General features: G+C 37.6%; 6 protein-coding genes and 1 pseudogene across 12 annotated transcripts; 2 read left to right on the top strand and 5 right to left on the bottom strand.

Annotated features, from left to right (window-relative positions):
- Nucleotides 1–8,931: 8,931 nt before the first annotated feature.
- On the bottom strand, nucleotides 8,932–11,817 carry LOC126599872 (cytochrome P450 CYP736A12-like). The gene is made up of 2 exons (XM_050266332.1): nucleotides 11,089–11,817; nucleotides 8,932–10,037 (listed from the first exon to the last, which is right to left on the bottom strand). The coding sequence occupies exons 1-2, from the start codon at nucleotides 11,815–11,817 to the stop codon at nucleotides 9,195–9,197; spliced, it is 1,572 nt and encodes a 523-aa protein (XP_050122289.1). The 3' UTR covers nucleotides 8,932–9,194.
- A 10,063-nt stretch (nucleotides 11,818–21,880) lies between these two features.
- LOC126599877 (uncharacterized) lies at nucleotides 21,881–24,923 on the top strand. 4 transcript variants are annotated; one of them, XM_050266340.1, is made up of 5 exons: nucleotides 21,881–21,984; nucleotides 23,374–23,409; nucleotides 23,649–23,916; nucleotides 24,002–24,276; nucleotides 24,372–24,923. In XM_050266340.1, exons 4-5 carry the CDS (start codon nucleotides 24,223–24,225, stop codon nucleotides 24,816–24,818), a joined length of 501 nt encoding a protein of 166 aa, XP_050122297.1. In that variant the 5' UTR covers nucleotides 21,881–21,984; nucleotides 23,374–23,409; nucleotides 23,649–23,916; nucleotides 24,002–24,222; the 3' UTR covers nucleotides 24,819–24,923. The 4 variants fall into 4 exon arrangements, with proteins under 4 accessions (XP_050122297.1, XP_050122296.1, XP_050122298.1 ...); XM_050266339.1 differs by having other exon boundaries at nucleotides 21,887–22,045; XM_050266341.1 differs by lacking the exon at nucleotides 23,374–23,409 and having other exon boundaries at nucleotides 21,887–22,045.
- Nucleotides 24,924–28,241: 3,318 nt separating this feature from the next.
- LOC126599870 (cytochrome P450 CYP736A12-like) lies at nucleotides 28,242–51,915 on the bottom strand. 3 transcript variants are annotated; one of them, XM_050266329.1, is made up of 3 exons: nucleotides 51,186–51,915; nucleotides 49,158–49,735; nucleotides 28,242–28,517 (listed from the first exon to the last, which is right to left on the bottom strand). In XM_050266329.1, the coding sequence occupies exons 1-3, from the start codon at nucleotides 51,873–51,875 to the stop codon at nucleotides 28,265–28,267; spliced, it is 1,521 nt and encodes a 506-aa protein (XP_050122286.1). In that variant the 5' UTR covers nucleotides 51,876–51,915; the 3' UTR covers nucleotides 28,242–28,264. The 3 variants fall into 3 exon arrangements, with proteins under 3 accessions (XP_050122286.1, XP_050122285.1, XP_050122284.1); XM_050266328.1 differs by lacking the exon at nucleotides 28,242–28,517 and adding an exon at nucleotides 42,445–42,515 and having other exon boundaries at nucleotides 48,911–49,735; nucleotides 51,186–51,914; XM_050266327.1 differs by lacking the exon at nucleotides 28,242–28,517 and having other exon boundaries at nucleotides 48,849–49,735; nucleotides 51,186–51,896.
- On the bottom strand, nucleotides 42,510–46,198 carry LOC126599873 (cytochrome P450 CYP736A12-like; annotated as a pseudogene).
- A 1,738-nt stretch (nucleotides 51,916–53,653) lies between the features above and the next one.
- On the top strand, nucleotides 53,654–64,929 carry LOC126599792 (DENN domain and WD repeat-containing protein SCD1). Of its 2 annotated transcripts, XM_050266239.1 has the most exons (30): nucleotides 53,660–54,086; nucleotides 54,203–54,296; nucleotides 55,629–55,830; nucleotides 55,917–56,058; nucleotides 56,162–56,262; nucleotides 56,338–56,401; nucleotides 56,630–56,743; nucleotides 57,073–57,293; nucleotides 57,692–57,746; nucleotides 57,846–57,929; nucleotides 58,227–58,422; nucleotides 58,533–58,641; nucleotides 59,088–59,151; nucleotides 59,235–59,279; nucleotides 59,424–59,499; nucleotides 59,635–59,759; nucleotides 60,164–60,321; nucleotides 60,911–60,958; nucleotides 61,229–61,286; nucleotides 61,387–61,470; nucleotides 61,968–62,229; nucleotides 62,311–62,510; nucleotides 62,598–62,662; nucleotides 62,899–63,022; nucleotides 63,191–63,372; nucleotides 63,478–63,549; nucleotides 63,638–63,798; nucleotides 63,928–63,969; nucleotides 64,244–64,452; nucleotides 64,633–64,929. In XM_050266239.1, exons 1-30 carry the CDS (start codon nucleotides 53,913–53,915, stop codon nucleotides 64,726–64,728), a joined length of 3,627 nt encoding a protein of 1,208 aa, XP_050122196.1. In that variant the 5' UTR covers nucleotides 53,660–53,912; the 3' UTR covers nucleotides 64,729–64,929. The 2 variants fall into 2 exon arrangements, with proteins under 2 accessions (XP_050122197.1, XP_050122196.1); XM_050266240.1 differs by lacking the exons at nucleotides 63,191–63,372; nucleotides 63,478–63,549; nucleotides 63,638–63,798; ... (1 more) ...; nucleotides 64,244–64,452; nucleotides 64,633–64,929 and having other exon boundaries at nucleotides 53,654–54,086; nucleotides 62,587–62,662; nucleotides 62,899–62,984.
- Nucleotides 64,930–65,225: 296 nt separating this feature from the next.
- Nucleotides 65,226–67,283, bottom strand: LOC126599793 (protein PLANT CADMIUM RESISTANCE 7-like). Its single transcript, XM_050266241.1, has 4 exons — nucleotides 66,178–67,283; nucleotides 65,779–65,850; nucleotides 65,459–65,671; nucleotides 65,226–65,320 (listed from the first exon to the last, which is right to left on the bottom strand). Exons 1-4 carry the CDS (start codon nucleotides 66,281–66,283, stop codon nucleotides 65,226–65,228), a joined length of 486 nt encoding a protein of 161 aa, XP_050122198.1. The 5' UTR covers nucleotides 66,284–67,283.
- A 368-nt stretch (nucleotides 67,284–67,651) lies between these two features.
- LOC126600396 (protein PLANT CADMIUM RESISTANCE 6-like) lies at nucleotides 67,652–69,612 on the bottom strand. The gene is made up of 3 exons (XM_050266975.1): nucleotides 68,714–69,612; nucleotides 68,283–68,354; nucleotides 67,652–68,159 (listed from the first exon to the last, which is right to left on the bottom strand). The coding sequence occupies exons 1-3, from the start codon at nucleotides 69,540–69,542 to the stop codon at nucleotides 67,852–67,854; spliced, it is 1,209 nt and encodes a 402-aa protein (XP_050122932.1). The 5' UTR covers nucleotides 69,543–69,612; the 3' UTR covers nucleotides 67,652–67,851.
- Nucleotides 69,613–70,169: the final 557 nt, after the last annotated feature.

Genomic DNA, 70,169 nt, shown 5'->3' with positions numbered 1-70,169 from the left:
AGTAGTCGAAGGTTTGGATGAACCATATAAATTGAATTTTCTTTGAACAGTCTTGAATTTGCTTCGAAGGTTTAAGAAATGCAGTTGCCCTCCATTGATGAAGCTTTTATTGGCATCATAAATTGGTTTTACTTCACACTATCTTGATCAAGAGTGTGTGAAGCTTTTGAGAATTATGGTTGAACTCCTTTGATGAAGCTTTTGTTGGCACCATAAATTGGTTTTGCTTCACACTGTCTTGATCAAAAGTGTGTGAAGCTTTTGAGAATTGTGGTTGCCCTCCATTGATGAAGCTCTTATTGGCACCATAAATTGGTTTTGCTTCACACTGTCTTGATCAAGAATGTGTGAAGCTTTTGAGAATTGTGGTTGAACTCTTTTGATGAAGCTCTTGTTGGCACCATAAATTGGTTTTGCTTCACACTGTATTGATCAAGAGTGTGTGAAGCTTTTGAGAATTATGGTTGCCTTCCATTGATGAAGCTCTTGTTGGTACCATAAATTGGTTTTGCTTCACACTATCTTAATCAAGAGTGTGTGAAGCTTTTGAGAATTATGGTTGGAACTCCTTTGATGAAGCTCTTGTTGGCACCATAAATTGGTTTTGCTTCACACTGTCTTGATCAAGAGTATGTGAAGCTTTTGAGAATTATGGTTGCCCTCCATTGATGAAGCTCTTGTTGGCACAATAGATTGGTTTTGCTTCACACTGTCTTGATCAAGAGTGTGAAGCTTTCTATGAGTTGTATTGTTTGCATTGTTACAGAGAGGAAATGTTTGAAGCAGATGCAAGAGGGCTGAATAGTTTGATCTTCGTATGCCATGCACTGAAGTTGTTGGCTTACAATAAGACTTTGTTGGTGACTATAACTCTTGTTGGGCATAAGTGCTCCCCTAGTTGAGTTGTCAAGCTTGAGGGTTTTTGATTATTTGTGAATGCTAGGAGTTCACATGTACAAGTTGTACCACTCATCTTCTGGTAGGTGGAATGAATGGTGAGTTGCTTTCATCACTTGGTTGGTAGTACGAATGTGAGTTCTTTCATCACATTTCATCACCTGGTTGGTGGCATGAGGATGAGTTCCTTCTTCATCTGGTTGGTGGCATGAATGGCAAGTTGCCAAATGATATTAGAGTACGGGTTGTACATTTCATCATCTGGTTGGTGGCATGAAGGAAAGTACGGGTTGTACATTTCATCACCTGGTTGGTGGCATGAAGATGAGTTCCTTCTTCACCTGGTTGGTGGCATGAGTGGCAAGTTGTCAAATGATATTAGAGTATTGGTTGTACATTTCATCACCTGGTTGGTGGCATGAAGGAGAGTACGGGTTGTACATTTCATCACCTGGTTGGTGGCACGAAGATGAGTTCCTTCTTCACCTAGTTGGTGGCATGAATGGCAAGTTGCCAAATGATATTAAAGTACGGGTTGTACATTTCATCACCTGGTTGGTGGCATGAAAATGAGTTCTTTTTTCACCTGGTTGGTGGCATGAGTGGCAAGTTGCGAAATGATATTAGAGTACGAGTTGTACATTTCATCATCTGGTTGGTGGCATGAAGATGAGTTCCTTCTTCACATTTCATCACCTGGTTGGTGAGAATAAGGGCAAGGTGTCGAGGCACATTGTAGCAAGTGTCGAAGACATAAAGTATGTTAAACCCTTTCGAAGCACATTTGGCTTATGTATGGATGTGTTGAAATGTATGATGTTTATGTATGAATGTGTTGGAATGTATGATGTTTATGTATGAATGTGTTAGAATTTATGATGTTTATGTTAATTGATATGAGTGATGCTTATGAATTTTTGCTATGCAAAAGGGATCCATGTTTTTTATATGTGAACCATGTTGGTTGTAACACTTAGTATCACATACTTTGTGTCAAAGTACGCATGTTGAATCTCTGAGTTGGAGTATAAGGGTAGGTCAGCGTAGACTAAGTGTTCCAGTGCTAGGAACGCAAAAGACTCAGAAGAAGTTATCTGAATTCCCTCTTCTTTAAATATTTGCCGAATGGCTTGTGTGACAAAAGATCTCAAGCGGTTGAGAGTTAAAACATTTATAATGTGTATGCCTTCATATAATAGCATTTCCTTCAGTACCTAGTCCTCCATTTTGAAAGAATGAGGCTTGGCCCCATAGTCATAATAGTCGACGGTATGTTCACCCCTGATTGTCTTGATACGAACTTTTATCCCTCTTGTTGTAATGGGCTTGCTGAGAGTAAAAATAATTCCTCTTACCAAGAGACAGATACGTTTGGTGACTGAGCGAGTAGCTAAATAAGGCAGGAAATGATGCAATAGGTGTTTGAATTGCCAAGATCTCTTCACTTGGTAGAACTTGACTTCCACTTCCCACTTGTTGATTAGGGTTAACCATATGGAGGTTCCTTTGGTATGTCCTTGCTTCTGCGAATGCGTAGTTGTAAGCATGTGTCATCACCTCAGAGTAAGTCTACCAAGTGTTGGCATTGATCATGTACTTGAAGAAACAATCATGTAGGCCTGCCGTGAAGGCTTTGAGGGCAGTCTTGTCATCTGCCTCAGTGCAACGAGAATACTTATGGCTGAAGCGACCGGCATACTCTTGTAGTGACTCGTCCGACTTCTAGTGAATAATGTACAAGTCATCTGTAGAATGCAAGCGATCGGTCTGGAAGATATGTTGAGAGACAAACAGTTTTCTCAATTCCTCAAATGAGTTTACTGTCTCAGGTGGAAGACGGCAATACCAGTTTAGAACGACACCAGAGAGGGTGGAGGGGAAGAGAAGACATCGCTCTTTGTCGATATGCATCTGATATGCCATGGTGGACTCAAAGAGGTTAAGGTGTTCTATTGGGTCCTCCATTCCAGTATAGAGTTGTAAACTAAGCTTTTGTTTTGTCTTCGTTTGAAGGGGGTGTCGATAATCCTTCTTGTGAGAGGGCCAGGCCTAGGTTGGTTCCAGTCAGGTATCTTGGCCTGACGTTCGGCCTTTAACTTGTTTACTTGCTCAAGAAGCTGTAGGACAGGAGGGTTCTGAGTGGAGTCATGTACCACTGGAATTTTCTTTTGTAAGTCTCCATCGCCTCTTAGAAGTAGGAAAGTTTAAGCAAGGGCGTGTGGTTTTTTCTTGGACTCGCCGTACTGACTTCTAGGGCAATTCTGTCGGAATACCTCAGAGTCCCCCGTACCTTCATGTTCCTCTGGGACCTGTCGTTTCTTCCCTAGATTGGCAGTTGGCCTGGGTCGTGAGAGGGGACCGAGTTTTTCAGAAACCCTTGGGTCATTGATCTTCAAGCATATGTGGAGGGGATTCTCTGGACGTTGCTTTAGGAAGTCTCGGCAATCATGATAAATGGCTTTCGATCCTTCCAACCCTTCTGCAATGAGAGGTCTTCGTCCACTTCTTCTACTTCGGGTCGAAGTATCTTGGTTAAGAGAAGTCTCATATTGATCAATGTTTTGATGATTAGCTCATTCCTCATCAAGGATACCCATGTCGAATGGAGGTGACCCTCCGTGTTGGGGGCACCCAGATGATGGTTGATGTCCACAGGGGTAACGAGCTCGCGTGTTTGAGTATGCCTAGTTTCGTGGAGTGTCTCAAAGAGCTTCTCATACTGCTCTTAGATGACCTCATTCTTCATTGCTATCTTGTTTTTATGAGCTTTTAGCTCATCGACTTTAGCTTGAAGAGCAACCTTCTTTCCTTTCTTCTTTCGTTGCTTCGCACTAGGTACAAGATGGGTGTCATTCTGTGTGTTGTGGCTTACTTCGCTTCCCATGTTGGAAAGGGGTGCCTGGTCAAAAAAGAGTGTACAAATGGTGGAAACCAGCTTAGCAAAGCTGAAGAGATTGGGAATAAGTGTCGTTCCCACAGACGGCGCCAAATGTTGATGCACAAAATCAGCGAGGACTTTGGTACAACATAAATTGTTAAGTTTGTATCCTTCGCTAGATTGCTCCGGTCATTAGTGTGGATAAGTATGTAAATGGATAGAAACAGAGAAGCAAACACAAGATGTATGTGGTTCACCTAGATTGGCTACGTCCACGAAGTAGAGGAGTTCTCATTAATTGTGAGGGTTTACACAAGTACATAGGTTCAAGCACTTCTTTAGTGAGTACAAGTGAATGATTTAGTACAAATGACATTAGGAAATATTGTGAGAGAATGATCTCTATTTATAGAAGAGAGTTTCTAGTTTCATTCTAACATTGACACGTGTCGTGTTGTGATTGGCTTCTGATGTTGACATGTGTCGTGCTATGATTGGCTTCTGATATCGACACGTGTTGCGCTATGATTGGCCTCCTGGTTGGAGGGAAACTCTTCTGGGTATTTGACGGTATAACGTTGACTGGTGCTCAGTAGTTTCGGGATTGGTCAAGTATGGTACAAACAATGTTTATTTACTTCATAGCAAAGATGAGACATTGGATATGTTTAAGACATATAAGGTAGAAGTTGATAATCAACTTAACAAGAAAATTAAAGTATTAAGGTCCGATAGGGAAGGAGAATATGAGTCTCATGCCTTTGTTGAATTTTGTGCCACACATGGCATAATTCATAAAACAACAGCCCCTTATACACCACAACAAAACGGTGTTACCGAACGGAAAAATAGGACTTTTAAAGACATGATCAATTCCATGTTGAATAGCTCGGGCTTCCACACAATTTGTGGGGTGAAGCCTTGCTTACTGCAAACAAAATTTTGAAACGAATTCCACCTAAAATAAGAAATGAGTCACCATATGAATTATGGAAAGGAAGAACCCAAACGTTTAAATTGCTTAAAATGTGGGTTTGCCTGGTAAAAGTACAAGTCTCATTGCCAAAGAAAACTAAATTAGGGCCTAAAACTATAGATTATGTTTTTATTGGTTTTGCATCTAATAGTTCAGCTTATAGATTCTTAGTTTTTCATTCTGAAGTAAGCGATATACATGTCAATACTATTATAAAATATATAAATGCAATATTTTTTGAGGACATATTTCCATACAAAATGGGCGAGTCTAATCTCTTGAAAAAATAGATTACATGATGATGTATTTGAAGTTAATGACGAACCTAGAAAACATGATGATGGTTCATCCCCATCTAGAGTTCAAGAAGAAGAACTTGAACCTAGAAGGAGTAAAAGGACAAAAATTTGAACGGACTTTGGGCCTGATTTTGTGACCTTATTAACTAAGACAGAACCTCAATCATTCAAGGAGGCCATGTCCACTCCTGAAGCTCCATTTTGGAAGGATGCAATTAACAATGAAGTAGATTCCATTATGCAAAATCATAGTGGGAATTAGTCAATTTGCCCCCTGGCAATAAGCCAATTGGGTCCAAATGGATCTTTAAGAAGAAATTAAAACTGGATGGTACAATTGACAAATATAAGGCTCGCTTGGTAGCTAAAGGACCGTCAAAAACATGGTTTGGATTTCTTTGATACATACTTACATGTAACAAGAATTACTTCAATAAGACTATTGATTGCTATAGCTGCACTCTATAACATGGAAATACATCAAATGGATGTAAAGACGACATTCTTAAATGGAGACTTAGATGAGGAAATATATACGGAACAACCCTAGGGCTTTGTAGTTAAAGGTCAAGAAGACAAAGTTTGTAAACTTGTGAAATTGCTATATGGGCTTAAACAAGCTCCAAAGTAATGGCATGAGAAATTTGACCATATTATGATCACATATGGGTTTACGATAAATGAGTGTGATAAGTGTGTCTACACAAAAACTCAAAATAATGCTTATATTATGTTGTGTTTATATGTAAATGATATGCTTATAATGGGAACTAATAAAGAGATAATAAATTGTACCTATAAGATATTGAAATCATGTTTCGATATGATAACTGATGTGATTCTTGGTATAAAAATCAAAAGAAACCAAGAAGGTTATACTCTTACACAATCCCTTTATATAGAAGCTACACTTAGAAAGTATGGTCATTTGGAAAGTAAAGATGCAATTACTCTGTTTGATGCCAATAGCAAACTAAAGAAAAGTAATAGTGATGCTATATCTCAACGTGAATATTCACAAGTTATTGGAAGCCTTATGTACATTATGAACTGTACAAAGCCTAATATAGCATACTCAATGAGTAGACTTAGTAGATATACATGCAATCGTAGGCATGATCATTGGGAAACGTTAATTCGAGTATTGAGATACTTAAAGCATACACTAAATTATTGATTGCATTATACAAAGTATCTTCCTGTGCTTAAAGGATTTACTGATGCGAATTGGATATCCGATAATATTGATATGAAATCCATAAGTGATATGTATTTACTTTGGGAAGAGCAGCAATATCTTGAAAATCTTCCAAACAAATGTGCATAGCCCGATCAATGATGGAAACAAAATTTATAGCTCTCGATAAGGCTGGAGAAGAAGCTGAGTGACTAAGATATTTTTTGAAGATGTTCCCATATAGCCTAACCTGTAACGGCAATATGTATACACTATGATAGTTTAGCTGCACATATCGAGCTAAAAATACTGTATACAATGGGACGTCTAGACAAATTAGACGAAGGCATAAAACAATAAACCAATGGTTTTCTAGTGGTGTAATTTCTATTGACTATGTTAAGTCAAAAGATAATATTACGGATCCGCTTACTAAAGGTTTGTCTAGAGAGCAAGTTAAGCATACATCGAGGGGAATGTGTTTAAAACCAATAGAATAAAATGAAATTGCCAAACGGAAACCTAACCTAGTTTATTGGAGATCTCATGGTCTAGGTTCAATAGGCAAACTGGTTTGGCTAGATTTAAAGAAGAAACACTGTCACATCCCGGCCTGAGTCCACCACATCCAGGGCTCGTTCCACTACCGTAGCACGATATTGTCCGCTTTAGACCCCGACCACGCCCTCACGGTTTTGTTTATAGGAACTCACGAGAAACTTCCCAGTGGGTCACCCATCATGGAAGTGCTCTAGCCACCTTCTCGCTTAACTTTGGAGTTCCGACGGAACCTGAAGCCAATGAGCTCCCAAAAGGTCGCGTGCTAGTTAGAGATGGGAATATACATATAAGACTTATAGAATTCATTTCCCTGGACGATGTAGGATGTTACAATCCACCCCCCTTAAGGGCCCGACGTCTTCATCGGCACACTTCTGGCCAGGGGTTGGCTCTGATACCATTTGTCACATCCTGGCCCGGGTCCACCATATCCTGGGCCCGTTCCACCACCGTAGCACGATATTGTCCACTTTGGGCCCCAACCACGCCCTCACGGTTTTGTTTATGGGAACTCACGAGCAACTTCCTAATGGGTCACCCATCATGGAAATGCTTTGGCCACCTTCTCGCTTAACTTCGAAGTTTCGACGGAACCCGAAGCCAATGAGCTCCCAAAAGGCCTCGTGCTAGTTAGAGATGGGAATATACATATAAGGCTTATAGAATCCATTCCCCTGGACGATGTAGGATGTTACAAACAAACTTACATACCCATTCCTATGATGGAAGAAGTGTGGTGACTGCTAATAAGTGTAGGATACATTAGTTTAATGATATTGATACTTGTGAATCAAGTGGAATAGTAGCAGCCTATTCCTAATCAATATCACCTATATGAGAGTAAATGTGGGGTCACATTTATGAGAATTACATGGCTACATTCTCTAAAGCTCTCATGAATCCAGGATTTGTTCAAGACAAAAAAGAACACAAACGTATGAATTTGTGATGTGTTGGTGTGACATATGTTTTGCTTATTGTCTTGGTTTACTGTGGAGATGAACCATTCAAGATTTTATATTCACTGCGTCATCTAGTAAATCTGATAAGTATATACTAAGGTAGGTTCAAGTCCAAAGACACATCTCCTGATGTATGTCACATCTATTGTTTACTCTCGTATCTTAGTTTCTTTAGGACCACATAGTCATCTCAAAATGTGGGGTATTGTTGGAGTTTTGAGACTTTTAGTGTCCCACATCGGGGAACATTTAGTTCCCAATGCCTTTATATAGGTCTAGTCTTTTATTCTATTAATTAGGATTTGGACCATTTGGAAATGGATTGAAGGCTTGGACCTTATGATTGTGTGGATTAGGCTTGTATAATATAGCCTAATACAATTAATATTAATTAATCAATTGGGGCACTTGGGGCCTTGGAAGTTAAAATTAATCAAAGTTCATTAATTTTAATTTCAGATTAAGTTTTTAATTAACATATTAATTAAAAACTGTTTTGATTAAGAGACACAGCTCTTAGAAAGAGTTGTGCATTTTCAAATACGTTCAACAAGTATTTGAAAGAGTGTGAAACAACCTATATATTCACAGTCTTAGTTTCTAGTATTTCCATCTTTTCTCCCTCCTCTTCCGTACAAAATTTCTAGAGAGTAAACACACAAAACAATTCGCCAGAATTCTATAATCCAATGCATGTTGTAGAATTAGATAGTTGTATCATGATCGAGCAGACATCGTAGAACCACAAGCACAAGAGTGGGACATAAGACATAGCTTAAGCACTAGCCTCTATATGTGATTCAATCAAGTTAGTATCATTTAATTATTGTATTATTTATATTATTTTATTCTGTATAGCAAGTATTTTTCGTTAATAAAGAAATGGATACTTCATAGTTGGGGCAATGCCCCCACTTTAGCTAATAGTTGGGGTAAAAAATGGATACTTCATTTAATTAGTATATGCAGAGAATCAATTTTGAAGAGGATGCAGGTGAGTTGTAGCAGTGTACGCAATTATAATGTTGATATCTTAATTGGTTGGATTTGATGGTGCCAGTATAAAAACATCTTCAAATTACAATTCGTGGATACTACATTTTGATTCTGAACTGTCAGTAACATATATGTGTAACTAATCTAATTGTGAAAGTCTCTGATAATTGTTTAGTCGGATAATGTCGACGAATTTTCCCTCACTTTTCTTCGTGAATTCCTCATTTTTCTATTATAAATAAAAGCTTAAAGTTATTTAGAATGGAAATAAGTGTTTATATAGGGTTACAAATCTATAATAGAAAGCCGTTTTCTTAGCACACTAAGGTATAGTTACAATAGAAGTCTCACCATGCATGACATTTAAGACACGTACAAATATTCAAGCCACCCGACCTGATATAATTTCTTACGGCATTTAGTATATCGATAGAAAACGGATAAACGTCTATTTAGTCTCCAGGCGGTAGGTCGGCATGGCGAGCAAGTGTTGGGCTTTTGTCGGCACCGAGCCGAACGTCTCAGTCATGTCCAAGTCTTGAGGTAGGAGGCCACTTGGAAGGTCCCAGTTAAAGCAGTGGACAATGTTTGCCAGAGCCAGCCGAACTGTGGTTAACCCTAATTGCATACCAGGGCAACCTCTTCTGCCAGACCCAAATGGTAGAAGCTGGAAGTCATGCCCCCGAAGATCAACATTGCTATTTATAAACCTTTCAGGGTAAAATTTTCCCGCATTATCCGACCAAACGTTAGGATCTCTTCCAATAGCCCAAGTGTTTATTAGAATTTTCGATTTCTTAGGTATGTAATATCCATCGACCGTAACGTCCTGCATGGATTCCCGAGGAACTAAAAATGGTGCAATTGGGTGTAGTCTAAAGCTCTCCTTGATCACGGCATTCAAGTAACTTAACTTTCGCAGATCGCTCTCTTCCACCATTCGGTCAGTTCCAATCGCACGTTGGAGCTCTTCTTGGAGATTTTTCATCACCCTCGGGTGCCTCAACAGTTCGGCAAGGTTCCAAACAATTGCGGTAGCTGAAGTGTCAAAGGAACCCGTAATCATGTCGAGTAAGATGGCTTTCACATCTGTTCGTTCAATCTTGTAGCCTTGCTCATCGTTGGGATTTAGTGGCTGGTGTATTAATGAAAGCAGCACGTCAACAAAGTCCTTGTGATGATGATGGCCTTGTACTTGCTCACTCTTAGAAACTTGTTCATGTTCCCATATTATCTTTTCAAAAAGTTGGTCGACTATCTTGCTAATTCTCTTATTGCGTTTGGTCAATCCCTAAGAAGAAAAGGTTAATAAATGCATGATAAGTAATCTTAAGACCTATTTGATAATCATATAATTTTTGGGTTTTTTTAAGATAGAGAAGGGGAAAAAATAATGTGGGGAAAATCGTGGTGCGTGGGATTTATGGGAAGAGTATACATAAAATATAGGGACACTTTGGATGCGGTCCCTAGCTATCAATATTTTTTTATTGAAACCTTGTTAGTTTTTTGTTTTTGATTGAGGTCCCTAACATTAATGTAATAATGTAAGTTACTATGTTTTTTAAATTAAAAATTAAAATTGAAATTTGTAATTGTTTATATTAATGAGATTTTAAATAAAACCCATAATTTATGGGATTAAAAATAATAAAATATAAACTATACTCTCTATTATATTTTGTGTGTGTGTGTACATATATGTATGGGTACATTAACCAAAATTAACAAAAAAAGTTATTGTACCAAAACATGGATACATTCTCAAATCAACGAAAAAGAATGTACCCATATAAGTTTAAACATGGATTAAAAAATTTGAATGGATTTTATATTAAAAAAGGGTACATTTTACATATAACAAATTGATATATTTGAGAATGGGTACATTTAAGATTAAAAAAATTGAAAAATTATATGAATGGGTACATTTAAGATTAAAAATTAAGAATCTTTATATATATAAAAAAAAACTAATAGGTACAAACTTAATTTAATTTAATTTTTTATTATTTTGGAAATGTTTGAATTGAAAATTAATGAGAAGTTTAATAGAGGTGTGAGTATTAAACCCTAAATTAATTACTAATTTTTATATTAAAAAATTATATAATAAACACGTAAATTCATTATCACATTAATATTAAGGACTTGAATCAAAATTTGATAACTAATAAGGTCTTAGTTAATAAACACTAAGAACTAGGGACCGGATACTAATTTTTCCTAAAATATATCGAACAAAAAAGTGGAAAACTAAAAACACAAAATTAAATGATTATCAAATAGTGTAATACTGCATAAACTACGTCAGAGACGACTTTGCATAGCATGTTGCATACCTGAATATCCAGTGGCCTGAGGAAAGGCACATAATCACCAATATTGAATAAAGCTAGCACGGACATGACATCCCTAATAATTGTCTTGAGATCAAACATGTCATCACTTTTACTCCCCAATACCATCCTATATGTTATGTCCTCAACAAGCTCACCGACCTTCTCACTAAGATTCACCACCTCACCTGCCTCCGAGGCTTTCTTCAGCGACTGCACCAACAACCCCACCTCCTCCCTTCTTAACGGAGCAAAATCCTCAATTTTTGATGGACAAAGAAGCTGCATTGTGCAAAGCTTCCTAACATGGCGCCAGTATGGACCATATTCAGTAAAGGCAATACCCTTTGCACCATACGATATGTACTCAGAGGCCTGGAGTTTGGGGCGGCTAGAAAAGACGGTGTCATGGGTTTTAAGGAACAGCTCTGCAGCTTTAGGAGATGAGACCACTATGGTGGGTACCAAGCCGAGGCGCATGGTCATTATGGGGCCATATTGTTTGGCTAAGTGTTGGAGGGTGTGGTGTGGGTGGTTGCCTAGCATATGAAAGTTACCAATTATTGGTAGTGCCCAAGGCCCCGGCAGCTGCTTTCGGTGTTTTGGCCTCTGGAAGGCAGTGGTCAGGATGTGGATGAGATACCAAAGAAAGGTAAGGAAGAGTAGGAAGATGGATATTGCTAAAGGAAGCATTCTGGCTTTCTGTGTGAGAGAAATGGGACATTTGCTCATGAACTCAAAGGAGGTGTTTTTATAGTTGAAGTGTAAAGTGTAAAGTGTAAAGTGTGTATAGTGTAAAGTGTAAAGTGTGAAGTGTAAGGTGTAAAGTGTGTACCCGAACCTTTGTCCGGTTTCTCTTTTTCATCTACCAGCTATCTTCCCTTGACTTGGAGTTGACGTGATTAGGTGTACTAGGTGTAACTCCCTTGATTTAAGGTAGTTGATTAGGCCTAGTTGTTTGTCCGTTCTCTACTCTTCTCTCATATATACCTGGCCTCTTGGACATTGATCTACATGAAAATATATCATAATTTAAACAACAAAATCATCATTTAGATATGTATACAGCCGGCCGGACAACTACTCTTTGCTCAGAGAAATCGGGAATTTAGGGTTCGGTTCATAAATATTTTTGGATTGTTTGGTAATCATTTTGTTTTTACTTTTTTTGCTTGAGATATGTAGGAAGTATACCCCTGTGGAGAAAATGAGGGATGAAGGATGGTAGTGGAAAAAAGGGAATATATAAAGAAAAATGAATGAAAATAAAATCTTGAAAGTGAACACAACTTAAAATGATTTTTGGTTTTTAGGTTGGATAATGCTTGTGTTCCTCTCATGGGGAACTTATTTGCCCCTCACTTATGATGAACGTATCTTTAGCAACCAAATATCTTATAGGAACCGTTCATTTTTCTTATATTCATCTAAAGATCATATCTGTAAAGAAAATCATTCAGTTTGGGAGAACACAAGCATTATCTTTTTAGTTCTCATTTTGTGTACATTTCTTACATATATTTCCTTACATCTCCACCCATCATTTCTCCATATATTTTCCCCCTACAAAAATGAAAACTAAAAACTAAATCATCATCAAACATGTAATTCGTTTTATAGCTTTTTAATAAGCGATATTAGATCTTAAGCATATTAAATTGTGAGGAGTGTGATTCGAACTCAAGTTCGCAAGGGGAACACATCACTTGCCAATGTAGGTATGCTCACCTCAATTAATGTTTACGAAGTTGGGATAAAAGAATTTTTTTTCAAGTACAAGCAATATCTTACACAAATCTATCCTATTATTAAGAAAACTCTCCTTGTTTATATTAAAGAGAAGGGAGTAGTGAATTTTGAAGAAGCTTATTCAAGAAATGGTTATTGTAGCATTACGTAATGCTCATGAATGGATTCAATGAAGCTAAGCGTGAGGTAGCAAGTTTGCCACTCGTGTCGAATTGGACCATTACATTATGTTCTGCGTACTTCTTCGATGGGGTTCCCTTGAAAACCAATTTTCGGTTGCCTTATTACTACGGCAAGCAGATCGGTGGATTGTTAGATTGTGAGTATGAAATTATCCGGCTGATGTAATTGATATGGAAAAGTCTGATTAATAGGCTTTAAGTAATCCTAATTCTTGTAGGATTGAGAGTACTGATAATGGTTTAAGTTTTGTGGACTTGAACGTGGATTGGGATTGTGTTTATACGCATGTGGAATGGATAGTTGAGTCCTATACTGATTCTAATAGGAGACAGTGAGGATTATGGTGAGTATATAAACACTAGCCTCTGCTTTTGCAATACACGGCTCATATTGGAGAAGGTTAATTGTTTGACAGACTGACATGGCTTCATCAACTTCATCAGGTGCTGCAGGTATGATCCTTGTACTTTGTTCTTATAAACTCTAAGCGTTGTTCTTGTGTTCGTGGCTTAATGGCATATCTATGAATCTTTGGTTCATGGTGATTACATACTTCTAACATGTGGTATCAGAGCCATGGATGATTATAGCTATTAAGATCGAATGTTTTGATCAAGAACTTAAGTGATTGGGTGTTCACTGAGAACCATCGAAACCCAAACCCAGAAAACATCTCTTTTAACTTTGGTAAATCTAATTGGAAAAACGACATCACCTTTAATTTTAGTATAATAAATGACGTCGTTTTTTCGAGTTAGCCGTTAATCTCCATAATTTAAAAGTGAAATGTGACCGTTGGTCTCTTTGGATCTTCTCTTCCTCACACACTTTCGCGATCCTTGCGATTGAACACAACGATCAATCACGATCTGTTAACATCTCAAAACTCGTTGTTAATCTGCAGAGGTATGTATACTAATTTGAATTGATCTGTTTTTATCTGATGGGTTTTCTTTTACAGTTTAAAACAATCTTAGGGTTAGATAGTAAGATTAAAGGATTGTGAAATTTGGAAACACGATTATGAATTGTTGAATCTTGCTAATGTTGTTTCATTCTCAATGATTACTTCCGCAGCTATTGATAGATTGTACTAGGAAAATCCATATGGTTATGTAATCTAAGATGCTGCAGAGAGTCAGATACATGTGATGCAGAATACATTGGCATCCCTTTGAACATGGACTTATCTGTAGAAAGCATAATAAGTTGTTTATTTTATATATGTCTCTGTGTAAAGACTATATATATGATTGAATTGGTTTATTGTGTATGATTTGGAGTGAAGTTGATAGAAATCATGAATCTTTCGAGACTCAAAGTGCTGATTTCATTGTTGATGTTGCAGTTTCACTCAAATCAATCAATTTGGCTTCTGTGCCAATACTCACTGGTGGAAGCAACTACAAGATGCGGAGAAGAGAGATTGAGTTACTTTTGACACTCAATGATACGACATTGTGCTTGATACACCACAATTTACACCTCTTATTGATAAGAGCACTAAAGCAGAAAAGGTTGATTTTGAAAGGTGGACAAGGGCAAATAAGGTATGCACTTTCAATATTGGAAAGTGGAATGACAGAAACTGGCGATAAGGTATAAAGAAGTGCAACCTTGCATCTAATTATCTCAAGGCAATTGAAGGCAAGTTCAAGGTATCACAGAAGGTAGAGGTGGCTCAGTACATGATTCTTCTCACCACTTATAAATTTGAAGGGGGATGATCAATTAGAAACCACATCATGAAAATGACTGATGCAGCTGAGAAACTCAATTCACTGGACATGAAAATTTGTGAGAAGCAGCTTGTTTTTATGATCCTGTAAGCCTTACCCTTGAAGTTCAGCCAACTGAAGGTCTCTTACAACACACAAGACAAGACTTGGACAGTGGATGAACTTATAGCTCAATGTGTGTAAGAAGAAAATCGACAAAAGCAAGAGAAAAACAAAGAAGCTGAATCAATTAACTTTGTGCAAGCTACCAAATGGAAGAACTTCAATTTTGGTAAATTCTCCAAATTCAAGTCTGATGATAAATCTGTTGTACCTGCTAAAAGTTTCAATTCCCCTAAATCTAACAATTTTAAAGTGAAGACTAAAAACATAGAGAAAGTTAGATGTCATCACTGTAAAACTAAGGGTCACTATAGAAAGGATTGTGAAATTTTTAAGGAATGGTTCAGGGCTAAAGGGAAGGCTGATGTGTACGTCTGTGAAGAGTCTAATCTCATTGAAATCCCTATTAATTCATGGTGGTTAGACACAGGTTTATCAGTACACATTACAAATTCATTACATGGTTTTGAGAAATAGAAGGAAACTAATTATTTCAATGTCTATGTTGGAGAAGGAACAAGGGTAAATGTAGAAGTTGTTGGAATGGTTAGACTAAAACTAAACATAGGTTTCATAATGCAATTGGATAATGTCTTGTATGTCCCTACCATGAGAAGAAACCTAATATCTGCATCAAAATTGGTTATGCAAAAGCATGTGTTCATTGGTGATGATAAATGTATTAAGTTTTTCTTCAAAGGGTCTTTAATCGGTAAGCATTCATGTTTGATCACCTATGGAGATTACAATGCACATTAAAAGTGAATCACCTTCAAGTTTTACATGTCACAACCAAGAGGATGCACGGTTTTGATCACCTTTTCATGCTTTGGCATAAAAGATTGGGACACATTTCAAAAGATAGGATTTCTCAGTTGTCAAAATCGAATTTGATTCCCACCATTGATTTTAAGAATGCACCTGAGTGTATAGATTGCATAAAAGGAAAGATGACCAATGTTAGGAAATTGGATGCAAAGAAAAGTCAAAGTCTACTTGAAATTATACATACTAATATATGTGGCCCTTTTCCTATCAAAACCATATGTGGGAATTCATATTTTGTGAGTTTCATTGAAGATTTTTCCAGACATTGCCATATCTTTCTAATAAGTGAAAAGTCCTCAGCTCTTGACTACTTCAAAATCTTTAAGAATGAGGTTGAAAGACAGCTAAATATAGTAATTAAAATTGTTAGATCATATAGAGGAGGAGAATATTTTGGCAGGTACACAGAAGCACCTTTTGCTCACTTCCTTGAGCAACAAGGCATTGTGGCTCAATTTACTACCCCTGGAACACCTCAACATAATGGTGTAGCTAAAAGAATGAACAGAACCTTGGTAAGGATGGTAAGAAGCATGGTTTCCTGGTCCAAATTACCAGGTTTTCTCTGGGGTGAATCTTTGAAAACTGCCAACTACATTCTAAATTGAGTTCCTACAAAGGCAGTGCCTAAAACACCTTTTAAGATATGGACAGGAAGGAAACCAAGTTTTGATCACTTCCATGTTTGGGGCTGCAAAGTTGAAGCAAGGTTTTATAATTTGAATGAGAACAAGATTGACTCAAGGACCAATTCATGTTTCTTCATTGGCTATTCAGAGAAGTCAAAAGGTTTTAAGTTTTATTGTTCAGAAGCACATACCAGAGTGCAGGAAACTCATAATGCAATATTTCTTGAAGATGAAGATGTGTCAAACATAGTGTAAGACAATTTTTTTTTTTTTTTTTTGAGGAAATTGAGCAACAGATTGACAATTCATCACTGAGGGATTATGAGTCCATTCCAATATTGCCAAGGGTGCCAAGATCCGACAATGATTCAGATCATGGAATGGATGAGAATATGGTGACACAAGACACTGAAGAAATAGAAGATCAATCAAACACTAAAAACATTTAAGTTCAAGATCAGTGTCCAAATGAATCTAAACAATTATTGGTCCAATCCACATTGAGAAAATCTGAGAGAGTTTAAAAACCTGGCATTTCACAAGATTATGTTTATCTACAAGAAGCCGAGTTTGATTTGGGAGACATAGATGATCCAATGACCTAAAATCAAGCAGTGCAGTGTGCTCAAGTATACTTATGGAAGAAGGCAATGGTAGAAGAGTTGGATTCTATGAACAAAAATAATTTTTGGACATTGGTTAACGCTACATCATAAATCAAGCCTATAGTGTGCAAGTGGGTTTATAAAACCAAGGGAGATGCTGTTGGGAAAATTGAAAGATATAAAGCTAGACTAGTTGCAAAAGGCTTCACACAGAGAGAAGGAATAGATTACAATGATACTTTCTCACCTATCTCTTCCAAGGATTCTATGAGGGTAGTTATGGCTTTAACAGCTTACTTTGATCTGGAATTGCATCAAATGGATGTGAAGACTGCCTTCTTGAATGGAGACATATTTGAAGATATATACATGGTTCAACCTCCCGGATTTATTGAAAGGGGGAAGGAGAGTATGGTTTGTAAGCTTAATAAGTCCATATATGGACTCAAGCAAGCTTTAAGACAATGGTTTCTCAAATTTGATCATGTGATCACTGCACATGGTCAGAAAACAAGTTAAATGGTTGCATTTATCTCAAGTTCAAGGGCTCCAAGTTTATTTTTCTTATTCTGTATGTCGATGATATTTTCTTGGCTAGTTCTAATAAACAATTGTTACAAGAAACCAAGGTTGTTCTTAGTATAAATTTCGACATAAAGTGACCTAGGTGAGGCTCACTATGTTCTGGGAATCAAAATTGTGAGGGATAAGAACAGAAAGCTTCTTAGTTTATCTCAGAGTGGTCATATTGAAAGAGTTTTGAACAGATTTAACATGGAAAATTGTAATAAGGCAAATGTGCTTGTGAACAAGGGGGATAAATTCTGCAAAGACCAATGTCCCAAGAGTGAGCATGAGGCAAAGCTAATGAAGTCAAAACCTTATGCTTCATTACTTGGTAGTCTCATGTATGCTCATATTTGCACTAGACCAGATTTGGCATTTATTGTTGGCTTGTTAGGAAGGTTTCAATCAAATCCAAGTGAGGCTCATTAGGTTGCTGCAAAGAAGGTCCTGAGATATTTGCAGAGAACAAAAGGGTATATGCTAGTATATGACAGAGAAAATTCACTGGAGTTAGTAGGATTCACAGATTTGGACTTGCATGTGATAAAGATGAAAGAAAGTCCACCAGTGGTTATGTATTCATGATGAATAGAGCTGTTGTTTCATGGAAAAGTGCCAAGCAAACCATTGCATCAACTTCTACAATGGAAGCTGAGTTTGTTGCCTATTTTGAAAGAATGAAGCAAGTAGTTTGGCTCAGAAATTTTGTCACTGAGATGAGGATTGTAGATTCTGTTAAAGGACCTGTGATAGTGCTGCAGTGTTCATCTCTAAAAATAACAAAAAGACCTCAGCCTCAAGATTGATGGATGTTAAACTCCTTAAGGTTAGAGAAGTTATCAAGAAAGGAGAAATTGAGATTTTGTATCTGTCAACCAATTTGATGGTTGCAAATTCACTTACAAAAGCATTGCCGAATAATGTGTTTAAGGGACATGTTATGAAGATGGGAGTTTTAGAATCTTTTGACAAGTGGGAGTGAACAAGAAATCAAAGCTTTGGGGACCGCATTTGATGCTTCTTTGATTGATCTTGGTTGCTGAAGTCGCGGACCTTGAGGTACAAATTAGTTAGCTAGTATGATATGCTGGTATGATTTGTCTATGTAGTATTCCAACTTATTTCTTTTTCTTTGTTATTGTTTTGGTTTTCAACAAGGGTTCAATTTTTCCCATTATGGGTGATTGATTGTACCAGAAAACAAATTTTATGAATAATCTAGAAAATCGATTATGGTTTTGTTGAGGCCTTTCTGGAACTATTGATTTGCATTGATTGGCTAAGGTTTTAACTTTGCTTTGTTGAGATCAGTGGGAGTTATTATATGCACATGTTTACAAAATAGAGATTGAAGTATTTGGTGATTCTTGAATTAATTCTGTGAGTGTACAGATGGAGTTCTAGTTTTCCATACTTTGAAATGTATAGGTAAATTTGAATGTGAAGATAAGTATCTTGATTAATTCAGACTTGGTGATCACTTCCATGATTCAATAGATTGGTTGTTATATTTCATACTCAAGTGGGAGAATGTTAGAGTGTGAGTATGAAATTAACATCTTATCCGCTTGTAGTGTATGAATTGATATGGAAAAGTCTGATTAATAGGCTTTAAGTAATCCTAGTTCTTGTAGGATTGAGAGCACTAATAATGGTTTAAGTTTTGTGGACTTGAACGTGGATTGGGATTGTGTTTATACGCATGTGGAATGGATAGTTGAGTCTTATACTGATTCTAACACTAGTAGAAAAACATGTTTGCGCGACGGAATCTTGTGCAACGCAACAAATTTCGTCGCGCAAAGTATGTTTGCACGACCCTAAACACTAAACGTCGCGCAAACATCCTTTGCGCGACTGTACTTTGCGCGACGAACCATAACGTTGCGCAAATTATTTTACGCGACGCATAAATTTGTCTGTCGCGCAAACTACCTTTGCGCGCCGTTTGGTTCGTCGCGCAAGATCTTGGCGCAAAAAAAAGAAAGTTTCCCCCTTTTTTACCAACTTTGCGCGACGCACGAGTATGTACGTCGCCCAAAGTTGTTTTGCGCGACGAATACCTACGTCGCGCAAAGTCTTCTTTTTGTTTTTTAATTTTTTTTGTTCTCTTTTGCTTTTCTTTTGGGGTTCTTGCATTGCCTTTTTCTTTTGTGGTATCCACTTATGTAAATATTTGAAATTGACGATCGGATTGGTTGATTGTATTCATATAGGGTTAAAGAGCGTAACTGTAAAAAATCATCAAGATCGGAGTTAAAATAACCGTTAAATCGTGATTTTTCGTTTATATCCGTTGAAATGTTTTGTCCCATTACTTGATCTCTGAATGTTTTTTTTTTACGATTTTTGGTGTATGCGATCTCCAAGCATATACAAACAAGTTTGACGGTTGGATCGTTGAAACTAGTTTCGTACAATGCGTATCCCATCAAAACATTAGATTCACTAACACTTGAAGTTTATTTATACTTTCATCAAGTATAACATAAGATTTGTGGTATCCACTTGTGTCAATGTATTAAATTGACGATCAGAATGGTTGATTGTATTCATATAGGGTTAAAAAGCGTATTTGTAAAAAATCATCAAAATCGGAGTTAAATTAACCGTTAAATCATGATTTTTCGTTTATAGCCGTCGAAATATTTTGCCCCGTTACTTGATCTCTGAATGTTTTTTTTTTACGATTTTTGGCGTATGCGATCTCGAAGCATATACAAACAAGTTTGACGGTTTGATCGTTGAAACTAGTTTCGTACAATGCGTATCCCATCAAAACATTAGATTCACTAACACTTGAAGTTTATTTATACTTTCATTAAGTATAACATAAGATTTTGTGGTATCCACTTGTGTCAATGTTTCAAATTGACGATCGGATTGGTTGATTGTATTCATATAGGGGTAAAGAGCGTAGCTGTAAAGAATCATCAAGATCAGAGTTAAAATAACCGTTAAATCGTGATTTTTCGTTTATATCCGTTGAAATGTTTTGTCCCATTACTTGATCTCTGAATGTTTTTTTTTTACGATTTTTGGTGTATGCGATCTCCAAGCATATACAAACAAGTTTGACGGTTGGATCGTTGAAATTAGTTTCGTACAATGCGTATCCCATCAAAACATTAGATTCACTAACACTTGAAGTTTATTTATACTTTCATCAAGTATAACATAAGATTTGTGGTATCCACTTGTGTCAATGTTTTAAATTGACGATCAGAATGGTTGATTGTATTCATATAGGGTTAAAAAGCGTATTTGTAAAAAATCATCAAAATCGGAGTTCAATTAACCGTTAAATCATGATTTTTCATTTATAGCCGTCGAAATATTTTGTCCCGTTACTTGATCTCTGAATGTTTTTTTTTACGATTTTTGGCATATGCGATCTCGAAGCATATACAAACAAGTTTGACGGTTTGATCGTTGAAACTAGTTTCGTACAATGCATATCCCATCAAAACATTAGATTCACTAACACTTGAAGTTTATTTATATTTTCATTAAGTATAACATAAGATTTTGTGGTATCCACTTGTGTCAACGTTTCAAATTGACGATCGGATTGGTTGATTGTATTCATATAGGGGTAAAGAGCGTAGCTGTAAATAATCATCAAGATCGGAGTTAAAATAACCGTTAAATCGTGATTTTTCGTTTATATCCGTTGAAATGTTTTGTCCAATTACTTGATATCTGAATGTTTTTTTTTTACGATTTTTGGCGTATACGATCTCGAAGCATATACAAACAAGTTTGACGGTTTGATCGTTGAAACTAGTTTCGTACAATGCGTATCCCATCAAGTTCAATGGTATATATAAAGTAGATTTTAATTTATTTATTTTGTACTTGTAAAAAAAATATATTTTTGTGGGGTTTATTTAAAAAAAAATAGTTTTGAAAGGAGGAAAATCACATTTTCAGTAATTTTTATAATATTTTTTTTTTGAAAAAATACTTTGCGTGACCCCTTTATGTGTACGTCGTGCAAAACCACTTTGCGCGACGTCAAATTGTATAACTACGTTGCGCGAGTTGTGATAAAATTGGCGGTCCAATAGTGAAAAATGGGCGCTTTTTTTTCAATTTCCCAAGAACCTTCAAGCTCTTTTTTCAATTTTCCCCGTAGATCCAGATCTTGAACCCTCCCTTTTTTATCCCCTTCCTCCACAGCTTACGAACTACAGGGTTCTCGACAGGGTTCTCGACTACGAGGACCAGTTCTTCTCCTTGCTCTTGCTCGTTCTCGAAACTCATAGCTTACGAACTACAGGCACGTTTTCGGAATTCCGACTCTTCTATCGATCAGTGGCTGTTCTCTTCTGTTCTGTCGGTACTTTGTTCAGGAATTTGATTTTGTTTTCTGGGTTCTGTTTGTTTTCTTCTGCAGATGCTTCATTTTCCGAATCATTATACGGGTTGAGAAGGAGGGCTGTGAAAATAAAAGCTATGAGGAATGATGAATCGATGATGCTCGACTGAACCCAGGTGATGAAATTCAGCATTCTGGCTTAGAGAAGCACCAGAGATTCTTTTGGTTGTGTTTTTGGTACTGCCTCTCCTCCAGCTTGCTTATTCTTTATATCAATTTGATAGAAAAGTTTCGTTTTTTATTGCGCATTTGTATACATTGGATTGAATTGGATACATTGGATTGGATACATTGGATGTGTACGATATGGTATAAAGCTGAGTATAAGATGCAGAGTAGCTCTGGAGTCTTCCCATCCTGCTGATATTTGAAAATAAAATTAAAAAATTGTTAAGGTCAGGAATCTAATGTGTTGTATGTCATCTCAGCATGATTTTTAAGTTCTTTGTTTCTTCCGTGTGGGCATTATGGAATTTTAAATGAGGATTTATGTACTAAAACAAATACTAAAGAATGAAGGTAAACCCAATATGCTATATGTTAAAAGAAACATATGTAGTTAAATTGGAAAACTGATCATTTATCCTTTGGCTAATCTTACAACCGCCCTGTTGCCACTATGCTGGCGGTCATTGTGGCAACGTTCTTATTTGTTTAGGGGCAGATTATAGTGTGGATTAGGTTGAATAATTATTTTATGGATTCAAATATTGGTGTTTCCTAATGAGACTGTATAGCTGACTTACCATATAGATTGGCTTCTTCGTGTGATTGGATTTCAGTTTTGCCTATTGATTACTTTTCTCTTTCAATTCTGTTTGTCTTCATATTTCTATCTGTTCCACTTTCTTCTTGATCCTACGAACTGACTCTTCCTTGTAATCATGGACCTTTGTATTCCATGTATTTAATGTTGCAACTATGTTCTAAAGTTTGTGTGGTCTATGTTCTATAGTTTGGGGTATTTATAATCGTTTTCTCTTATAGCTGACCAATTGATTTTCAGTCATGCTCCTCGGTCCCATATTTTTGTATGTAAATTATGTCAAACAGTTGAAATCACACCAATAATAGGCAGGCAACTCGTATCTATATGATTTTCCTTAAGCAGACAATATGACCGAGAGAGGATACACTAGTTGAAAACAGACAATATGTCCTGTGATCTTGAGTAGTACGAGTGTTGCAAAAGTTCGTGAAATAATTTAGGAAAATCCGAGGCTTTAAGTTTGCATGCGGATAGAGGTGGTTTTGTATGCTTATTTGAAGACCAAATATAACTAATATGTATGTTTATTGTGACTCCCACTGCAAGTAATTTAAGATAAAGACCGGTAATATATATAAGCAAAGAGTTCCTTTTTTCCCTTGGTGTATGGTTGAACTTCCTTTTCGTTCGCTGTAGTTTGTTTAATGTTTTGACTCCGTTTTTGTGCTTTCAATTTGAACAATGATACGAAATATCGCTAGGCGTGGTTTACTAAAACATCATATTTTATTTACAGGATAAGTCTTTCATATATCTAGCCGGCCTACTACAGGTAAAATGTGTGCAATCAAAGCATTCCATCTAACCATAGATGTTGAAGAACTATAGCTGTTTACTTTCCCCAGGCACTAAATTCTAAATGTTGTTCTCTCTTTTAGTTTTATTTTATTATTATTTTTATTTTCATGTTATTTTTTTTTCAAGTATTGCATTGAAAGGGTTTACCTTTCCTACTTAACACTCTCCAATTATAATGCGGAACGAGAAGATTCATTTCATTCCTACTTATAGATGTCGAAGTTGATTACTCGTCGTCGGAGTGTGACCAATGCGCCTCCCACATTATCAGCATCTACTGCTCCAGCCGTGAGTGCTCCATTGATTGGGGAGCCTACACCCAATGTTGAGGCTACTTCTACGGCGTCCCAAGTGCCCGTCTCATTGACGTCATCAGTGTCCGTTGAGTCGCTCAGTGCACGGCGGCCTCACCGACGCTGCCGTGACCCAGAGCCTTCTGATCAGACTTCCTCGACATCCAGAGTTGAACAGAATAAATCTGGTTCGCACTAACATGTATATTGTGTGTTTAACAGAAGAAATCTATTGTGTGATTAATAAAATTTTCTTAATGTTTTTTTCTTTAGGAGACAGAGGTCGCACTTGGTGCGATGGCAAGTGCCTTCGCCCATGAGCGGTAGGTCTCGGGTTCGAGCCTTGGGAGCAGCCTCTCCATAAATGGGGGTAAGGCTAGCCGACATTCACCTCTCCCAGACCCTGCGTAAAGCGGGAGCCTTGTGCACTGGGTACGACCTTTTTTTTTTTTTTTTTTTTTCTTTAGGAGGGTTCTAAGTTCCCAGAGATCGACATGTTCAAGGACGTTTACGTTCGACCTGGTAATGAGACCACTAAGCAGCTTCATGTAAGTATATGTTATTATTCTTATATGTATGAATCGTTCAAATATTATTTATATTTTGGTATTAAACATTATATGTTTTTTCTTTATTATTATAGGTTACTATGGAGGAAAAGAGCACTGCTGTTCTCCATGAAGCAGCATCACAGCTTCCCCTGGAGACCTCGATCGAGGACGTCATGGTACCTGAGGATGCAGGTTTTCATATCATGACTGATGTCCTGAATCAGAACTATGGTCGTCGTCGTGGCAAGGTTGTTCGGGGTATGGGGAAAGCGCGGATTCGTGAGACAGGTGCTTCTTCTTCTAGATCGAACACAGCAGAGGTCGATGCATTGAAGGCGGAAGTGATGCAGCTGAGGACTGAGGGCGCGCAGATGAAGGGTCAGCTGAGGGCCCAGGCCGAGGAGCTGAATACCTGTGTCGGGAGGGTGCAAGAACTTGTACAAGCCATACAGACGTCCGGCCTCCAAATCTCGCTACCAGTACCTCATCATGCTCCACCTTCGACCTCAGAGCCACCTTGCCCTGCCGATACCGAGTAGCTTGATATATTAAACCTTGTTCACTTGTAGTTTTTTCTTTTTTGTTTGGACATCTTGTATGTACATTTTCAGATATTTTATAATTAAATACTTTTGCTTGGTTAATTAATTATTCTTTATAATTTAATTACAATATTTATCAAAAATTTAAAAAAAAATTATTTTTCACTAATTTAAAAAAATTTAAAAAAAGGGTTTGTGCGACGTACGTCGTAGGATGTGCGTCGCGCAAAGTCACTTTGCACGACGAACGTTGGACGTCGTGCAAAGTATTTTGCACGATGTAGATGTACGTCGCGCAAAGTAACTTTGCACGACAAATGGTGTACGTCACGCAAAGTATTTTGCACGACGTAGGTGTACGTCGCGCAAAGTGGTTTTTTTACTAGTGTAATAAGAGAACTGTGAGGATTATGGTGAGTATATAAACACTAGCCTTTGCTCTTGCAATACACAGCTCATATTGGATCTTAGACCTATTCTTTGAGAGCAATTGATTATTGTTAAGGAGAAGGTTAATTGTTTAACAGGCTGCCATGGCTTCATCATCTTCATCAGCTACTGCATGTATGATCCTTGTACTTTGTTCTTATAAACTCTAAGCGTTGTTCTTGTGTTCGTGGCTTAATGGCATATATGTGATGTTTGGTTCATGGTGCTATCATGGATGAGAAGAGAAGTAAATATATTTCATTTCACAGGGTGGCAAAAAAATTGACAAGATGTGTTTAAAATATCAAAATCAGTGAAAATCTCGATATGCAAATTTGTGTAAATATCAATATTGATATCGGTTGTTTTCGATGGAAATGATGAAAATTTAAAATAAAATTTAATTTACAGAATGTCAAACACTAGTTTAGATGAAATATAAGAGTTTCTCCTATATTTAACCGATATGTTGGAAATATCAACGAAATATGTCGACTTTAGCCGCAATTTAAGAGTTTCTCTGATTTTTTGGATATTTCCACAAAAATATCGTCGTATCAAAAAAATCTCACACCCTAATTGTGATTGCCTATTTTTCAAAAAAAAAAAAAGAAAAAAAAAAGAAAAAAAGAAAAAATAACTTGTTAAATTGTTTGTATGTATCAAATAAACTAATAGTTCATCATGCTGTTAATCAAAACTATTGATTTTTTCAATACTGTTGAATGACTAAAACTTGATGTGAGTTTCAACCTACCTAATAAATGAATCGAATTAAAAGTAGTAAGTGCACACAAATGGTAGTATAGCAATTCAGCTTATGTAAGTACGAGTATGGAAACCTATCAATTCTAGTTGTTTAAACCTAATTCAATTCACAAACAAAACATTAACAAAAATTAAGGTTAAACACAAATTTGCACCACCTTTTTTAGTTGATGATTTTAATGGCGAAAACTTATTAGATTGGATAATCATTTAATGCTCTGAAAAACTAAGATTTTGAACTTAACGAAACCAAAAACTGTAGTCGTAACCAACCTAGGTGCAAAACCCAAAAGACAAAACAAATTAGGGAAACACGCATATACAGTGATAAACATAGATAAGAATTTTGAACCTAACGAAACCAAATTAAAACTCTAGTTGCGACTATGAAGACGAAGTGTGATTGTGATATTTGTACGATGTAATTGCTTTAATCTTTCCTAGCTAGTCAGAGGTTGCGTGAAAGGAACAATATTACAACTACATGATGTTAGATTTCAAGTTTTCAACCCGCAATGAAGGTTGATCGCGTAGGCCGTACGTAGGTCGGCATGATGATAAGCAAATGTCTCGAGTGTTCGGTTTTTGGTAGCGACAGGCCAAATGTCTTAGGTGGTGTAGGCTTGTGTTTGGTTTTTGGATACATTTCTTTGAACCACCCTCTCTCTAAATTATTAACTTCTGAGAGAATTTCAGTACCAAATGATTTGTTATAGTACGTTAGGAATATAATCTTCAAATTTTTATGGGACTTAAACTAAAGTTGCTAAAGAATCTATTGCAAAAATCAGAGAGGGAGACATTTGAAAATGACTTAAATGTAAGGCTTATTATTAGCTACGTCACCCCTAGAACTCCATTTTAACCTCATGACTTTACCCTCTGTAATTTAAAAGTCACCACTTTAATTCTTGAAATTCAAAATTCGTTTTACTTTGACTTGTGAACTCTTCCTTCTCCATGAAACTCATACGTCACTTCCTGAAACATATGTGGGACCCAACACCCAATAAGATTATGCCACATGTGCAATAAATTTGATTATAAATCTCCAATATGTGTTAATATTCAACAACCAAAGAATTTAAGTTTAAAAGAAATTAAAGAGATGAAAAAAAAATGATTAGCCTATAGCGCACCCAAATCAAACCCACATAAGAAATTAACAAATCTAAAGCAATGTGAAGCGAATTTTGAGTTTTACATAAACGACTTTCAAGTTTCAGGGGGCAAATGAGATCAAAATGAAGTTTTAGGGGGCAAAGTGGAGCGAATATGAGTTTCAAAGAGTAAAGCGGCAATTTTTGAGTTACAGAGAGCAAAGTGAAATTAAAATGAAGTTCTAGGGGACATAGCTAAAAATAAGTCCAAATGCAATATATTTGAAGAACTTTTAAATGACACCTTGAAATGATTGTATTTAGAACTTTTAAATGGCACCTTGAAATTAACAGATCTAAGGCAATGTGGAGCGAATTTTGAGTTTTACATAGACGACTTTCAAGTTTCATGGGGCAAAATGGGATTAAAATAAATTCTATGAGGCAAAGTGGAGCGAACTATAAGTTTCAATGAGTAAAGTGACAATTTTTGAATTACAGGAAGCAAAGTGAGATTAAAATGGAGTTTCAAAAAACGTAGCTAAAAATGACACCTTTGTAGGGCATTTGTAGTGTTTTAGCAGTAACTTGTAACGCTGAAATAGTTCATTGGTAGTGTTTTGGCAATACATTTTATAATAGTAAGTCTAAAGTTCTCCGATGCATAAACTTCATTATGAAACTTTTACTTCAGACCTCCTTTTGTTTTAGGCCTCTGTACTCATTAAGTCATGCTGAAAGTTGTTTTATTTTCTTTTGGAAACTTTTATACTTGGAACGGTAGAACTGTGTTGCATGCTTTCTTTTAGTAGGAAGGTTACATATCCAATACCAGTCTAAATTATTATTAACTTTTTTAGATGATAGGACAATCTATATTAAACTTAGGAAGGGGGATTCAAACATGAAACCTTGAATGCAAAGTGAATGCTCTTAATTAACCAACTAAGTTATAAGACACTTGCATCAATCCAAATTATTGGGTAATATTTTTGTTTCTGTAACATTTTCTTGTCTTAATAAAGTTCCATATTGACTAAAAATTAAAATCCAAAGTATACAGTTAATTACTGTTTATTTATGCCTAGACACACCATGTGTGTGTGTGTGTGTGTCTATATATATATATATATATGAAGGTCGATTTTATAGGCGGTGCGTCGGCATGGCAAGCAAGTGTTTGGCTTTCGACAACGATATGCCGAACTTCTCGGTCATGTCCAAGTCTTGAGGTAGCATGCCAGTTGGGAGCTCCCAGTTGAAGCAGTGCACCCAGTTTCCCAAAGCTAGACTAACTGTGGTCAACCCTAACTGCATAGCAGGGCACCCTCTTCGACCAGACCCAAATGGTATGAGCTGAAAGTCATGTCCTTGCAGGTCAACGTTACTATTCATAAACCTTTCAGGGTAGAATTCTTCCACATTATCTGACCATACATTTGGATCTCTCCCAATGGTCCAAATATTGATAAAGACTCTTGATTTCTTGGGTATGTGATATCCATCAACTGTAATGTATTAAGGCAGATACTAAAAGAGATCAGCAAGCTGTTAGTTAGCTAAAATTGTTACACTTCAGTTGTGGTTTTTCTGTAATTAGTTATAGGAGCTAAGGGTTAAGAGTATTAATGCATCAGGTTTCTACCTATATATACTCAATTGTACTGTGTAATTATGGAAGAAATGTGAATCATTTTTACTGAGATATTTTCTGTTTCTTCGCTATCTCAAAGGTACTATATCTGAAGGCCTTTGGTTCAAAAAGGGTTCTCTCCACCTCACTGCCTTCTCCGATGCAGACTGGGCAGGTTGTCCCTTTGATCACCGTTCCACTAGTGGTTATTGTGTTTTTTTGGGTTCCAATCTTATCAGTTGGAGTGCCAAGAAACAACCTACTGTTGCACGCTCCTCTACTGAAGCTGAATACCGCTCTCTAGCTCACACTGCTGCTGAAATTACATGGATCTGTAAAATTTTCCGTGATATTAACTTCTCTCTTTCCCACGTTCCCACTCTCTGGTGTGACAACATTTCTGCCATCTCTCTAGCTTCTAATCCGGTGTTTCATGCCCGGACTAAACATATTGAAATCGACTATTACTACATTCGTGAATTAGTCTTGGCTAAGCTTCTCAAAGTTCAGTTTATCTGTAGTCAAGATCAATTGGCTGATATTCACACCAAGTCTTTGTCCACCAGTCGGTTCCGTTATCTGAAATCCAAGCTTCCCCTTGGTTCCATGGTTGCTCCCACGCTCAGCTTGCGGGGGAGTATTAAGGCAGTTACTAAAAGAGATCAGCAAGCTGTTAGTTAGCTAAAATTGTTACACTTCAGTTGTGGTTTTTCTGTAATTAGTTATAGGAGCTAAGGGTATTAAGAGTATTAATGCATCAGGTTTCTACCTATATATACTCAATTGTACTGTGTAATTATGGAAGAAATGTGAATCATTTTTACTGAGATATTTTCTGTTTCTTTATAATGTCCTCCATGGATTGATGAGGGAGTAGTAATGGGGCAACTGGGTGTAGCCTTAAGCTCTCCTTGACCACCATGCTCAAGTAATCCAGCTTTGGCATATCACTTTCTTCAACCATTTGATCCATCCCGATCACACTTTGGAGCTCTTTTTGGAGACATTTCATAACTTTCGGGTGCCTGAAGAGTTCGGATTGTCGTGGCTGAAGTGTCAAAGGAACCAGAAATCATGTCGAGTAAAATGGCTTTGGCATTTGTTCGTTCGAACATGTATACTTCCTCATCGTTGGGGTTTAATGGTTGGTGGATTAATGAAAGCAGCACGTCTACAAAGTCCTTACGATGATTGCCTTGTACTTGCTCACTTCTAGAAACTTGTTCATGCTCCTGAATTATCTTTTCGAATAGTTGGTCGACAGTCTTGCTAATTCTCTTCATGCGCTTGGTCAATCCCTAAGAGGAAGTAGTTAAGATTCCATATAATCCAATCAATATATGTACTAGTCTTCTACATGAGTACTCTATAGCTATCGCTATTTTAATCTAGGCAATGTAATGGTCATCAAGACATGCATGCATATATAAAATCTTTTACATCTTGTAATTTAGGAGTAACTTTTGGGTGAGGATAGTCACGTTATGGCGGCAACCTTACACGGGATCACGTGCAAACCCTTATGACAAAAAGAATAATGGCAAACAAACAAAGTTTTGAGACTAAAACTTGCATACCACATGACTTGTCACTAATATGAAATAAGCGCATTAATCAACATTTAAGTAATAATTCAATCATCAACAACCATGTCACATGGTATACAAATTTTTGTTTAAAATTTGGACTACCTAGCATTACCTAATACAAAGGCTTTTCACGTTGGTTATGCTTTAGTTTGATTCATACATGTATATAATAATCAAGTAAGTTGAGTTTAATTTCTATAACATATTATTGTTATATGGGTAATGCTAGAGAGATTAAGTTTGGAGACAATCGTGTAAACTAAAGTACATGGAAGTTGACCATTGAATTATTACTTAAGCATTGATAAACGTGTTCATCTCTATTTGTGACATATCATTTAGTTTACAAATTTTATCTACAAATTTTGTCTTCTTAACATTACTAATTATAAGCCTCAAAATCTATATCTACTCATAACCAGCATTTTATTTTTTGAATTTTTGTAAAAGACTCTTTTAATGGTAAAATCCTTATTAATATTACGTCTTCCATGAAGGAAAAAAGAAAACAACCATATAATTTGTTTACAGTTGGCTGCAAAAAATTAAGGTTCCTAAAATAATGAATTGTAATAGAATATCCCGGCCGGCATTGGAAATGTCTTGCCCACTTTTTTGGTTGACAAATTAAACTTGACAATGGAGCCAAATTAAGCATAAGATAAGAAACCGTGTCAGTTTCACTGCCATCAGCGGTGATAGTATTAATGTTTGCAGCCTATGGAAATGGACCATACGAATACGATCGATATGATCTTTCTTTTAGCAGTGTGTGGATGTAGGGCTGGCGTTTTGAACCCGACCCGCCGACCCGTTAACCCGATCTGACCCGACCCGTTAAAACTAGTATTTGTGTGAGTGCTTAACAAGTTGGGTTGTTAACGGGTCAATATGTTAGTCACCCATTAAGTAACGGGTCATTTTGAGTCAACCTGCGAAACCCATTAGCATCCGTTAACACCCGTTAAGAAGGATTTTTGTGTAATTTTATAGTTGGAATAGAACATGCAAGGACTTTGAATTGGAGATGCCGCAGAGATATACACACACACTTCAATCCCCGTAGATATATATAGATATATATATATTCATCTGTCAGTCCAGACCTTTAACCCATACTTGTAAAAGAACATGCAAGGATGTCGAATGAGGTACGAAGTATAGAATGAAAAGGAGGTTACAGAAGTTAAAAAGCAAATGAAATGGGTGATATTACAGTTGAAACAAACTTCACCATAGCTAATAGCTCTTAAGTTATATATATAACTGTCAGTCCAGACCTTTAACCCATACTTGTAAAAGAACATGCAAGGATGTCGAATGAGGTACGAAGTATAGAATGAAAAGGAGGTTACAGAAGATAAAAAGCAAATGAAATGGGTGATATTACAGTTGAAACAAACTTCACCATAGCTAATAGCTTATATATATATATATATATATATATATATATATATATATATATAATGTTTGTAATTTTGGGTAAAAAATGTGTAATTTGTATTGGAATGCAAAATGTTAAAAAAAAAACAAAAAAAATTGTTAACGGGTGTTAACAGGTGACTTATTAGGCTTAACGGGTTGGGTTCGGATGATCCGTTAGCTTAACGGGTTGGGTTCGGGTGACCCGTTAAATTAACGGGTCGGGTTTAACCCGACCCAAACCCAATAAACCCGACCCGTTTACAGGTCTATGTGGATGCGACTTGTGAATCATGTCACCAGCAAACAGACGATGAAAGTCAGCTGGCTAATGTAAACAGCTAATCCTCTAAGATTAGTAGCGTTGTGAACTAGTTATTGGCTGATTTACTTTCCCTAAACTATGAATTAACCATGTTCACTTTCACGATGACAGTGTTAAGATTAGTCACACATACGTGAACGTCTTGTGTTTGTTCTTTAGCATTTCAGGATCAGTAGCGTGCATGCAGTGATTCTAAATGTTCCTACTTTATGATCCTGCTAGCATTTCTCTAGTTTTATTGGTGATTCATGCATGTAACAATTTTGGTAATTAAGGATGAAGGGTAACATACCTGAAGATCAAGTGGAACAAGGAAAGGCACATAATCACAAATGTTGAAAGCTCCTGTCAAGAACATGACCTCCTCTATAATCCCCTTGAGATCGAACATATCATTATTTTTTCTCCCCAACACCATCCTGTACCACCTCACTAAGATCTACCACCTCGCCCGCCTCCGCGGCTACCTTCAGGGACTGCACCAACAATCCTACCTCCTCCCTTCTCAGCGGAGCAAAAGCCTCGATTCTCAAAGGAGAAAGAAGTTGAAGTGTGCAAAGCTTTCGAACATGGCGCCAATATGGACCATATTCAGAAAAGGTTCTGGAGGCTGCGGTGTGGGAGGTTGCCTAGCATATGAAGATTACCAATGATTGGCAAAGCCCTAGGGCCAGGAGGCAGTTTTTGGCTTTGCCTTGAGGAGGCATTGATTAGGATGCGGAGGAGAGACCATAAGAAGATAAGGAAGACAAGGATTATGATGGCTATTTTCTGAAGGACTCATTTTTTCTTGATTTATGGGTGAGATCGAGAAATGGGACATTTGGACATAAACTCATATAGTTGGATACTTATAGAGAGTGATTCAATATCCAACGGCTAATCAAAATATCACCAATTGGAGTCAAATCATGTATGTGAAAATGGGTGCTTTACCCTAGTACTATTAACCAAATAGATTTGGATTGGATGGAGTTTGTTGGTTTTGGATTAGATTGAGTTTGTTGGAAAAACAGTTAGAGTTTGTTGAAAGGGTAAAAGTGTAAATCTGCTCATTATAAGTTTCTATATAAGCTTTGTTTAGAGACTTAGAGCAGTATCATGTAATAATAAATCTTTCTACTGTTCATAGAAAAACATAAACGTCTCTCTCTCTTTTCCTTATTACGTGTTCTTTGATTTCTTCAGTCTCAAGGTTTCATTGATTCTTTAGAGTTAATATGGTTTCATCGCCGGCATTGGCTCACTGCCGTTGTCGATCCTAGGTCTTCCGCTGCTACGATTCACAATTGACGAGTCGCCGGGGATTTCGCCGTGAGTGAAGCTCTGGAGATTTGGGGTGTTTTTCATCACAAGCGTCAATTCAGGTGATATTGTGTTTGTTTTTCTACTGGGTAATTGGGTTTCAGTCCTGATTAGCTGTGCAAGATTTCATAATGTTGTGTGTTTGATTACGAATTCTTGTGTTTGCTTACTACGGGAGTTTCATTCTCTCTTGATTCATAAGAAAGTTTCAGTCTTTCGTGATTACTACGGGAGTTTCATTCTCTCTTGATTCCTAAGAAAGTTTTAGTCTTTCTTGTTTACTGCGGGAGTTTCAGTCTCTCCTTTTATTTCTTTCCGTAGAACTGTTGGGTGCGTTTGTAGTTCCTTGAACGATTCTGTTTGTTGCATTGCGAAGTCATGACTCATCCTAGTGTGAAAGTTGAAAATCTGCTGGGAATGATTACTATAAAATTGAAGGAAGATAATTTTGCGAAGTGGGCATTTCAGTTTAAGTCTGTGTTGAAAAGGCATAAATTGTTTGGGCATTTTGATGGGACTCTTGTGTGTCCACCCAAATTTGTCATTCATCCTGAGAGAGGTGTTACTTTTGCACTTACTGATGCTTATGTTGACTGGGAATCCACATATATGGCATTGTTGAGCCTTTTATTAGCTACTTTGTTTGATGAGGCTATTGAATATGTTCTTGGGTGTGTAACTGCGTGTGAGGCTTGGTCAAATCTTGTGGATCGATTTGTTTCAGTGTCTAAATCTAGAGTCAATCATCTAAAGACTGAATTGCATACAATTCAGAAATGAGGCGATTCAATTGATAGATATCTGTTAAGGTTGAAAAATATAAGGGAACAGTTAACTGCTGCTGGAGAACTCATTTCTGATAATGATGTGATAATTGCTGGGTTAGCTGCGTTACCAAAAGAATTTGCCATAATTCGAACAGTCATATTAGCTAGAGAGTCATCTATTTCTTTGAAAGAATTTAGGGCTTTGTTGCTTGGGGCAGAAAAAGAGATTGAAAGGTGAATCCAGTGGTGTGTCTAATAATCTTTCTGCATTATATGTTCAAGGGTCTCAGTCCACTCAAGGTGATTCATCAGCTTCGGGTTCTAATCCTGCAGGGCATAACCATTTACCAGCAACAACTGGGGGTGTTCTTACCTCTTGTCCATACCCTTATCCTGCTGATTCTTATATGCACCAATATCCATCCTCATTTGTCCTTCCACAGCAATATCCATAACCATTAATACCTCAACAGTTTCCTGCTCCAGTTCATCCACAACCATTAATACCTCAACAGTTTCCTGCTCCAGTTCATCCTTCTATTCCTTATGGTTTTGGATATATAGGTAATGCTCCAAATTCTGGTCCCAAACCTCCATTTATGCAGAAGCCAAATTATAAGGGTAATTCTGGTTATAAGTCTAACACTGGTTTCAAAGGTAAGGGTTACAATACCGGTTCTTCTTCTGGATATTCTTCTGGTACTTCCAGACAATATGGCTCGAGTGGGTGGCATGGGAATACTGAGAACAGGTATACTACAGTAATTGAATGTCAGATTTGCAACAAACGAGGCCATACAACGGTTAATTGTTTTCACAGAAATGGTCAGGGTCCAAGTACTGGGTTTCACATGGAGTGTCAGATTTGTTGGAGACGTGGTCACTCAGCACTTGACTGTTATCACAGGGGGAACTATGTTTTCTAGGGTCAACAACCCTCTTCCACTTTAACAGCAATGGCAGCATAGCAAACTGAACAACATATTCCTCAGGATGCTTGGATTGTTGATACTGGTGCATCTCACCATATCACTGCTGATGTCAACACACTGAGTCAAGTCACACCATTCCAAGGTTCTGATACAATTACAATTGGCAATGGGACAGGTTTATCTATTGCAAATACTGGTGCAACTACAATTAAAACTAACTCCCATAATCTTGTTCTTAACAATGTTCTACATGTGCCAAAAATAGCTCGAAGTTTGCTATCTGTTCAACAATTATGTGCTGACAATCATAGTTGGTTTATCTGTGATGAGAATCAATTCTTTGTGCAGGACAAGAAGACAAGGGCCATCCTGTACAGAGGAAAGAGTAGAGTCGGACAATTGTTTCAAATCCCTGTTATCAAGCATTCAAGAGGAGCACAATCTGTGGTTTAGGAACCTTCTGTTTTTCTTGGGCAATTAGTCAAATCCACCTTGTGGCATCAACGGTTTGGTCATCCAACTAATGAAATAATGTCTATCATGTTAAGGCAGTCAAACATACCACTCGAATTAGATGCAAGTCATAGTATATGTACTCATTGTATTCAAGGAAAAATGTGTAGACTTCCTTTTTCTCCTAGCAGTGATCGGTATTGTTTACCATTTGAAAAGGTGCACTCATATGTATGGGGTCCTGCTCCAGTAAAAACAGTAGAGGGGTATAGATACTATGTAACTTTTGTTGATCAATATACAAAATATACTTGGATTTTTCCAATGTATAACAAATCAGATGTGTATAGCATTTTTCTGAAATTCTATAATCTTGTTCATACACAGTTTGGTGTTGTCATTAAGTGTTTCCAAACTGATGGGGGGGAAAGTACACAGGTCATTCTTTTAAAGCCTTTCTTGCTGCAAAAGGTGTTGAACACTTGATTTCCTGCCCATATACTCCTCAACAGAATGGAGTAGTTGAAAGAAAACATCGACATATAGTAGAAACTGCCATAACTCTTCTTGTTCAGGCTGCATTGCCAATTGAGTTTTGGTACTATGCTTGTGCACATGTTGTATTCTTGATTAATAGAATGCCATGTAAAGGGTTGTCTATGGAGTCACCTTATAAGAAATTGTTTGCCAAGATTCCAGAGTTAAAAAGTTTGAAAGTGTTTGGTTCAGCAGTATACCCATGGTTAAGACCTTACTATGTTCACAAGTTACAACCTCGATCTGTCCAATGTGTGTTCTTAGGATATTCTATCGGCTATAAAGGTGTGATTTGTTACAATGTTCAGACTAAGAAATATTTCATCTCCAGACATGTTGTTTTTTATGAAAGTGTCTTTCATTATGCATTGTTAAAATCCCCAGTTCAAGAAAATGTTCCAGTTCAATCTCGGTATAGCAATGTAGTGGTCCCAATTCCAGTAGTCCAGAGATCTTCAGATCATGGGAATTCAAGTTCTCCACATGGTCAGGAAGCATCTTCTTCATCATCTACTGCGGTTCATCATGATATACAGACACCAGTTTCTTCTTCAAACACAGGCAGTTCTGCCACACGGGGATTTGAAACACATGCAATTCCAGAAACTCTTTCCTCATCTCCACATGCAGGTCCCTTGCTTCCTGTCCTTGATCCTGCTCAGCTTCAGGTAATTCTTTCTTTGCCTTCATCACATACACACTCTTAATCTCAGTCCCAGAACAATGATATTCAAACTCGACTTAAGACTAGTGCTATTGTGAGGAGAGATTACACATCATTTCTGGCTACATTACCTCAACTAAACTCTCTTCAGTTTCTGGATGGTGATACTGGGGAGTCCAATTGCTCTTTATCATATGGTTTTTCATTCTTGGCTGACATACATGAAGTAGAGGAACCAAGGACCTTTAAAGCTGCATCAACAGTCATTCAATGGCAAAAGGCTATGCAGGAGGAGTATGATGCCCTCAAGTCTCAGGGTACATGGAAACTTGTTCTTCCTCCAAGTGATAGAACAGTGATAGGTTGTAAATGGGTCTATAAGGTAAAATGGAATCCTAATGGGACAGTGTCAAGATACAAAGCTCGATTGGTGGCTCAAGGTTTTAGTCAATAGCACGGGGTAGATTATTCAGAAACCTTTAGCCCTGTGGTTCGACATTCAACTGTACGACTTATCCTGGCATTGGTAGCACAATTTCACTGGAGTTTAAGACAGTTAGATATTAAAAATGCCTTTTTACATGGCGAGCTTGAAGAAGAAGTGTATATGAAACAACCCCAAGGGTTTGTGGATCCAAACCATCCAAATCATGTGTGCAGATTGGTGAAGTCTTTATATGGCTTGAAACAAGCTCCAAGAGCTTGGAATTCCAAGTTTACTAGTTTTTTACCTGCTCTCGGGTTTAAAACTTCGATGTCTGATACAAGTTTGTATGTGAAAGCTGATGGGAGTGATGTTATTTTGCTTCTGTTATATGTTGATGACGTAATTCTGACTGGGTCCAATACTGTGAAGATTCAATCTGTGATTGACAATCTTGCAGATGTGTTTGATTTAAAAGATATGGGCACATTGACATATTTTTTGGGTCTTCAGATTCACTATAATGCAGATGGATTTTTGTTTGTGAATCAGTCAAAGTATACGAAGGAATTAGTGAAAAAGGCTGGAATGGAGCATTGTAAGCCAACCTCAACACCTTCCAAACCACACTCTTAATTACTTACAACTGAGGGAACCCCATTGTCTGATCCTACACACTATAGAAGCCTGGTTGGAGCCCTGCAATATCTTACTTTTACTAGGCCTGATATAGCACACTCTGTCAATGTCGTGTGCCAATATATGACCAATCCTACCGAGTTACATATGCATCTGGTCAAACGAATCATACGGTATCTGCAGGGTACAGCAACCTGTGGTATCCGATACACTCACTCTTCTGATTTTCAGATAAATGCCTACTCTGATTCTGACTGGGCAGCAGACATTAATACCAGACGGTCCATTACAGGCTATGTGGTTTACTTAGGTTCTAATCCGGTTTCATGGCAGTCAAAGAAACAGGCAACGGTCTCTCGAAGTTCCACAGAGGCCGAGTACAAAGCCTTGGCCCATTGTGCTGCTGATGTATTTTGGATTCGTTCTCTTCTTAAGGATGTCCATCAAGTTCTTACACTACCTCCTACTTTACATTGTGATAACCTTTCAGCTCTAGCTTTATGTTCTAATCCAGTGTTCCGTTCGAAGATTAAACATCTTGATACAGACTATCACTTTGTCCGTGAGAAAGTTCAAAAATGAGATCTTGTTGTTCAGTACATATCAACAAATGAGCAGGTTGCCGATGTATTCACTAAAGGTTTGCATAGTCCAGTGTTCATTCACCACTGTGCCAATCTTCATGTTGGCGTGCCTGATGATAATCCACAATGTTCTCCGACATTGCAAGTGCCGATAGCAGCAGACCAAGATCCTATCAATGTCAACTCATCATCCTTGTCATGATCAACTCTTTCTTCAGTGCTGCAAACACAATTAGGGAGATCCCGATTTTGTTTGAGGGGGGAGTATTAACCAAATAGATTTGGATTAGATGGAGTTTGTTGGTTTTGGATTAGATTGAGTTTGTTGGAAAAAAGAGTTAGAGTTTGTTGAAAGGGTAAAAGTGTAAATCTGCTCATTATAAGTTTCTATATAAGCTTTGTTTAGAGACTTAGAGCAGTATCATGTAATAATAAATCTTTCTACTGTTCATAGAAAAACAGAAACGTCTCTCTCTCTTTTCCTTATTACGTGTTCTTTGATTTCTTCAGTCTCAAGGTTTCATTGATTCTTTAGAGTTAATAAGTACAAGCAAAACAAAATTTTACTAACCGACAGAAAAAATCAAAGTTACATGAATTTTTTACGGAACTGTTATTAGCATCATGCTCTGCACTTCTAGGGTTTTAAAGTATATTTCACTTTCACATGGTGGGAAAAATGGACAGGAACCAAATTATAAGAAGCCGAACCGCCGGAATCTGCAGAAAATGGCCAGTTTTCTGAGGAAATTTCAAACCCTCATATCTCACTCATTTCTCAACCAAATTCCACGATTCATATATGAAAATTCATCTACTCAACGAGAGTAGTCCAAATATGGTGGTTAGAGGTCTCACCTTGGCTAGAATCGGCGGGAAATTGGCCCGGATGGTGTCGGTCCGTTTTTTCTTCCGTTTTTTCATGAAACAAAACGCAACACTGGGTTCGTGGGAGTGAGACGTCACAAGTATGGTAATTTGGGTGTAAAAAATTCGTCGGAAAATGGTGTGGTGGACTTTTTGTTTTAACACAGAGGGGTATAGAGAAAATGTGAGAGATGATAGACGGGAAGAGATTGGCAGATAGAGAGTTTTCCAGAAAGTGGGGTGGGTGGCACACCAAATAAGGCCGCATGTGTTTCCAATAAATGTAAAATGACGAAATACCGTTGGCGTTTCAAGTTTTGTTTTTCGTTTGTGCGATGTGTTCGTAACGATCCGTATTATTTTTCATTGGATGAATTCAGGTATCCTCGCACGAGGTGGGACTAATCCCTTGAGCCGAATCAGATCCTATTCGAGACAAGCTCTTCTAATGTTGGTTTCTTTATTCGTAAGGTTCAAACTAGAAATCTTATTTAAGGGGAACAAACTCCTTATCACTTGAACCACCCATCATTGGTAGCGACCCGTATTATTTAAATATGTTAAGAAATACGGAAAAACATGAAAGGATCAAATACGTTCACGTAGAATCCCGTTTAGCACAATAAAAGTATTTTCATTTTTTTACACTTTTTGAAAAAAATTCTACGCCGTAAATAATAAAACTCAAGGACAGAATTTCGCATTAGGCATGAGTCTTTTGGAAGATATGAGAGGATTAAATTCAGACCCCCCCCCCCCAAACGACAAATGATTGATTTACCTCATGGCCCAAGCAAATGAAAAAAGATGCAACTAAAGATTAATCTACAGAATGTTTAATTATATTAGTTATTTTGTAGAAACAATTGTATATGCTATAAAATAAATTTTTGCAATTATAAAAATATCGTGCACTTGCACCGCTAAAAAAATTGGACATGATACTCAACATTTTTTTTTTAACAAACGATATTATCTACACTAAGAGGGAGGGATGGACTTAACCTCATAATAGCTAGCAATAATATGATTCAAATTTACCTTTAGTGTCACATCCCAGCCCGTGTCCCTACTACATCTCGAGCTCGACTCCACAGTAGTATGATATTGTCCACTTTGGGCCCCGACCACGCCCTCACGGTTTTGTTTCTGGGAACTCACACAATAACTTCTCGGTGGGTCACCCATTATGAGATTGCTCTCTCGTGAACTCACTTAACTTCGGAGTTTCGATGGAACCCGAAGCCAGTAAGTTCCCAAAAGACCTCGTGCTAGGTAGAGATGAGAATATACATATAAGGCTTAGAGGATTCACTCCCCTGGGCGATGTGGGATGTAACATTTAGCGAGAATCGAACATAAGACCTCTCACTTACAAGTAAAGATAAATATCACTAGACTGTAGTACTAAGTGGCATACCCAACATTCTATTGGGTACAAGATTTGATAGTTAATTAATCTTCGTTAGTTGAAATTAACAATGATTATGTATAAACTAGAACGAATTATAAGTTTCAAGGAGTAAAGTGACAATTTTTTAATTACAAGAAGCAAAGTGAGATTAAAATGAAGTTTCAAAAAACATGGCTAAAAATAAGCCTAAATGTAATATATTTGAAGAACTTTTCAAATGACACGTTGAAATGATTGTATTTAGAAATTATTTGGTTAGTACCTTTTAAGGGCATTTGTAGTGTTTTAGCAGTAACATGTAACGCTGAAATAGTTCATTGGTAGTGTTTTGGCAATACATTTATAATAATAAGTCTAAAGTTCTTTGATGCATAAACTTCATTATGAAACTTTTACTTCAGACCTCCTTTTGTTTTAGGCGTCTGTGCTCATTAGAGCAACTCCACCGGGACCAATTGCTCGATGAACCTTTGATTTTTTCTACCCAATAGCCCAAGCTACTTGCTCCAACCCATGCGGGCGTGTGGGTCGAGGGGGGGCCCAAGTGAGAGGCTCGGCTCTAATTGGAGGCCTGGCTCTAATTGGTAGCCCGAGAGCTTGAGGCCAAATATGCATAGTTAATGTTAGCCACATTATAAAATTAATAAAATTAAAAATTAATAAAAAATTTATAAAAAATGTAAACAATTAATAAAAAATCTGAAGAAAAAAAAAAGATTTTATTTTTCTATAAATATCTTATCATTATCTTCCATCTTACACCATAATTTTATATTTTCTCAAATACTTTGGGTTGTAATTTCTTATTTAATGAAATGTAGTACAACAAGACCGATTAAAAATCATATCAGAAATTTAAAATAAAATTATTTTTTATTATTTTATAAAATAAAAAATACTAATATTTTATTGCATATTGTCATAGCTATTCAGTTTAGGGATGGAGATGCAAAAGGTACTGTTCATTAAAGACAATTAATGTTCACTGAAGGCTATTCAATAGGAAGTTACCCTAGGGAGCCTTGATACGCTGGAGTTGCTCTTAGGTGATGCTGAAAGTTGCTTTATTTTCTTTAGGAAACTTTTATACTTGGGACGGTAGAATTGTGTTGTGTGCTTTCTTTTAGTAGGAAGGTTATATCTAAGGGAACTTTAACGAAAAACTCCTGGTACTGTTCACTTTAACGAAAAACCACATTTTTACACTAAACAGCCAATCCTGGTACTATTCATTTTACCCTTTATTTTGTCCTTATCATTAAAACTCAAAGTTTTCAAACCCTTTTCATTAGTTTTCCTTATATCCAATACCAGTCCAAATTATTATTAACTTTTTAAAAGGATGGACAATCTATATTGAACTTAGGAAGGGGAATTCAAACATGGAACCTCGAGTGCAAAGTAAATGCTCTTAATTAACCAACTAAGTTATAAGCCACTTGCATCAATTCAAATTATTGGGTAATATTATTGTTTCTGTAACATTTTCTTGTCTTAATAAAGTTCCATATTGACTAAAAATTAAAATCCAAAGTATACAGTTAAGTACTGTTTATTTATGCCTAGACACACCATCTGTGTGTGTGTGACTGTTTATTTATGCCTAGAAACACCATCTCTGTGTGTGTGTGTGTGTGTGTGTGTGTGTGTGTGTGTGTGAACATCTGTTTGTGTGTGACTGTTTATTTATGCCTAGACACACCATCTGTGTGTGTGTGTGTGTGAGAACATCTGTGTGTGTGACTGTTTATTTATGCCTAGACACACCATCTGTGTGTGTGTGTGTTTATTTATGCCTAGACACACCATCTGTGTGTGCGTGTGTGAAGGTCGATTTTATAGGCGGTGCGTCGGCATGGCAAGCAAGTGTTTTGGCTTTCGACAACGATAAGCCGAACTTTTCAATCATGTCCAAGTCTTGAGGCAGCATGCCAGTTGGGAGCTCCCAGTTGAAGCAGTGCACCAAGTTTCCCAGAGCTAGATGAACTGTGGTCAGCCCTAACTGCATAGCAGGGCACCCTCTTCGACCAGACCCAAATGGTATGAGCTGGAAGTCATGTCCTTGCAGGTCAACGTTACTATTCATAAACCTTTCAGGGTAGAATTCTTCCACATTATCTGACCATACATTTAGATCTCTCCCAATGGTCCAAATATTGATGAAGACTCTTGATTTCTTGGGTATGTGATATCCATCAACTATAATGTCCTCCATGGATTGATGAGGGATAAGTAATGGTCCAACAGGGTGTAGCCTGAAGCTCTCCTTGACCACCATGCTCAAGTAATCCAGCTTTGGCAAATCACTTTCTTCAACCATTCGATCCATCCCGACCACACTTTGGAGCTCTTTTTGGAGACGTTTCATAACTTCCGGGTGCCTCAAGAGTTCGGCCAGGGTCCAGACGATTGCCATGGCTGAAGTGTCAAGGGAACCAGAAATCATGTCGAGTAAAATGGCTTTGGCATTTGTTCGTTCGAATATGTATACTTCCTCATCGTTAGGGTTTAATGGTTGGTGGATTAATGAAAGCAGCACGTCTACAAAGTCCTTATGATGATTGCCTTGTACTTGCTCACTTCTAGAAACTTGTTCATGATCCTGAATTATCTTTTCGAATAGTTGGTCGACAGTCTTGCTAATTCTCTTCATGCGCTTGGTCAATCCCTAAGAGGAAGTAGTTAAGATTCCATACAATCCAATCAATATATGTACTAGTCTTCTACATGAGTACTCTATAGTTATCGCTATTTTAATCTAGGCAATGTAATGGTCATCATGCATATATAAAATCTTTTACATCTTGTAATTTAGGAGTAACTTTTGGGTGAGGATGGTCACCTATGGCGGCAATCTTACACGGGATCACGTGCAAACCCTTACTACAAAAAGAATAATGGTAAGTAAACAAAGTTTTGAGACTAAATTTGCATACCACCTGACGTGTCATGAATATGAAATAAGTACGTTAATCAACATTTAAGTAATAATTCAATTATCAACAACCATGTCATATGATTTATAAAATTTTATTTAAAATTTAGACTACCTAGCATTATCTAATACAAAGGCTTTTCACATTGGTTATGATTAGTTTGATTCATACATATATATAATAATCAAGTTGAGTTTAATTTCGATAACTTTATTGTTATATGATTAATGCTTGAGAGACTAAATTTGTAAGTAAAATTGTGTAAACTAAAATACGTATAAGTTGATCATTGGATTATTACTTAAGCATTGATAAACGACGTACTCATCTCTATTTGTAACACATCATTTTGTTTACAAATTTTATCTATAAATTTAATCTCCCTAACATTACTAATTATAAACCTCAGAATCTGTATCTACTCATTACTAGCATTTTATTTTTTGAATTTTTGTAAAGGACTCTTTTAATGGTAAAATCCCTATTAATATTACGTCTTCCATGAAGGATAAAAGAAAACAACCATATAATTTGTATACAGTTGCCTGCAAAAAATTTAAGGTTCCTAAAATAATGAATTGTAATAGAATATCCCGGCCGGCATTGAATATGTCTTGCCCGCTTTTTCGGTCGACAAATTAAACTTGACAATGGAGCCAAATTAAGCATAAGATAAGAAACCGTGTCAGTGTCACTGCCATCAGCGGTGATAATATCAATGTTTGCAGCCTATGGAAATGGACCATACGTGTACGATATGATCTTTTTTTTTAGCAGTGTGTGGATGCGACTTGTGAATCATGTCACCAACAAACAGACGATGAAAACCAGCCGGCTAACGTAAACAGCTAATCCTCTAAGATTAGTAGCGTTGTGAACTAGTTATTGGCTGATTTACTTTCCCTAAACTATGAATTCACCTTGTTCACTTTACTTTGTTGACACTGCTTCTGTTCCTGTTAATGTACCATCCATCCAAATTTTTTCATGAGGACAATGTTAAGATCAATCGCTCATACTTGCATTTACTTATTTCAAATGTCTTGTGTTTGTTCTTTAACATTTCAGGATCAGTAGCATGCAAGCAGTGATTCTAAATGTTTCTACTTTATGATCTTGCCAGCATTTCTCTAGTTTTATTGTTGATTCATGCATGTAACATTTTTGGTAATTAAGGATGAAGGGTAACATACCTGAAGATCAAGTGGAACAAGGAAAGGCACATAATCACCAATGTTGAAAGCTCCTGCCAAGAACATGACCTCCTCTATAATCCCCTTGAGATCAAACATATCATTATTTTTTCTCCCCAACACCATCCTGTACGTGATTCCCACAACAAGCTCACCGACCTTCTCACTAAGATCTACCACCTCGCCCGCCTCTGCGGCTACCTTTAGTGACTGCACCAACAACCCTACCTCCTCCCTTCTCAGCGGAGCAAAAGCCTTGATTCTTGAAGGAGAAAGAAGTTTAAGCGTGCAGAGCTTTCAAACATGGCGCCAATATGGACCATATTCAGAAAAGGCCATGGCCTTCGTGTCGTACGACATGTACTTGGAGGATTGGACTTGGGGGCGGCTAGCGAAAATGGTGTCGTGGGTTTTAAGGAATAGCTCAGCGGCTTTGGGGGATGAGACTACTATGGTGGTTTTGCTGCCTCGGCGCATGGACATTATGGGTCCGTACTTTTTGGCTAGGTTCTGGAGGCTGCGGTGTGGGAGGTTGCCTAGCATATGAAGATTGCCAATGATTAGCAGAGCCTTAGGGCCAGGAGGCAGTTTTTGGCTTTGCCTTGAGGAGGCGTTGATTAGGATGCGGAGGAGAGACCATAAGAAGATAAGGAAGACAAGGATTAGGATGGCTATTTCTGAAGGACTCATTTTTTCTTGATTTCTGGGTGAGATCGAGAAATGGGACATTTGGACATAAACTCATATAGTTGGATACTTATAGAGAGTGATTCAAGATCCAACGGCTGATCAAAATATTACCAAATGGAGTCAAATCACATATGTGAAAATGGGTACTTTACCCTAGTACAAGCAAAACAAAAATTTTACTAACCGACAGAAAAAATCAAAGTTATATGAATTTTTTAGGGAATTGTTATTATCATCATGTTCTGCACTTCTAGGGTTTTAAAGTATATTTCACTTTCACAGGGTGGGAAAAATGGACAGGAACCAAATTATAAGAAGCCAAACCGCCGGAATCTGCAGAAAATGGCCAGTTTTCTGGAGAAATTTCAAACCCTCATATCTCACTCATTTCTCAACCAAATTCCACGATTCATATATGAAAATTCATCTACTCAACGAGAGTAGTCCAAATATGGTGGTTAGAGGTCTCACCTTGGCCGGAATCGGCGGGAAATTGGTCGGGATGGTGTCGGTCCATTTTGAAGCTCCATAACCTCCTTTTTCTTCCGTTTTTCATGAAACAAAACGCAACACTGGGTTCGTGGGAGTGAGACGGTCACAAGTATGTTGATTTTGGTGTAAAAAATTTGTCGGAAAATGGTGTGGTGGACTTTTTGTTTTGACACAAAGAGGGGTAGAGAGAAAATGTGAGAGATGATAGACGGGAAGAGATTGGCCGATAGAGTGTTTTCCAGAAAGTGGGGTGGGTCTCACGTGGCACACCAAATAAGGCCGCATGTGTTTCCAATAAATGTAAAATGACGAAATACCCTTGGCGTTTCAAGTTTTGTTTTTCGTTTGCGCGATGTGTTCGTAGATATCCGTATTATTTTTCATTGGATGAATTCAGGTATCCCCGCACGAGGTGGGACTAATCCCTCGAGTCGAATCGGATCCTATTCGGAGCAAGCTCTTCTAATGTTGGCTTCTTCATTCATAAAGTTCAAACTCGAAATCTTATTTAAGGAGAACAAAATCCTTATCACTTGAACCACCCATCATTGTAGTGACCCGTATTATTTAAATATGTTAAGAAATGCGGAAAAACATGAAATAATCAAATACTTTCACGTAAGATCCCGTTTAGCACAATAAAAGTATTTTCATTTTTTTACACTTTTTGAAAAAAAATTCTACGCCGTAAATAATAAAACTCAAGGACAGAATTTCGCATTAGGCATGAGTCTTTTGGCAGGTATGAGAGGATTAAATTCAGACCCCCCCCCCCCCCCCCCAAAACGACAAATGATTGATTTACCTCATGGCCCAAGCAAATGAAAAAAGATGCAACTAAAGATTAATCTACATAATGTTTAATTATATTAGTTATTTTGTAGAAACAATTGTATATGCTATAAAATAAAATTTTGCAATTATAAAAATATCGTGCACTTGCACCCATAAAAAAATTGGACATGATACTCAACATTTTTTTCTTTTTCTTTTGAACAAACGATATTATCTACACTAAGAGGGAGGGATGGGCTTAGCCTCATAATAGCTAGCAATAATGTGGTTCAAATTCACCTTTAGTGTCAAATCCTAGCCCGGGCCCCTACCACATCCCAAGCTCAACTCCGCCGTAGCACGATATTGTCCACTTTGGGCTCCGACCACGCCCTCACGGTTTTGGTTCTGGGAACTCACACGAGAACTTCCCAGTGGGTCGCCCATCATGGATTGCTTTTGCGCGAACTCGCAACTTCGGAGTTCCAATGGAACCCGAAGCCAGTGAGTTCCTAAAAGGCCTTGTGCTAGGTAGAGATGAGAATATACATATAAGGCTTAGAGGATCCACTCCCTTGGACGATGTGGGATGTAACATTTAACGAGAATCGAACATAAGACCTCTCACTTACAAGTAAAGATAAATACCACTAAACTGTAGTACTAAGTGACATACCCAACATTCTATTGGGTAAGAGATTTGATAGTTAATTAATCTTCGTTAGTTGAAATTAACAATGATTATGTATAAACTGGGGCTATCCGACTGAATGATTATGTATAAACTGGAGCGAATTATGAGTTTCAAGGAGTAAAGTGACAATTTTTGAATTACAGGAAGCAAAGTGAGATTAAAATGAAGTTTCAAAAAACATTGCTAAAAATAAACCTAAATGTAATATATTTGAAGAACTTTCAAATGACACCTTGAAATGATTGTATTTAGAAATTATTTGGTTAGTACCTTTGAAGAGCATTTGTAGTGTTTTAGCAGTAATATGTAACGCTGAAATAGTTCATTGGTAGTGTTGTGGCAATACATTTATAATAATAAGTCTAAAGTTCTCTGATGCATAAACTTCATTATGAAACTTTTACTTCAGGCCTCCTTTTGTTTTAGGCGTCTGTGCTCATTAGAGCAACTCCACCGGGACCAATAGCTCAATGGACCTTTGATTTTTCTACCCAATAGCCCGAGCTGCTTGCTCCAGCCCATGCGGGCGTGTGGGTCGGGGTGGGGGGCGCCTAAGTGAGAGGCTCGGCTCAAATTGGTAGCCCGAGAGCCTGAGGCCAAATGATGCATAGTTAACGTCAGCCACATTATAAAATTAAAAAAGTAAAAAATTAATAAAAAAATTTATAAAAAAAATGTAAACAATTAATAAAAAATCTAAAAAAATTTTTAAAAAAAATTATTATTCTATAAATATCTTATCATTATCTTCCATCTTACATCAAAATTTTATATTTTCTCAAATAGTTAGGGTTGTAATTTCTTATTTAATGAAACGTAGTACAACGAGACCGATTAAAAATCATATCCGAAATTTGAAATAAAATTATTTTTATTATTTTATAAAATAAAAAAATACTAATATTTTATTGCATATTGTCATAGTTATTCAGTTTAGGAGTGGAGATGCAAAAGGCAACTACTGTTCATTAAAGCCAGTTACTGTTCACTGAAGGCTATTCAACAGGAAGTTACCCTAGGGGGCCTTGATATGTTGAAGTTGCTCTTAGGTGATGCTGAAAGTTGCTTTATTTTCTTTAGGAAACTTTTATACTTGGAACGGTAGAATTGTGTTGTGTGCTTTGTTTTAGTAGGAAGGTTATATCCAATACCAGTCCAAATTATTATTAACTTTTTTAAAGGATAGGACAATCTATATTGAACTTATGAAGGGGGATTCAAACATGGAACCTCGAGTGCAAAGTGAATGCTCTTAATTAATCAACTAAGTTATAAGCCACTTGCATCAATTCAAATTATTGGGTAATATTTTTGTCTCTGTAACATTTTCTTGTCTTAATAAAGTTCCATATTGACTAAAAATTAAAATCCAAAGTATACAGTTCATTACTGTTTATTTATGCCTAGACACATCGTGTGTGTGTGTCTCTCTCTGTGGGTGTGTGTGAGATTTTATAGGCGGTGCGTCGGCATGGCAAGCAAGTGTTTGGCTTTCGACAACGATAAGCCGAACTTTTCAGTCATGTCCAAGTCTTTACGTAGCATGCCAGTTGGGAGCTCCCAGTTGAAGCAGTGCACCAAGTTTCCCAGAGCTAGACGAACTGTGGTCAACCCTAACTGCATAGCAGGGCACCCTCTTCGACCAGACCCAAATGGTATGAGCTGGAAGTCATGTCCTAGCAGGTCAACGTTACTATTCATAAACCTTTCAGGGTAGAATTCTTCCACATTATCTGACCATACATTTGGATCTCTCCCAATGGTCCAAATATTGATGAAGACTCTTGATTTCTTGGGTATGTGATATCCATCAACTATAACGTCCTCCATGGATTGATGAGGGATAAGTAATGGTCCAACGGGGTGTAGCCTGAAGCTCTCCTTGACCACCATGCTCAAGTAATCCAGCTTTGGCAAATCACTTTCTTCAACCATTCGATCCATCCCGACCACACTTTGGAGCTCTTTTTGGAGACGTTTCATAACTTCCGGGTGCCTCAAGAGTTCGGCCAGGGTCCAGACGATTGCCGTGGCTGAAGTGTCAAAGGAACCAGAAATCATATCGAGTAAAATGGCTTTGGCATTTGTTCGTTCGAACATGAATACTTCCTCATCGTTGGGGTTTAATGGTTGGTGGATTAATGAAAGCAGCACGTCTACAAAGTCCTTATGATGATTGCCTTGTACTTGCTCACTTCTAGAAACTTGTTCATGATCCTGAATTATCTTTTCGAATAGTTGGTCGACAGTCTTGCTAATTCTCTTCATGCGCTTGGTCAATCCCTAAGAGGAAGCAGTTAAGATTCCATACAATCCAATCAATATATGTACTAGTCTTCTAGATGAGTACTCTAGCCATCGCTATTTTAATCTAGGCAATGAAATGATCAAGACATGCATGCATATATAAAATCTTTTACATCTTGTAATTTAGGAGTAACTTTTGGGTGAGGATAGTCACATATGGCGGCAATCTTACACGGGATCACGTGCAAACCCTTACTACAAAAAGAATAATGGTAAGTAAACAAAGTTGACTAAATTTGCATACCACACGACGTGTCATGAATATGAAATAAGTACGTTAATCAACACTTAAGTAATAATTCAATTATCAACAACCATGTCATATGGTTTATAAAATTTTATTTAAAATTTGGACTACCTAGCATTATCTAGTACAAAGGCTTTTCACGTTGGTTATGGTTGGTTTGATTCATACATGTATATAATAATCAAGTAAGTTGAGTTTAATTTCGATAACATTATTGTTATATGGGTAATGCTTGAGAGACTAAATTTGTAAACAAAATTGTGTAAACTAAAATACATGGAAGTTGATCATTGGATTATTACTTAAGCATTGATAAACGTACTCATCCCTATTTGTAACACATCATTTTGTTTACAAATTTTATCTACAAATTTAGTCTCCCTAACATTATTAATTATAAACCTCAGAATCTGTATCTACTCATTACCAGCATTTTATTTTTTGAATTTTTGTAAAGGACTCTTTTGATGGTAAAATCCTTATTAATATTACGTCTTCCATGAAGGATAAAAGAAAACAACCATATAATTTGTATACGGTTGACTGCAAAAAATTAAGGTTCCTAAAATAATGAATTGTAATAGAATATCCCGGCCGGCGTTGAATATGTCTTGCCCACTTTTTTGGTCGACAAATTAAACTTGACAATGGAGCCGAATTAAGCATAAGATAAGAACCGTGTCAGTGTCACTGCCATCAGCGGTGATAATATCAAAGTTTGCAGCCTATGGAAATGGACCATACGAGTACGATATGATCTTTCTTTTAGCTGTGTGTGGATGCGACTTGTGAATCATGTCACCAACAAACAGACGATGAAAACCAGCTGGCTAACGTAAACAGCTAATCCACTAAGATTAGTAGCGTTGTGAACTAGTTATTGGCTGATTTACTTTCCCTAAACTATGAATTCACCTTGTTCACTTTACTTTGTTGACACTGCTTTTGTTCCTGTTAATGTACCATCCATCCAATTTTTTTTCACGAGGACAGTGTTGCTCATATTTGCATTTACTTATTTGAAATGTCTTGTGTTTGTTCTTTAGCATTTCACGATCAGTAGCGTGCAAGCAGTGATTCTAAATGTTTCTACTTTATGATCTTGCTAGCATTTCTCTAGTTTTATTGTTGATTCATGCATGTAACATTTTCGGTAATTAAGAATGAAGGGTAACATACCTGAAGATCAAGTGGAATGAGGAAAGGCACATAATCACCAATGTTGAAAGCTCCTGACAAGAACATGACCTCCTCTATAATCCCCTTGAGATCAAACATATCATTATTTTTTCTCCCCAACACCATCCTGTACGTGATTCCCACAACAAGCTCACCGACCTTCTCACTAAGATCAACCACCTCGCCCGCCTCTGCGGCTACCTTTAGGGACTGCACCAACAACCCTACCTCCTCCCTTCTAAGCGGAGCAAAAGCCTCGATTCTTGAAGGAGAAAGAAGTTGAAGCGTGCAGAGCTTTCGAACATGGCGCCAATATGGACCATATTTAGAAAAGGCCATGGCCTTCGTGTCGTACGACATGTACTTGGAGGATTGGACTTGGGGGCGGCTAGCGAAAATGGTGTCGTGGGTTTTAAGGAATAGCTCAGCGGCTTTGGGGGATGAGACTACTATGGTGGTTTTGCTGCCTAGGCGCATGGACATTATGGGTCCGTACTTTTTGGCTAGGTTCTGGAGGCTGCGGTGTGGGAGGTTGCCTAGCATATGAAGATTGCCAATGATTGGCAGAGCCCTAGGGCCAGGAGGCAGTTTTTGGCTTTGCCTTGAGGAGGCGTTGATTAGGATGCGGAGAAGAGACCATAAGAAGGTAAGGAAGACAAGGATTAGGATGGTTATTTCTGAAGGACTCATTTTTTCTTGATTTTTGGGTGAGATCGAGAAATGGGACGTTTGGACGTAGACTCATATAGTTGGATACTTATAGAGAATGATTCAAGATCCAACGGCTGATTAAAATATTACCAAAGGGAGTCAAATCATGTATGTGAAAATGGGTACTTTACCCTAGTACAAGCAAAACAAAATTTTACCAACAGAAAAAATCAAAGTTACATGAATTTTTTACGGAATTGTTATTAGGAGTAATAAAATCTCATTTCGAGTTTCTTACAAGTATATTTTTCTTTCTATTTATAAAAAATTTGATGTGCAAAATGAGATTTTTTTAATGTTAATAATAATTCTCTTCTTTTATATAAGCAATATTTCAACTTTAAACTAATTAAACCGCTAAGAATGAGAGTGAAGATTCCTTCGTGCCTAAGTAGCAACGTGCAATCTTTATAAAGTTTGTTGAAGAAACTTAATGACGAATGGTAGTACGAAAGTTGATTGAAATTGATGGATATGGATTCAATATTGTGCTACTGTTGAACGTAAATGTAGTGCAGTTGGCGCCCTTGGGTTTGGTTTGTGCGTCTGCACTCTGCAGAAATGGCCAGTTTTCTGGAGAAATTTCAAACGCTCATATGTCACTCGCTTCTCAACTAAATTCCACAATCCATATATGAAACTTCATCTATTCAACGAGAGTAATCCAAATATGGTGGTTAGAGGTCTCACCCTGGCCAGAATCGGCGGGAAATTGGCTGGGATGGTGTCGGTCCGTTTTGAAGCTCCAGAACCTCTGTTTTTCTTCGGTTTTTCATGAAACAAAACCCATCACTGGGTTCGTGGGAGTGAGACGGTCACAAATATGGTGATTTTGGTGTAAGAAATTCGTCGGATGGTGTGGTGGACTTTTTGTTTGGACAAAGAGAGGGGTAGAGAGAAAATGGAGAGATGATAGACGGGAAGAGATTGACCGAGAGAGTTTTCCATAACCAAATGTGTTTCCAATAAATGTAAAATGACTACATTTCAAGTTTCGTTATAGCTTTGAATTACTTTTAGTTTACGATAACCGTTCGTAGCGACATGTATTATTTAAATAAGAAAAACTAATGAAAAGGGTTTGAAAATTTTGAGTTTTAACGAAAAAGACAAAATAAATGGTAAAGTGAATAGTGTTAAGATTGACTTTTTTTGTGTAAAAATGTGATTTTTCGTTAAAATGAACAGTACCGGAAGTTTTTTGTTAAAATTTTCATTTAAATATGTTGAGAAATGTGGAAAAACATGAAATGATGAAATATGTTAACGTAAACTCCCGTTGAGCACAATAGAAGCATTTCGTCCTTTTACACCTTTTGAAAAAAATTTACGCCGTAAATAGTAAAATTCAAGGATAGAATTTCACATTAGGCATGAATGTTTTGGTAGGCATGAGAGGATTAAATCCAAACCCAAGAAGACAAATGATTGATTTACCACATGGCCCAAGCAAATAAAAAAAGATGCAACTAAAGATTAATCTTCATAATGTTTAATTATATTGGTTATTTTGTGAAACAATTGTATATGCTATAAAATAAATTTTTGCAATTATGAAATTTATATAAAAATATCATGCACTTGCATCAATAAAAAAATTGAACATGATAATCACGAGTTAGTAGTGCAGTGATAAATGACGGATTACGAGAGTTTCTTAAAATTACAACCTGAAGGTCTTGGATGCTACTAATGTGAAAGTCAGACATGTGGCTAGGGAGGGGTGAAATGCATCTGTGATACCAACATTCTATGGGGTACGAGATTTGATGGTTAATTAATCTTCGTTAGTTGAAATTAACAATGATTAATGTATAAACTGGGGCTATCCGACTGAATCTGATTCCTTCCGGTAATTTCTTCACCCAGAAAAAATGACTGGAATCCAAAGGCGCGAGCTTCCGCGCGGCTGATGACAGATTGAATCCAATTGCACCAGATCTGAGCCCCCCATTCCTCTCTCTCTCATACCATCTCTCTGTGTAGAGAGAGAAAGAGAGCGACAATCGTTAACCAATGGCTCGGATCTTCGAGCACTTCGTGGTGTGCGGGATCGGACCCGAGATTCGGACCCTCGACGGCGCCAAGGGATTCCATGGCTTCGATACATATTACCTGCCGTCGCTTCTGGACCAGTACCCTCCGCCCAACCACACTCTCTACCCTCCTCCTCCGCCTCAGCTCCCCACCGTAAGTGCCGCTACCCCGCCGCCGCCGCCGCCGCCGCCACAACGGCCAATCTTCGCTGCTTCTGTTTCTGCGCTTGTACATTTTGTGAATGATCTGATGATTGCTTTCTGATGCAGTGTGTGTTGCCAGCTGGTGTTTTGTTCTATTCGTCGGGCTTTGATTCCAATGACGCCTACACGTTTCCACGGAGCTACCCCATTGTTCTCACTGGTATGCACTCTGCTGTATGCATTTTCGAGAATCCGTTTCGTTGTTATTGGACTTGTTGAAGAAATAATCGAGCTTGCATAGTTAAGTTAGTGTTGTTGCTTTGAAACTCGAACAACGATGCTTAGGTAATGCACAGATTTATACATTTAGGGTTGTGTGAAATTGTGGGAACACGATGCTTCAGAGGACATCAGAGCCAAGCGAGCGGTTTTCCTCATTTCTATGTTTGAACATTAAACGAAGCTTTAGAATTTGGATAGAGCTATTTGTTTCCCGTTTAACATTAGTACATAAGTTAGTGTTGTTACGTAGAAACTAGAAAAATGACACCTAGAGGTTTTACGCACATTTATACATGCGAAATTCGTGGTGATAGGAAAATTGAGAGAATTTTGAGGCCGGTATAAGGGTTGCTTGGTTGATTGGTATGTTTATACTTTAAACAAAGCTTTGGAATTTAGATAGATTATTTATTTTCTGTTTAACATTAGTACAGAAGTTAGTTTTGTTGCTTAGAAACTGGGAAAATGTAATGAAGAGGTTTTGCACACATTTATACAGTTAGGATTACGCGAATTTGTGGTGATACGAAGCCCAAGGGGGTATTGGAGCCATTATATGGGTAGATTTCCTGATTAGTATGTTTATAATTTAAACAAAGATTTAGAATTTATATAGAGCTATTTAAACAAATATATGGAATACAAGCGGGATGGATGAAGTGGAAGAGTGCATCCGGCGTGTTGTGTGACCGTCGTATGCCACTGAAGCTCAAGGGAAAATTTTATAGGACGGCAATAAGGTCGGCGATGCTGAATGGCACAGAATGTTGGGCGGTGAAGCATCAACACATACACAAAATGGGTCTAGCGGAGATGAGGATGCTTCGTTGGAGGTGTGGGCTCACGAGAAAGGATAAGATTAGGAATGAGTGGGTTGGACATGTGCAAAGAAGGCCTACTGACGCTCCAGTTCGAAGATGTGACTACGGGACAGAGGTTCAAGGCCGAAGGGGTAGAGGAAGACCTAGGAAAACTTTGGAAGAGACCCTAAGAAAAGACTTAGAGTACTTGGATCTAACGGAGGATATGACACAAAACCGAGCGCAATGGCGTTCTAGGATTCACATAGCCGACCCCACTTAGTGGGAAAAGGCTTTGTTGTTGTTGTTGTTGTATAGAGCTATTTATTTTGTGTTCAACTTTTAGTATGTTTATTTAATCATCGTTTTTATGTTTAGTTCCTTCTATTGTTGCAGTTACTTTCTTACAAGTATGCATGTAGGCTTGCCTTATTGTTTCTTTCTAAGGGTGGAATCCTTATTTGTTGCAGAGGGTGATGGGACAAAAATTTATGTCAGTTGCATTGCTTTCCGGGATCCAGTCAGTGAGGATGTTGCTGAAGCTTACTGTATACCTGCAAATTCATTTGCTGATAAATGTATCTGTCTTGTTTCACGGTCACCCAGCTTTCGTTTACTTAAGAATGCACTGGAGGAATTATTTACACTTTGTTTTTCCCCTAATGGAAGTAGGTGAGAATCCCCTGTTGGTAAATTTGATGGTCTTGGATATGGAGATCCGTAGTGGTAAGAATCCTAATGTTTGGTCAAATTTGCAGCAAACCCTTATGGGAAGTTATTGCATCTTTGGTGTCCACTGTACCTTTGCCTACTCCAGGAAAGGACCGAGTTCTGTTTGCTATTGACAATTGTCTACTTTCTGTGGAGGCTCCACCAAAGGATGGGCTCCCTCATGTTGATGTACACCCTCCATTCTTTTCTGCTTTGTTATGAGTATGCTTCTGCCTTTTGTTGAAGATTTGACCTGGCTGTTCAATAACCCTATGCAATTTCTTTCATGCAGATATCGTTTCAGCCATTGGTACAGTGCCTAGATGTTGACAACTTGATTAAATTTTTCACCGCTGTGTTGCTTGAAAGGAGAATACTGATCCGATCAAACAAGTAAGCATTTTACTTAAGACAATTTAATACTGTGTATTTGTGCATCCTTTTGATAACTTGACCTGTTTTTGGCAGATATTCACTTTTGACCCTTGTATCAGAAGCCATTTGCCATTTACTTTATCCATTGCGGTGGCAGGTAAACATTGATCTTCCGTGAACTGCTTTTTATGGATCAAGAAAATGATGTTCCTCTTCCCTTTTATATATGCTTCATTTAGTTTGTCATTATGGTGGCAAAATTTCTTATGCTCCAACGTTCCCACCAAACTTATTTTTTGTTCAATGGAAACTAATGCTGTAGTAGTATCGTTTATGCTTCTTGTATTTGACTTTTGTCTCTTTTGTGCATGTTTATTGTGCGAAGCAAGTCTACATTCCGTTACTCTTTTTCAGTGGAGTAGACTATATTGATGCGCCTACGCCATATATGATGGGTCTCCATTCAGGCGTTGATACATCTACTTTGGCCATGGATGGTGTAAGTCATTCTGCTTAAATTGTACTTTTGTCAATTTATAGTTATTATAATTTACATGTGCTGGTTAAACAATATATATCCTGGTCTTTTATATGCATTTTATGTTTATTAGATTCCTAGTCAGCATAGCCAATTACAATATTTTCATAAATATGTCTTACAGCTCTCCATTTTTACCCTTTTCTTTTGGGTTAGTTAGTTTTTTTTTTTCTTCTGTGACTTCTTCTATCATGTCTTCCAACAGAATGCAAAATTGTGATGAAATTTTTTTATGTAAGAAGATTAAACTGATGTAATATTTGTTTTTTGCCTTCCTCATGTGGTTCTAGGTAGTTGTTGTTGACCTTGAGTGTAATCGTATCACAACAACGGAAGATATACCTCCAATCCCAGAGCAAGAATTGGGCAATCTGCGTGGAGAGATATCAAAGCTATTGTATCCCAATGTTGTGGGGATAGATCAGATCAAGGATGGTTTATATAGTTCATCTGAGCAATATTCTAAAGCTGGCAATAAACCTTGGGGAGAGGATCACGACCTTCAACTTAGGTGATACTTGGGTGCCAAATGAAATGATTATGAAGTATTAATGGATATCATTTTTTTTTTCATTCATGTAAAATTTGAGATGTTGATGTCTTATTCTAGGGGTTCCATGCTAAGTGAGCAATTATGCCTTGATTGATCTTAACATTTGTGACCAACATAGCAGATTACGATCAAACAAACACCCTGCTGTCATTGTTGTTCACTTGATTCTTCTTTAAGTTTAACTTTAAGTTGGTGAGGTCTTGAAGCAATGTAATTACCTTAGAACTGTTAACCAGTCTGTGATTATACTCAGTGTCTTCCATCTGATCTATGGCTACTTAGTTCTTCTAAAGCCTGACTGTTTGGAGATTGTTAAGTTTTCACACATATTCCTTGTGTTTGATTGTTTTGTGCAGGTTAGTGTTCTTAAAGTTCTTTGCATCACTTTTAAGTGGCTACCGCAACTTCATAGTACGAACTTTTATCTAATTTGATCATGAATTGGTTTTAATTATTTATATTTGTGGATTCATTTGAATTTTATTCGGTATAATTGTCTTTTTTCCCAAGGAAATTTCTGCTACTCATGTCTTCAACACTCAAGCATTCTTGACAATGCGCTCTCGGTCAACTGGCCAACCACCAGAACCCATGGTATTTATTTTCATTGAACCCATCTTTGTCTTTGAGATATCAACTTACATTGGCTATATTGGCACCATAATCAGGATGACTACTGTAGTTATGGTCGTGATTGTAATTGTCGTGATTATTATTCTTAGTGCTACTCTACATGTTTGCAGAATTTTTAGGAGAGCAGGCAAGTATGTTTGTGTGTACTGTTGGTTTATTGAATGTGTTTATTTTAACTAAATTTTTTCTTTCAGTATCATTTTAACTTCTTGTCCTGGGTTCCTAGTGTTATGCTTATTTCTGCGTTGGTATTGACAGTTAACGCAGTTTCTGGATTCGCATGGTTTCATGGATTATCTAGAGAGATGTTTGGGTTCTGAAGAAAACACTAATAATCTACTTGACAAGTTACAAGATGCACTTAGAAGGGGCCAAAATCCTATTTCAATTCTTCCTTCAAATTCAGTAGAGCCTGAGATTATAACAATTGCAGATACGGATGTGAGAAATTCAGGTGAATTTGATGTGCTGTTATCTAAGATTGAAAATTATGTCAACAGAAGATGTTAAAGATTTTAAGTTTGACATGATTTTGGTTTTTTCCTCATTTTCTCTGGATTTCAGGAGCAGGTACCAAATACACATATGATAGGTTTCCCTCGGACCTTAGGACTGAAGAGCAAGAAGAAAAGAGGAAGCAGATCCTGGCTGCAGCAAGTGGATTATCCTCTAGGTATATACATGGCATGTTATTGCACATGAAAATGGAATGTTGTTCATGTCTGTTACTTTCAGTCATTCTGGAAATAAACTTGCTTCATTTAGAGACACTAAAAAATGGTTATTAATCTTGCTACTAGTTAGTAATTTGGTTCATGTAAGCAATTTTGTGGATGATAAAAGGTGGTGGCAGTATATATAAGTAGATTGAGATTTTTTAATATACTTTTTTTATTTTGAGGAGAATTTGAGACAATGACTGTTCTTGAGATTAGCAACTTTAGTACCGCTGGAGTAGTGGGATTTTGAGACTCTAGTTAATTTTTATCTTGGCTGACCATGAAACCAAACAATTCTTGGTTATTTGAAGTTGGATATGGCTTTTTCAGTAAAATTGAACACTTGTACACATCTTAACGGAGCTTCTAATCTTGTGTCATTTTTATGTTTCTCCCTCAGCTCACAGTCTGTTCCAGGGGGTAAAGACTCTAAATCAGAAACCCTAACTCCACTGGAGAGGGCTGTAAGTTCTATACTCCGACATGATGTGTAGTAGTGGTATCTCTACTTTAGAGCTTTCTTAACTGTAAATTATTGGTCATTCAGGCGGAAAGGGAGTGCATGGTTTTGGACATAAAAGTTAAGCTGCAGGTACATGTTTTACTTTTATGTTATTAAGTACTGGTGGACAAAATTTTTTTTACTTGATTAATATTTTATTAAGTTCTACAGATGTACTTATTGACATTTTTTTCACTTCTAATGTTAAATGATGTGATTGTGTTTAATGACCAGGGTCTGTGGCTTCGTCTTCTGAAATTGGGACCTACTGATGATCCTCTTTCTTCATTTGAATATGGCACAATCCTCGGTATGCTTTTCTGTGTTCAACTCTAACATTTATTATGACGAGGCTTGAGTTCTGATGTCTCTTTCTTGGAATTCCAATCTGTTTTGTGGTTCAGTGGACCTTGAATTAACAGGCATTAGTATGTTGGCTTTGCAGCTTTAATTGAATCTGATGCTGAGGGAATTGGTGGCAGTGGGTTTGTTGAATGTATAAGGGAACACATAAATCAGGGATGGCACTGTCAGTTGACTGAAGGACAATTTCTTGCTGTTAAGGAACTGGTATACAAATAAATCTCATTATTTTCAGAAGATGGATCTAAGTTAGTTATAATAGTGAATCATGACGATCTTGTAACATCAAAATCTCCTTTGTTGAACTTTTCTTTTTCCCTGGCTTCATTGATATGTTTTTGTAATCCAGCAAAAACCGAATCATTTTCTCAGTTATGAACTGGTATAAGGATATCCTACTTTCCCTCCAAAATGCACATACACATGAACACTCATTTATATTCATATTTTTGTAGAAGCTTACTTGAAGACAGATTATTGACTATTTATGTCAATTTTGCATGTTGTCCACTGTTGTCATTAGGCTAATAACCTTTATACAGAAGAAGAATTTTGTGATAATCTGTTTTTTAAATTTATCTTCTTCAACAATAACTTGTATTTGAATTCAGCTCAAAACAGCTATTAGTCGTGCAACTTCCCGAAATGATATGTTGACAATCAGGGATGCCCTTGAAGTATCCGCTGACATGTATAAGAAGGATGCACATAATGTTTCAGACTACATTGAGCGTCATCTTATATCTTTGTCCATCTGGGAGGAATTACGGTATGTGGTTACAAGTCATTTGCCCCTCAATTTCGAGCATAAATTATTCTGATGTTCATTTTTCCCTTGCAATAAGTTGTTATTGGTTCTTCTCATTGGTCTATCACACTTATATGCTTTCCCATATTCTGTGAAATTTTTAACTGAGTTTATGTTCAGTAATGGAAGTAACCGTAAATCTAGACCAACGCAAAGTGTTATAAAGCCTTACGTTTCCGGTCTTCCTTGAAGCTCAGAGCTGTAAAACTGTAATTTAAACTTACATCATGACAATGTGGATATTCAAGAGTAATAAATAAACCAGATGACAAGAACGCCATTAGTGATAGTAACTTACTTGCAGTACTTGACAAGCTTTGCTTACTCTTATTTATAGGCTGCCTTAAGTAACTCTATAAGATTTTTGAGATTTGTATTGTAGTTCATATTCTTTTCCGCTACATAGTGGCTTTCTTATCTTGTTTAGGTTCTTTATAGCACTCAAGTTTCTATTTCTTTATGTTAAAACTGACTTATTTCTACATCTGTCCTACCTAGTAGTTTTACAAGTGAATTGTTGATTCACTGTGTACTTTTTTTTATTTTGCAGCTTTTGGGAAGGATACTTTGACTATCTAATGGAACGGTCTTCAAACAAGTAAGAATTTCAGGCATTTATCTTCTTTTTTACTTGGTGGATAAATCAACTTAATCCCGAATTTTGAATTTACTGTCTGATGAATTTATATATACAAGCCTTGTACCTTGGACTTAAATGGTAAGCTTAGACAGAAGCTAGTAAACAAACTTCAAAGTAGCATATAGTTTTTGATCTTCTACTTAGTACACTAGAAATAATAAACTTATATTACACCATGTCAGATGTAATCTTTTGCAAAGTAATGTTTGTTTTTTGTTGTTACATCAGGTCGGCTAACTATGCGTCTTTGGTGGCTGCGCACTTAATTTATGTGGAATCGCACATGGTGCTGTTTCTTCTTTATCTTATAAATTTTCTGGCACTTGTCAACCTTTTAATTTCTTTTCATTAGTTTGTTTACGAGTTCGTTTTATGTCAACATGAAGGCTGGGTTGGGAATTCCTGATACTGATGCTTGGTACATGATTGAAACGATAGCAGAGAAGAACAATATTGGATACACACAATTTGTAAGTAATTTTTTTCTCTATTTCAGCTTATGCAGTTCTAATTAATATTGCAGTGGTATCCTTGTCTATTTTTCTGTATGAGATTATAATTTCCTTTAGATTAGGTGCTCACTGTTGGCTAGATGATATTAGGTTATCTGTGTTGGTTCTGTCTTCGGTGATGCAGGCTATTGGTTTCGCTCTCAAATTCTGAAAACTGATAACCTATGCTCACAAAATTGTTTAAAAAAGAACTTGAAACATACCTTATTACTTTTTTGGGGTGGCTAGGAATGCCCTTGATCTTGTAGTGCTGTTTTGGGTTCGAACTTGTTTCATCTACTTTTACTCATTATTCTAGTGACTAATGGCCATTCAGATGCACTGTTGAGATCCATGAGGAGCCGCGGTCAAATTTATTGGCACCCTCCCTTTTTCCACTTGGATGCATGCAACTGAAGTTTTCTTTGGTTTTTCGATCCATTGGTGATGGTGTTCCTTGGTTATGTATTTTTCAGATAAAGCTGAGAGGGTTCTTGTCGCATATCGAGCACCTACTCATTGGTTATTGGGGTATCACTAATTTCAAGGGTCAATCCATGTTGTCTCATGGATTAGCATCTCCACGTTCAAAAGATGCTACAGTTGAGAATCAGCAGCCTGCTGAAGCTTCTGGTGTTGGAAGGAGCTGGGTTCAGAGCATGTTCAGCAGGGATACTGCATCCAGAACCACCTCTTTAAGTCGTGTTCGTAAATGGACTTCTGATGGTGGCTCTTCAGGTATGTCTGTTGCTAAGATTATGTGCTTGCATGTGATGTTTGATTATCTGCATGTACTCACCGTAGTTTCTTGTCATTAAGCTGCAAATGAAAATGGGACTCCTCGTAAGCAAGATTTGTCAGCCACTGGCCAGAAGAAAACTCAAACCAATGTTCGCTTACTTAGAGGTCATAGTGGTTCCGTCACTGCTTTACATTGTGTAACGAAGAGAGACGTTTGGGATCTTGTGGGTGACCGGGAAGATGCCGGTTTCTTTATCAGTGGAAGCACAGACTCCACTGTAAGCCTTACATATCTACCATACAATTCATTGCACAGAATGTATCCTGTAAAGGGGTAATAATAATTCTTTTCAGCAATCTTTCAGGTTAAGATCTGGGATCCTAGTTTTCGTGGTAATGAACTTCGAGCAACCTTGAAAGGACATACAAGGTTTTGTTTGTATTCTACTGTTTTTTTGTTCTTGCTATCATCATTATGTTCTTTTTTGGTTGCATTTACTAGTTTACTATTCTATTATTGAACTTTTAAAATAAACTTTAGTGTTACTAAATTTTTTTAGAATTTGGTTGGCTTTTCTTGCATGCTCACACATGATGCAACTTAGCATGACCAATTCAACTTAGCTTAGTGTCCTTCCTCTCATGTCTTTCTGGGCCTTGTTACAGAGCTGTCCGTGCAATAAGTTCTGATCGAGGAAAAGTAGTATCAGGTTCGGATGATCAAACTGTTTTAGTATGGGATAAGCAAACTACTCAGCTTCTAGAAGAGTTGAAAGGCCATGATGCACCAGTGAGCTTACTCACTTTGTATATTGACTACTTTCCGGTGCATGAAAAATCAACTCAGTTGTTACATTATGATGCGATGGTCATGAAAAGTGACCAATATTTCGAAATTAATATCTCGTCCTTAATGTACACTGTGTATTGAACTCTATTCCACTGTCCATCCTTGTAGGTTAGTTGTGCACGCATGCTGTCTGGTGAACGTGTACTTACTGCTGCTCATGATGGAACTGTAAAGATGTGGGATGTCAGAACTGACACTTGTGTGGCAACCGTTGGTCGTTGCTCTAGTGCTGTTCTATGTATGGAATATGATGATTCCACAGGAATTTTAGCAGCTGGTGGTAGAGATGTGTAAGTATAATGAAACTGATGATTAAGCATGCTCATAAAATTATGAATTAAAATGTTTTTCAACAAATTCCTAGAAATTAATTCTCTGAGTACCTGCATTATCAGCGTCACAAACATCTGGGATATTCGTGCTGGCAAGCCAATGCACAAGCTTGTAGGGCATACCAAATGGATTCGGTAAGCTAAAGGAGCATAGCTTTTCCAGATTTTATGTTTTTCTTGATGATTCTTAAGTAGACACATAATTTATATGTCAATCTTGCAGGTCGATTAGAATGGTGGGGGACACAGTTGTTACTGGTAGTGATGACTGGACTGCAAGGATGTGGTCTGTTTCCCGAGGAACTTGTGATGCTGTTCTAGCATGCCATGCTGGCCCCATATTAAGCGTTGAGTATTCCACACTTGACAAAGGAATAATTACAGGTTGGCACTATATATCCTATTCTGTTTGCATTGTTATTTCCTTAGATTGCTTCAAAGATTTTTGGTTGCAAATCTTTTACACGTGCCATTAGGAACTCGTGGAATTATACCATGTGATTTCTGTTTCAGGTTCAACTGATGGGCTACTCCGCTTTTGGGAAAATGTCGAGGGTAAGAGCACAATTTTCTTCCTTCTTTCATTGTCGACTATATTATTGCTGTGTTTTCTTTTTCTTTTTCTTTTGGGTAAGAAATGGAGACGCTATTGAAAAGTCAAGGGAATACAAAATGGTGTGGGTTGGTTTCTACAAGATCGTGTAATTATCACATAATTATGTCAGAGTTCATGGAAGTGATTGAGTTTCCCTTTGAATTACTGTCAGATAGAGATGCATATTCCAATTAAAAGTAAAGCCTTTTTCAATGTTACTGTTGTTGCATGCAGGAGGTATAAGATGCGTAAAAAATGTTACTGTCCACACTGCTGCTGTATTGTCCATCAATGCTGCAGAACACTGGTTAGGAATTGGAGCAGCTGATAATTCCATGTCTCTCTTTCATCGGCCTCAAGAGAGACTCGGTAGCTCCTCTAGCGCGGGATCAAAAATGGCCGGGTGGCAACTATATAGAACACCACAAAGAACAGTTGCTGTGGTATGAAGTCCTGACTTTTCCTGCACCGGTCATTTTATTCCTACAAGCGAACATTCTGTTGTTCTAATGTTTTACCATTATCTATGCACCATATCGTCATAAATGTTTACGCAGAGATCTCGATGATTTATTGTTAATGGCTACTTGATTCCCCAGTTTTACTCCCCTTGTGCTATCCAGGTAAGATGTATTGCAACGGACCTCGAGAGGAAAAGGATATGCAGTGGCGGTCGTAATGGACTTCTTAGGCTTTGGGAAGCCACCATAAACATCTAAGTTCTTTGTGCATTTGTGTATTTCCGCTGAATATTGAATGGCATAGGTTTTGTTTTCTCTTGCAGTTACTATACGTTGTACCTACCTACGTATATTCTGAGATGTAACGTGTTCAAGCTATAAATACAAACGAAAAGAAGTTGGGGGTGTTTTGTTGTTGCCCCGTTTTTGTATTATTATACGAAATAGTATTTCTTGCTCGATGGTGTGCGTTTTCAAGTTTGCTTAGTTTGGTATTTTTACGTCGCATTTTCGGCACCAAATTACGATGTCTTGCTGATTTTACCGGAGATTGGATTGTGGTATTGTATGTGTGAAATTTATCCCTTAATGTGTCTCTTTACTACGATAAGCACAAAATTTTCATTCACATCGAACGGTATATACACGGATGATCCATCCCTGCACCACGAACGGAAAACCGAAGCATCTTCATCGGTGGATCGAAAATCACGGTGAGCATGTCATGACTGAAGTTGCTACACTTCGTGTTTTGTTCAATAACCCGTCATTCTTTGGGTAGCTGGTGGATTCACAGCAGCTTGCCGCTTTTGCTGCATCCTCTGAATTTGCTCCATGTTTCCTACCCATCCTAAACATACAAAGTTGAAATTTTTCAGATATGAAACCCCTGATTTCAATGCGTTTGCTTTTAGAGCCTCATTTCGATCTCCTAGATCAGAGAAGTTTAAAACTGCTTTGTCAATAAAAAATATATAAAGTCTCGTACCCAAAGAAGGGTCTAGGCCTCTGAGCTGGAGCTCCCTATGTTCTTGGCAAAGAGCACACCACTCGCATAAGAAGTGACTGACGCAATCCGGAGCAGGGCTTTCGGGCAGATCGAACTTGTTCCTTAGCTTTTTCCGGTATGTGCACGATAGCAAGCATGGCACAAAGATGCACAACATGACCAGCTTGCAAATCAGTGTATTGGTTGCACAAGCTGTATGAATGACCAACATAAACACCACACCAGCCATTAATCGGATGAGTATTTTGGACGTTAGAATTGCTAATTACGAAAGTTGAACATTGATTCAGTCGACTTACAGCTTCGACCATTATCGACAATCTCTGCAATCTGACCGAACGTCCAGCATGGGCACAATAACGTCATGAGAGCTGAAATAATCAAAACAAGAAATAGTTCATGAATGTCTCCTGCAAATTACTGTAAAAGAAAGTTGGGAGCAGTTTTATATCTAGAAAACACATAATGTAGCTAGCACTAGTTAGAAGTAATAGTGCCAAAATTTCAAAGAGACAGCCTATGGCCAACTCGTAATCATACTGTTACTGTCTCTCAACTAATTTCATCTTAAACCTGCTCAGTATGACAGGTATGTGGAGTTTTATCACAAAAAGTCTGTGTAATTAGAAGTTGAACAGTTCAATATAAGTAGTATGAACTAGAGAATGAGGATGAATTAACTTGGGACTTGGAAGCACCATTTGGGGGACCGTCCATGCACTCAAAGAGCCCCGTTTTCCAAGCTCCGTCAATGCCTGCCGGAGTTAGCGGCACTGGTACGTATTCAATGTTTTGGATGGGCATTCCTGTTTCAGCAAAATGATTGTTATAATGCAACACCGGCTGCAGTTGATTTCTTGCCGCGGAAGCATGATTATGATACTGCAGCTGTAGCTGCTGATGAGGAACAATTTGGTAGGCAGCCGGAGGAGGAAAAAGCACTTGGTGTGTACTATAATTTATTGCATCAGCAGAATCAGCTCGATGGTGATGATGATGAAAATGATTAAATGCATCAGCCGAAGCAGCTCAATGATGATGAGGAGGAGGATAATATGTACGTGAAGGCGGGCGTGGAGCTGAGGGTACAAACGCGTTGTAATTATGGTGAGGCCAATTTAATCTGCTGTTGCAAGATGAGATTAGCACTATGGAGGTTTGAGGGTGGCAACTGTACATGTAATGGCCGGGCATGTTGATGATGATAGTGATCGTGATCTGCCTGATGGTAAGGGCGTGATATTCCGGCATTTTTGTGGGAAGAGGAAGAGGGGGTTTGCCTGATGATTACCTGCTTCATGATCAGGACTAGGTCCTTTGTTAATAATGTTGATGTGGGAATTAATATTAGGGTTATTTTGAGGTGGGAGTTGTTAAGGTTGGTGGTGGTGGGGGAGTTTTTGGACATGTACATGTAGTGATGCTAATTTTGACGCTTGAGAGTGGAATACCAGCGGCGCCGCCTGATTTGGTTGATGTTCCATGATCGTTGTGTGCTTGAGGACGTCCTATATATGAGATCAACCCTAGGACGTCCCTTTGTCCAGGGAAGAGGGGTTTGACCATCAAAGGTACCCAATGGACAACTTCTTCAACAAGTCCTTGTATACAGACGAGAAAACTAAGGACAGCCTCTCACTTACTATTCTATCCATACGCCCACACATTATCAACACGGTTGACAGCAAGGAAGCATTGATCACTCCAGCTTACTAGTCTCTAATTATACAAAATTGTATGGGATAATGAATAATTATAAAATCCAACATAACCTTTTGTTCTAATTTGAATGGAGGGAAAATTAAACTCACGTACAAGGGATATGGTCATATTAATTGCTCTGACTAATTAGTTTAACCACATCTGCACCTTTTATATAATGTTGTTGTATGTAATCATTTAAAAGTCGTACCCAATGCACAAGGCTCCCGCTTTACGCAGGGTCTGGGAGAGGTGAATGTCGGCTAGCCTTACCCCCATTTATGGAGAGGCTGCTCCCAAGTCGTATGTAATCATTTACTAGTAGTTATTTAGTTAACCTAATGACTTTACCAACTTGTATAAAGATGAATGTCTACTAACCATTAGACCTAGCTTGCGGCTGCACACGTTATATCTAAATCTTTAATAGTATACAGAACTCCAGAAATCATCAAAACTAAAAGTGTTCTTTTGAATTTTCAATACATGAAAATGGCAAATCGTTCAAAATTACAAAAGGAAGCGATACATATTCAGAGTATCCACAAATATCAACATACGAAAATAAACATAACACAGAGAGAAAAATAGCCTTGAGGCATGCATAAGTAAATGCAAGTAATCTGCAAACGGTTGATCTTGTTCATCACAAACATTAGGATTTTTTTTAATCAATACTGATTCATATTTTGGTTCATTGGAGGCATCATCATATTAACATTCGGCTGCTGCAAGCTGGGATTCCTTTGCACGTTTCCTATCCATCCGATTGAAGGGTCAATCCCTCTGACTTGAAGTTCCCGGTACTCTTGGCAAAGAGCGCAGGGTTCGCATAATAAATGGATGACCCAATCGGGTGCGGGGGACTCGATTAGGTTGTATTTGCTGCGCAGCTTTGTGCGATACGTGCATGACATTATGAATGGTATCCCAATGAACGCTGCAATCAATCCGTAGAACAATCCGCTGGTCGCACATGCTACACAGTAGTATGGATATATACGTCAATATCGCATGCACAATACGGATTAATTCTCACTTCAAATATTGTAAAATGATATGTAGTTTGAATATAAGATACATGTTTTGGAATTTGGCTTACAGGATCTGCCGTTATCTACAACCTCTGCTATCTGGCCAAACGTCAAGCATGGAACGAAAGCCGTTGTGAGAGCTGAAATGTCATAGTAATGTTCATAATAAATCTCAACTCATAGTTCAAAATATGAAAACTAGCTATACATTGGATGCGGAAGGAGAAATAAATAAGGGTGTGGTTATTTTTGAAAGGGCTAGAAGTGCTTTATGACAATTAAAAACACTTTTGAAGCATTTGATGAAATGAAGTTAAAAGTGGTTTTGCGTTATAGCACTTTCTGGGGAAGCACTAAGAAAGCACTTGAAAAAACTTTAATTTTAATAACCTGTGTTTCTAAGAAAAAGCAATTTTAGCAAAAACGCTTATGAACAAAATTATTTCCTACAAAAACAGTTTCAAACAAGCCCTAGATATGTATGTATGTATGTGCGTACCATTCATTGGATCATCCATGCAATCAAATAACTCAGAACTCCATTGCTCAGTTCCAGCATTCTGCAGGTTGACGTGATTAAGAGGTCCCTGCTGGTAAGGACTCTGCTGCATTGGAACCCCTTGAGCAGCATAACCATTATTAGGCTGCTGTTGTTGGTATTGTTGATTCTGTGTGGAAAATTGCACTGCCGGCTTCTGATATTGCTGATTATAATTCGCTGGAGATTGGGGAGGAAACTGAGCTGGAGGTTGTTGGTTCCCCATGCCCATTGGTTGTGGTCCTTGTGGCGGGTAGACCGCCCCGGGTTGGTTAGGTACATTTGCATACATGGGATTACGGTTTGGATTGGTTTGCATATTACTCTGGGGCTGGGGTGGAAACTGTGCAGGCCTAGGCTGCTGATAGTTTGCTTCTTGTTGTTGATTTTGGAATTGTGGGTTTTGCGGTGGGAATTGTTGTGGGCCTTGAGGTGGGAACTGTGCTGGCTGAGGCGTTGGAGTCTGGTAGGGGTTTTGTTGTGGAGGACCTTGTGGTGGTGGGAACCCTACTGGCTGAGGCTGAGATGGCGGTAGTTGCTGAAAGACTCCTTGTGCTTGTGCTTGTGCTTGTGCTTGGGGGTCATAATTATTTTGAGGTGCATTATTGGGTGGCTGTGGTGGTGGCTGTTGGTATTGATCTTCTTGGTTTTGGTCGTGGCTGGTGGTTTCGGACACTAGTTGGTATTGAAATTGTTGATCAGCTTGTAACTCATGCTCCACCTCCACTTGAGGTTGGTAGAGATCATGATCGCCGTCGTTCGCAGACGGCCCTCCTTCTGGATTTCCCATTAGCCTAGCTAGCTAGCTACTACTCTAATTTTCTTTTTGATGGGATCTCAGAGAAATAGAGATGTATAGATACAGGGAGCTGCGGATGAAAACAATAGTTGCATGCTATACATTTATATATATGCCACTCCCACCAATTACTAATGAAGGGAACATGTTGTGCAATTGAGGAAGCAATCTTACTAATTAACAAAACCCTACTTGTGGGATTTCTGTCAGGATATTACTGAAGTCAAACACAAAGCTATTGAAAGTCAATTATCTTGCGAAAAAAACAAAAGCAAAGAAATACCTAACAAAATGTTAACCTCAATAATATTGCGCCCAACTTAATAACATATACAGATTAGTAAGTACCGAAATTTTAAACAAAATAATTTCGTGTTATTATCAATGGAATATATTTACTTTGCCAAATATCTGGCAAGGGACTTTACTTTCTTCAACAAAAAAATTCTTTACGTGTGAGAGGGGATAGATTATATGGATTTGTTCAACTTCAATTAGGGATGGGCAATGGTTATGGCGGGCGGGTAACCGCGGTTATTTATCCATAACCGTTTATTCTCATACCCGTATAACCGTTTACCCGTTGGGTAATTGCCTAAATTGTTATACCCATACCCA

The sequence above is a fragment of the Malus sylvestris genome, chromosome 14 (assembly GCF_916048215.2).
Source record: "Malus sylvestris chromosome 14, drMalSylv7.2, whole genome shotgun sequence".
Lineage (NCBI taxonomy): Eukaryota > Viridiplantae > Streptophyta > Magnoliopsida > Rosales > Rosaceae > Malus > Malus sylvestris.
Note: the sequence above shows the minus strand (reverse complement) of the source record. Positions and strands in the feature narration are given on the sequence as shown.

Coding starts and splice junctions, on each gene's coding strand:
- LOC126599872 (XM_050266332.1), bottom strand. CDS start 11,817: ATGAGCAAATGTCCCATTTCTCTCACACAGAAAGCCAGAATGCTTCCT. Junction 10,038..11,088: donor TCAGGCCACTGGATATTCAG/GTATGCAACATG, acceptor TTTTCTTCTTAG/GGATTGACCAAACGCAATAA.
- LOC126599793 (XM_050266241.1), bottom strand. CDS start 66,283: ATGCCCATCCAAAACATTGAATACGTACCAGTGCCGCTAACTCCGGCA. Junction 65,672..65,778: donor TGTCGATAATGGTCGAAGCT/GTAAGTCGACTG, acceptor TCATTCATACAG/CTTGTGCAACCAATACACTG. Junction 65,321..65,458: donor AGGCCTAGACCCTTCTTTGG/GTACGAGACTTT, acceptor TTGTATGTTTAG/GATGGGTAGGAAACATGGAG.
- LOC126599792 (XM_050266239.1), top strand. CDS start 53,913: ATGGCTCGGATCTTCGAGCACTTCGTGGTGTGCGGGATCGGACCCGAG. Junction 56,263..56,337: donor ATACTGATCCGATCAAACAA/GTAAGCATTTTA, acceptor TGTTTTTGGCAG/ATATTCACTTTTGACCCTTG. Junction 57,747..57,845: donor GTGGCTACCGCAACTTCATA/GTACGAACTTTT, acceptor TTTTTTCCCAAG/GAAATTTCTGCTACTCATGT.
- LOC126599870 (XM_050266329.1), bottom strand. CDS start 51,875: ATGAGTCCTTCAGAAATAACCATCCTAATCCTTGTCTTCCTTACCTTC. Junction 49,736..51,185: donor TCATTCCACTTGATCTTCAG/GTATGTTACCCT, acceptor GCTTCCTCTTAG/GGATTGACCAAGCGCATGAA. Junction 28,518..49,157: donor GAAGAATTCTACCCTGAAAG/GTTTATGAATAG, acceptor CTACCCTGAAAG/GTTTATGAATAGTAACGTTG.
- LOC126600396 (XM_050266975.1), bottom strand. CDS start 69,542: ATGGGAAATCCAGAAGGAGGGCCGTCTGCGAACGACGGCGATCATGAT. Junction 68,355..68,713: donor CATGGATGATCCAATGAATG/GTACGCACATAC, acceptor ATGACATTTCAG/CTCTCACAACGGCTTTCGTT. Junction 68,160..68,282: donor TGTAGATAACGGCAGATCCT/GTAAGCCAAATT, acceptor ACTACTGTGTAG/CATGTGCGACCAGCGGATTG.
- LOC126599877 (XM_050266340.1), top strand. CDS start 24,223: ATGTTCAAGGACGTTTACGTTCGACCTGGTAATGAGACCACTAAGCAG. Junction 24,277..24,371: donor AGACCACTAAGCAGCTTCAT/GTAAGTATATGT, acceptor TTATTATTATAG/GTTACTATGGAGGAAAAGAG.